A 72,089-nucleotide genomic window follows, 5' to 3' on the forward strand; every position below is an offset into this window, starting at 1 on the left:
TCAACTTCTATTGTTGATTGGGAGATACAACTTTGTTTCTTGTTGCTCCAAGACACTAGTCTGCCTCCAAGAAAAAATGCTCCTCCGGTTGTACTCTTCTTGTCATCAACATTGCCTACCCAATCTGCATCTATATAGACTTTTAAATCAAATTCTCTTGCATATGGATACCATAATCTATAATCAATTGTGCCTTTCAGATACCTGAAAATTCTTTTGGTTGCAACCATGTGTGTCTCCTTCGGACTTTTCTGAAATTTGGGAACCAATCCTACTGCATGAGCAATGTCCGGTCTACTGTGAATATAATGTAGTTTACCTATCATGGACCTGTACTCCTTTTCATCAATTGATGTAAAATACTCTTCCTTAGACAATTTACAGCCTATAACCATTGGTGTTCCAATCGACTTACAGTCTCCCATTCCAAAAGTTCTCAACACTTCTTTCACATATTTGGACCATGTGATGAAAATACCTTCCTTCATCTGTTGGATTTGAAAACCTAAGAATTTTTTTTATCTCACCTACCAGTGACATCTCAAACTCATTCTTCATTTCATTAGCAAAAATCATGACACATATCATCATTTCCTCCAAAAATGATATCATCCACAAATACCTCACTTACCAGTATCTTATCTCCTTCAGTCTTGAGATATATGTTATTGTCTTCACTAGTTCTTTGAAAACCTATCTTCACTAAGTGAGAGTGCAATCTTTCATACCATGCTCTTGGTGCTTGCTTCAATCGATATAATGCCTTATGTAATTTGCACACCATGTCCTTTTCTATAGTTAAATCATAGCCATTTGGTTGTTCAATGTAAACTTCCTCTTCCAATATTCCATTTAGGAATGTTTACTTAACATCCATCTGATATACTTTGAATCCTTTGTATGATGAAAATGCAAGTAGAGTCCTTACTCTTTACAATCTTGCAATTGGTGCAAATGTCTCACCATAATATTTGCCTTCTTCTTGTACATATCCTTTGCATACTAGTATGGCTTTATTCCTAACCACTACTCCATCTTCATTCAGTTTATTTCTGAATACCCATTTTGTACCTATTACATTCTTGTTCTCTGGTCTAGGTACCAATGACCATGTAATGTTCTTCTCTATCTAGTCAAGTTCTTCTTCCATTAACTTGATCCACTCTTCATCTGTAAAGGCTTCTTTTGTTGTTCGAGGCTCAATGGTGGAAATCATACAAGAGTTATCTCTTAGCCTTGTTCTAGTTAGCACACCTGCATTCCTATTTCCAATAATCTAATTGGCTTCTTCTTCTTCTTCTTCTTCTTCTTCTTCTTCTTCTTCTTCTTCTTCTTCTTCTTCTTCTTCTGGCTTCACTGGTTCTGGTTCCAAAAATAGTGTGTAAGGTTCTTCTTCTTCCTTCCCCTTGCTAGTTTCTTCTAATTTCTCAGGAAATTCATCAACTCGGACATTGACACTTTCAATGATATTCTTAATCCGGTTGTTGTAACACTTGTAAGCTTTTCTCTTGGTGGAGTATCCAAGAAATATGCTTTCATCACTCTTGGCATCAAACTTACCAATATAATCACCTCTTTTGATAAGACATCTGCTAACAATTTTTTTTAAGTAACTGACATTAAGTGATCTACCATACCAGTACTCATAGGGAGTTTTGTCCTTACCTCTTTTAACCAGTATCCGATTCATTATATAAACAGTTGTGCTGACAACTTCTCTCTAGAATGTCTTAACTACACCTCCTTAAATTAGCATAGTCCTAGCAACTTCAACTACTGAACGATTGTTCCTTTCTATAATACCATTCTATTGTGGTGTCCTTGGTGTAAAAATCTACCTCTTAATTTCATTGTCTTCACAGTATCTAGTGAATTCCTCTGAAGTAAATTCACCACCTTGATTAATTCTTAAGCACTTTATCTTCTTTCCACTTTCATTTTCAACTAAGGCTCTAAATACCTTAAACTTGCTAAATGCTTTTGTCTTGTCTTTCAAGAATGTGACCCACATCATCCTTGAGAAATCATCAGTAAATATCATGAAGTACCGATCACATTGAATACTCCTAGTCCTCATTGGTCCACAAAGGTCGGTATGAACCAAATCTAGCAAATGTTCACCTGAGAAAGATTTTCTCTTGAAGGTCGAGGATGTCATTTTCCCTAACTGACATTCCTTGCACAAAGCATTCACCGGTTTGTCCAACTGTGGCAAACCTCTTACTGATTTGGACTTACTGACTCTTACAATGTTATCAAAATTTACATGACAAAATCTCCGATGCCAAAGCCAGCTATCTTCTACTTTTGAAATTAAACAACTGTTGACTTTAGAGTTTAAATAAAACAAGATACCTCTAGTCTATTTTCCGGTTGCAATCAGTTCACCTTTGCTTCCATAAATCTTGCACACTCCATTCTTGAATTCCAGTGGGTAACCTTTGTCATTGAGTTGAACAAAACTAAAAAGATTGTGTTTCAATCCTTCAACCCAGTAGACATCATCTGCACTACTCTTACCATTCAAACAGATGGATCCCTTTCCTTTCACCATGCAGGGTGAGTCATTCCCAAATTTGACAATACCTCCATCAAACTTTCTCAAAGTAAGAAACTTACTCCTATCACCGATCATGTAGTGTGAACAACAACTATTTGTAATCCAGTCATTTGGACTATCCATGTGAGAGACCAATGCCTTCTGATATGATATATCTTCTTTAATAGCAACAAAGACAATATCCTCATTTGCATCTTCCTCATATTCTTCATCTGTAATTCCTCCATCCACTGCAAGGAGACAATCTCTTTTACCTTTGCCTTTATACTTCCTATACTTCTCATGTTTTTTTTCATTATCTCCATTTGGACAGTTAGCAGCAATATGTCCCATCTTGTTACATGCAAAACACTTCAAAGGTAATTTACCTTTGTAATTATCAGTACCTCTTGGTAATCGCTCGACCAACAATGCTTCAAGATCAATCACACTATCTTCATCATCTACCTCTCTGTTGGATCTAGAATCACTACTGTAGCTCACTTCTCTGCTTTTCCTTACCAGTGGGGTTGAGATTGAGGCTCTAAATGCAGATTATGATCTCTGAACACTTCCATAAAAACCATTTAATTCAAATGTAGTTAATTTACCAACAATAGAGTCAAGAGTTACCTTTGTTTTATCAATAGACTTGAGTTCCTGAATGGTTGCAACTTAGATAGCATAGACCGGTAGCAAGGTTCTTAACACCTTGCTAACCACTTTGGTATCCTCCAGTGTACCTCCAACACTTTTGATTTCTCCAACTATCTTCTTGATCCTTTGACCATACTATTGAATGTTTTCTCCTTCAGCCATCCGCATATCATCAAATTTCCCTCTAAGACTCTCTTCTTTGGCAATCTTAACATGCTCATCACCACTATAGATATCTTCCAGTTTCTTCCACACTTCATATGTAGTATCCAATCCATGAACATCAACATATTCTAAATCAGACAAGGAACTGATGATGGCCTCCAACGCTTGATTATTCTCCTGTTGCTCCTTCTTTTAATCATTTGCTAGAATCCCACTAGGCAAGTTATATTTAGTAACATGTTCCCAATATTGACTTCCTAAGCTCTTGATATAGATCTTCATCCTATCACTCTAGATTTTGTGGTTTTCCCTTTTGAACTTCAGACCTTCTTTCTTCATCATGTTCTCCTAGATCTTTTCCTCAAGCTACTAGGCTTAAACACAAGAGGACCTGAAAAGCTCTGATACCAATTGATAATATGATGAAACTATAAGGATTTGATCAACTACTAAGAGGGGCAGGGGGTGAATCAGTAGATAGAAAATAAACTAAAATTTCAACTCAAAATCCAATCACTAAACTAATCGGTTTAGACATTGTATCAGAAACTACAACTGCACTGTCAAACTTTACCGATTGACCAAAACATCAATGATACAATGCAATCGATCTGAAACTGAAATACCATTTAACCAAAACATTAAACCACTTCACTAATATCCGTAATACCTCATTTTAGATCATTTTCGATCATCTAAACATATCTAAGTTGATTTACCAGTCATTCATATCAACCATATCAAAACACATCCACAAAATCATTCACCACTTGACACAATGATTTTTCATGTGGAAACCCAAATGGGAAAAACCATGGTGGGGATGAATACCCACAAGTATTTTGAACTCTTCTAAAGTTTGCCCTGTTAGGAGTCAAGCCTTGTTAGAGGTTTATACAATAATGTTCTATTAAGAATAGATTCAGTTAAGGACCACCCGGTTAAGGGATTGACTACAATACCCTGTTAGAGGTAACCTCTGTGGAGGATTTCAAATCCAAGCTAATGGATCACCTGATTAAAGGATTTCAACAAGAAGCCTATTAAAGCTTACCCGGTTAAGGGATTTAACTGTTTTAATGGCTAGAGAACAACAGGTTCTTTGCTGATCTATAAATAGAACTTCCTTGCTTAATCAGATCCTTTTCTGCTCCTATCTGCCTTCACAAAATTCTGCAGACACACCTTCTGGTTCGACAACAATCAGTTACATAGTTAACCAAATTTTCCAACACAATATTGAAGCAAATCATCAACCTTATAAGCAAATACAATAGGTCGGTAACACAACACAAAACCTACAAATCTCATAGAGATTACAAACATATCGATTCAATCATAACTGTTGGATTACATAGCAATCAACTACACATTGTTCTAGACAACATCAATCGCTCCTAGATCACCGCACATTGGATCCTGTAGCTCATCACATGTTTTTCACTTCATGCTATGCATTTGATCATTCCCAAGTTAAATTGTTATCTTCACGTGCCAAATCCACTTTGAAACTCATCACGTGCATCATGCTTACGTGTCATCTTCATCTCTGATCATCATTCGGTCATAGATCATCACAACCAATTCTCCAAGCTCCATCAGTTAGGGTTCAACTTATCAATTGGTTAGGGTTATCGGTTGATCTCTTTGCTTCAATAATAATACCAGTTGCCTACATTGCTTTACTATCGGTTGCTTTACTGTATCATTACCGGTTGCAATTCAACTTCATTACCAATTACTATTGACATCAATGACAACACTATAATTCATCAATGCAATCTTCATGCAATGCCAACAATGGTCACCTAAACCATGGGCCCCTAATCTCGACTACATCACCAAGGTCCTAACCAAAGACAAATTAAATCAATCATGAGCACCTAATTAATTAATTCTTAGTCATCAATGTCACATGGAAAATAAATCACTCAATATTAATTAAATAATCATTCCAAGTAAATCATTTTAATCAATTATCCTATTTATTCAATTAAATATCCTAGCATATTTAATTAATAAATCAATTTGCCATTAAATCATCAAAATGAAATTAATTTGAAAAAGGAATTAATCTAGAAAAATGAATCATTTTGAGATATCTTACAAATCTAATAAATTGGAAAAATCTAAAAAAAGAATCTAAATGAATTAAATCAATTAAATATCAAAATATAAAATATGAAATAAATCAGTTTTTCTGATTTTATCTTAAAATTAGTTCAATTTCCGTTAAAGCTGAGAAAAGCAGTCAATCACATCAATTCACCTGGATTGTGCTTCCTCTTGGGGAATCTTTGCCGCTCATCGTTAATCGATCTTGACTGTTGGTCTCTCTCTGGATTTTCTATAAATTTAGGCTCTCATCTCTCATAAAAAAAGAACTTGGAGATTATTGTTATTATGTTGTTTTTTCTCTAGGCTTATTGAGATTTTGTGCATTGAGATTTTACATATTAGTTATTGCATATTTTATGTTCATTCATATTGCTTAAAATCGTGTTAGATTAATCATACATATCTAGCTTAATCTTGCATCCATTTAGCTCAATTTCATACTCATATAGATTAAATTCTTCATTTAGGTGTCATCTAGTCATTGGTGTTGCATATGGAAATTTGAGAGCAAACCTAAACTCACATCTACTAGAAGGCAATAGGTCACTTTGTAATGGTTTATTGTTCATGGTTGATTATTGATTTACTAACCATGCATCTAATGACTTAATTGAAGTGTTGTGTGTAGACACCCAAAATTGTTATTTAATTATCTAAGCTTAATTCTTCTATTAATTAAATAAATATTTATTTATTTAATTAATTCATTTATCCTCTTCTAGCCTTATTTCTCATTTAAATAAATACATTTATTTATTTAAATTATCCTTTTCTTAAATTAAATAAATATCTTATTTATTTAATTATTCCTACTTCTACTATTAATTAAATAAATCTTTATTTATTTAATTAATTCATTAGCCTTTTCTACCCATGACACATGTCATTCATCTCTTAATTCATACACTACCTACCCCTTTCATTATTTTATTATTTCTTTTACCTACCCTCTAATCATAGCCGACCTCCTTTTACACCTCAATCTTATCCCTCCATTTCATATAGTGTCTTCTATATAAGGAGATGCTTCCTTCATTATCAAACCCTAACTACTTGATCAATTGACTACACTACGCTTTTGAACATATGCGATCCTACTTGCAACCACATTCCGTTCTTTGTTGAGCTCTTGTGCACATAAAATCTGAGAGCAAATACATCAAACAAGATCAATGGAGATAGGAAGAATGGAGATCGAAACCCTATTGGACATGTGATGGTATAATCTTTGTGATTTCATTTGATTTGCATTGTCTAAGGTAATCTTCATATGTTATGGTGGATCTTTGTTGTTGTTAGGCTCGGGTTTTGTGGTTGAATTCATTTAGCCTTTCAATATCGTTATTATAGTTATCCATTTTCACCATAAACATTTTGGCATGCCCCGTGGGACATGGATTTTTGTTAGATCTGTGTTTTTTGCAGATTTTTCTAACCCTATATTGTTGTTTTGTAAAAAAATTTGGAGAATAATCTTGTGCAGCTAGGGTTTTGGACACAAAATTAAGATCTTGGAGAGATTTGATCATATCTCACAAACAGCTTGAAAATTTTGCACCAAATGTTTTTTGTAGGTTGAAGAAAGTATCAGGAGCTCTCAGTGCAAAATTCAGAATTTTTGGAGCATATTTTCATTTTCTATGAATTTTTTATGATTTTTCATAAAAAATTAATTTTGAGAGAAAATGAGAGAATTTTTTGGATTTTCTTACATTTTTGGAAATCTCTCATAATTATACATAGGATCTGTTCTTTGTGATTTTAATTTTGATGCAAAATATTTCCCTAAAAATCAGATCTTTAAAAATTAGGGTTTTTCCTTATTTTGATCAGATCTCACAAACGACTTCGAATTTTGACATAAATTGTTTTGGGCAAGTCAAAAAAAGTATTAGAAGGATTCAATAAAAATTTCAGATTTTTTGGATCATTTTGTAAATTTATATGAATTTTTTATGATTTTTCATAAAAACTTAATTTTGAGAGCAAATTAGCGAATTTTTTAGATTTTCTTACATTTTTGGAAATATCTCAAAATTATACATAGAATATATTCTTTGTGATTTCAAATGTGATGCAAAATTATTCCTCAAAAATTAGATCTTTGAAAATTAGGGTTTTGTATTATTTTACTCATATCTCACAAACTGCTTGGAATTGTTGCTGAAATGTTTTTATGCAAGTTTGGAAGGCCATCAGGACTCTCCAGAAAAAATTTCAGATTTTTTGGATTGATTTTGCATTTTATATAAATTTTTTATTATTTTTCATAAAAAATTAATTTTTGGAGCAAATTAGCAAATTTTTTGGATTTTCTTACATTTCTAAAAATCTCTTGAAATTTTACAGGTGGTCTTTTTTTATAATGAATTAGATCTTTGAATTGGTCAACAAAATGCATTGTTGAATGCCCCTATTTCACAAAGTCTTTTTGATCTAAAATTTACCTAACTTGTGTGCTTGCAGGAAGGGGTGATTATTTGAAACAATCGAAACTACTAACAAATTTTTGTTGCAGGTCCTTGGCAAGGGTTTTTAGATTTTTATTGTGCGCCTTGTTTTCATAGACTAGCAAACACTTCAATTGGTGCACTAAAATTGAATCATTGTCTTTTGTGTCTTGAGCAATAGGCTCTTTTTGTTTAATCTTTAGAGGGCCTGTCTTCTCGTGTGGTTATTAGGACTACTAGTGAGAAGAGAACGACCCAAGTGGTAGCGAGGAAAACCCACCTCTTCCGAACCACTATAAATAACTGTATTCATGGTGAAAACTGTGAATAACGTGTGTTGATTAGTTCATACCGACACTATGTCTCCCCATAAACCCGTTTGATCAAATTTATTTGATCAGTTGTAGGGCGTAACCCCTACCAACTGGGAGCCTTCTGTATTTATAGAGCTGAAAGTGCCACATGTATGGCCACACAAGCGGATGCCATTACTAGCACCTTTTTGTTTTAGAAGCCAAAATCCTTCTAGTTGTTGAGGCAGGAGGTCGGACCTCTGGTAGCGGCCCACACACATACGGTTCTTAGTAGAGATACAAAGTTTTCCATGGGGAGTTTTCATGGGGATTGATGCTTGGCTGACCTGAGAAGTGAGTGCCGAGGGTGGAGCCAGTGAGGTCAAGCATCTAAGTATCCGCTTTGAATAGCCTAGCCTCGGGGGTAAAACCTCATGTGGGATCAACAACTATTGTCTTGGCCAGCCATAAGAATTGTGCTTGACTTATTTTAAACATTCAAAACATTCAAGACCAAACAAAAAAACATTGTGTCTTTTGTGTCTTCAAGTGTATGCAAAACATTTTTACATCAAACAACACACTTTTTTTGGAGTCATTTTGAGTCTAAACACTTGCAAACATTGAGTCCTCATCAACATTGTGTCTTCTTGTCACGAAAAACAGTCAAACATTCAAATTTGGTCACAACCAACAACTTCACAAATTGAAAATTTTTTACAGTCCAACAAACAAGAGCAATCAGTTTCGGAATTCTTGAGCTTCCTAGGTTGTTTCTCCAGGTTTTCATCTAGCATTCAACTTGTCTTTGGGTCTCACAAAGTCCATCATTGCTTTACATCTTGCATTAAATTTACATTTGTCTAAACTTGAGTCAAAAGGTCACTTTCTTGTCCTCATCATACTTTGTCAACACACTACATACAACAACATTTTGCTAAGTGGTCCCTCATCAATGTCTATCACCTTTGGGTCTCATTTGGTCTTACATAGAGTCAAGGTCAACTTACCTCATCAAGAGAAACTATCCTCTCTTTGGAAGTCACACCTACTCTACTACATACATACTTGGTCTTACACTTTGGACATTGCAAGTACACTTCAGATTCATTTACATTCCATCCAACTCTTGGTCTTCCATACTTTTTCCATTTTCATCCAGTCTCACACATCTTGGTCAATACCTAGTTCATGGTTGAAACCCGTCTTCAAAAATCTCGGAGAGAAACTAAAGAGGCTCAAGAGTCCACAAACACGAGTTCCTATGAGTATGATAGTGATATCTTTTTCAATTCTACTCATACTACATTACCTGACATGGATGCCTATAGAAACATTCCAAATGTTGAGAACATGGACACTACAAACAACAATGATACACACAATGACAATATGGACAACTTTTCAGTACATTTAGCAGATGTGGAAGAATCCATTATGGACCCCCGCTTCAATCGATTGATTGAGGAAATAATGAGGAGAGATAGACAATACTTTTTACAAATGATGGCACAAAGTGGAGCCAAGATCCCTCATGATTTTAACATGTCTCAAATAATGGAACATAGGCCTTTGCAACAAACTCACTCCAACATGGATCAAAGGAGGCCTAATAGTGGAGGCAATAGAGGACCACATATGGTACCTGAATCACCATCATCTTTATTTCAAAAACCAGAGGTCCCACATACACATGGTCAAGCATATGATACTCACCTTCGCAGACCATTATGGAAGTCTTATGCAAAGAAATATGCTCAATCACATATCAATGCTAAGGATCAACCACCAAAGCAATTGGATATTCAAAGGCATGCTCAAAATTTGGACACAAGGAAACCCCGTGTCAAATTTGGGGGCAACACATTAGAACATGACATGCCTATAGAGTATGGTATACATGGACAAAATAGATATTTCGTTCCTCAACATGAATCTATACCAAGTGGTCCATATATGCAGCATCACTATAGACCTCCTCCATATGAACATGTGTATGATCAATATCATCCATATATGCAACATGCTTCTCCTCCAATTGGTGCCTCAAGCATGGGGTATGGTCCAAGAAGTCGATCTCCACCTAAGAGCAATTCAGAGCAACAAATCAGGGAATTACAAAAGAAAATGGAGGACATAAATACACTGAAGCCAACATACACAATGAGAGACATATGTCCTTATCCATTTGATAAGAGCATTCCAATGCCTCCTTTTCCTACATACTTTGTGACACCTAAGTTTGATAAGTATAGAGTAAAAGGGGATCCTAAGGCACACATAAGATAGTTTTTCATAGCTTGCATTGAGGTAGCTTTAGAAGAGACATATTTGATGAGATTATTCCCACAAAGCCTAGGTGATCAAGCTATGGAATGGTTCTCCCAACTTCCACCTGGTATTAAGTCATGGGGTGACTTAGCAGAGACATTTATTCAACATTTCTCCTACAACATAGAGACAGACATATCAGTCACTACTTTGTGCAACACCAAGCAAGAAGATGGAGAGTCTTTTTCATCATTTTTACAAAGATGGAGGAATCTAGCTAGCAGATGCTCTTGTGAAATTCCACAAAAACAAATGGTAGAAATGTTCACCCAAAATGTTAACAAAGAGATTGGTTATGACTTAAGGAAATCTTGTTTGTCCACCTTCAAGGATGTCATTGAAAAAGGCTTAGCAACAGAAAAGGTCCTAATTGAACAAGGAGTCATTAAGATATTCAAGGAAAACAAAGATGACTTTAAAGGAAAAGACAAGCCAAGATTTTGGAATAAAAACAAGAACATAGTCAATGATGGTGTTGTTGATGCCAATACAGTGCAACCCAAATTCATTTTTTCCGGATCAAATCAGGTGAATACTCTAACAACTTTTAAATCACGAAGGAAGTACACTCCATTGGGAGAACCACTTGAGTCAGTTTTCAAAAATCTAGTGGCAAACAAGGTAATCACTATTCCAGATTTTCCTCCATATGAACCAAAGGTTAAACCAAATTGGTGGAATGATGATGAATATTGTGAATTTCATAAGAGTAAGGGTCATAAGATAGGAAATTGCCATCGAATGAAGAACATCATACAAGATCTCATTGATAGGGGTGACATTGAGATTGAAGGGCACTCATCCAATTAAGAATATGAGATGTTTAAGGAACCATTCCCAAAACATGACAAAGGAAAAGCTAAAGCCACAGATGACGAAACCAACTATACCAGATCATCCTATAACTATGATTCAACTATCAATCACATCTCAATGGACAATTATGTCTCTACCATTATCATCAAGGACAAAACCCTTGAGAATTCTACCAAGAGACCCAAAATTGTCCTAAAAGGGATTGGATCTTCTTCCGAACCTACCTTTGAATGTCATGTTACAACCTGTCAAGGTAAATTCACTTTGCAAGGTGCTCCAGCCAAAAACACTGCTTCCTCATCAACCAAGCTTGAGTATGACCTTGTAGAACAGTTAGGGAAGACACCCACACTTATTTCCATCCTTGAGCTTTTACGCATATCCCCTGCACATAAAGATATTCTTGACAAAAATTTGAGAGACACTTCCGTCCCTACTGATCTGAACATGGACCAATTTCAAGCCATGGTGGGATACCTTTCTGTTCCACACTCCCTTACATTCACAGAAGCCGATGACGCCTCCGTAAGTCAGCCACATAATGCACCATTACACATTGAAGCCTTCATACACAAACATAGAATCAAACGAGTCCTGATAGATGGAGGAGCAGGTCTAAACATTTGTACATTGAGCACTATTAAACAATTGGGATATTCTGATAAAGCTGTGAATTCTACAAACAAAATTACCATCAAGGCATATGATGATGAAGAGCATTCATCTAAAGGCACAGTCACCTTACCTCTCAGAGTTGGGCCAGTTATGAAAGATGTGGTTTGTCAAGTCCTAGACCTTGATCTCACATACAACATACTCTTGGGATGCCCATGGATTCATGAAATGAGCATAGTCCCATCTACATATCATCCATGCATCAAATTTCCACACAATGGAGTTGAAGTGACCGTCAAAGCAGATCCAAATCCATTCATATATTGCAACAATTTGCAACCTCAATCAGAAATAACAATCCCAATCAATCAAGAAGCTATTCCTTCATTAGCATATGTGGATCCAGAATCCTTGAAACCTTCTACATCAAAGCAAGCAGAGCTCAAAGAAAATTTCAAGTTTAAAGACCTGGGATGTGGTGAGTATATCTTTCATGTTGATCAACTCCCACTATCTCCTAAGGTATTCAGTCGACAGGAACAATGTAAAAACAATTTGCAATGCCAAGGAATTGGGTTTGAACCACCTAGTGTTGTGGTTACTAAGTCTGAATGCAAATCTCCTCTAGTGGTGCAAGCATCTCGTGATATCAATAGTCTTAAGAGTGGTTCTAGCAAAGAATCTATTGAGCATATCGACATCCCTCTTGAGAACTCACATAGCTTTACCATATCATCCGCTCATTCCATTTCCACTCCACTTCCAAACTTGGATCAACAAGAATCACAAAAGCCCTCACTTATTGGGGATCAAAAATCAAGATTTGAAAAGAAAAATCTAAAAGTCAATAATAAAGAAAAGTCCTTTAGTCCAAATCAAAATCAAAAGCTACCGGACTCCACAAAGATCAAAGTCAAGGATAAAAATCCTATGAAGGAAAAAGAGCAAGAGATGATCTCCCCTAATATCAAAATAACTGGGGGCAAAAGTTCTAAAATTTCAAGTCAAAAAGCATACTTGTTGATCCTAAGTCTCAATCATGCTATCCTACTTTCACTTCTTTTCACAATCATAAGCCTTCATAACTCATCCACTTGTTCCACACATCCTTTCCCTTCTGGCAATACATCATAGACCTTTAATGGAACTTCCTCCAAGGACTTTGTTATCAAGGATGCCCAAACTTCTTTAGGTGACACGCATATGGGCCTATGTAGTCCACACACTAGTAATTCTATCTCAGTTCCTGCATCAAGGAAGACAGTCACTCGAGCTACACATCATTCAGTTAAGAAATAATGTAGTTACAATCATAAGGTGAAGCCTTGTACATTTGAGGTGGGTGACCTGGTTCTCAGAGAAAATCCTAAAAATCAGCAAGACAGAGAGAAGAAGGGCAAGTTTGAACCAAACCGGCTTGGGCCTTACATCATCACAACAACATATGGATTTGGTGCATATCAGCTCTCAACTATAGAAGGTGAACCTTTGGAAGATCCTATCAATAACATGCACCTTCGCAGGTTTTACACAAAGCTCTTCAGAGTATCCTAATTCAAAAAATACAAAAAAATTCAAAAATTTCAAAAATACAAAAAAAATTATAAAACAAAAAAATCGTTACTTGGTGAAAACTTGGCAAACAAGTGCCTTGTGACACAAAAAAAAATTTGAAAAATCAAAAAAGTAAAGAGAAATAATTTCGTCCAACGGTGAAAACCACTTCGGTGGCGCCCTGGGCAAGTACCATGGTGAAAACTGGGTTACCAGCGCCATGTGTAGAGACATTGCTCCTCCCTCCTTCAGGATTCACTTTCATCCTTTCACTTTGCACACACTCATAGCCTATTCATCCACAATAAACTTACCCATTCCCATCATGGATTGTTATTGATCTACCCAAGATTGGTTAGCCATTCATAATAAACCTCCCTTTTCACCTCCCTTTCCATCCATAATAAATCAGATCCTATCTGTGGCTAAGGAAAATCCTACGTCTAGTAATGGGTGTGGAACTGAGAACATCACATGTTTCAAGGAGTACAGTTTCTTCCAGCTTCCTTCAGTCTATCCGCGCACAATCCGCAATAAAGCAACATTTGCATCACAGATCCATAATAAAGTTTCATCTTCTCCACAATAACGTATCAGTTTCATGGATTTAGTCAGTTTCAGATGAGACACAGCAGCAAAAATGGGCTTCAACAAATCAAATCTTTCAACAGACTCAGACAACATTATGGTTCAGTGCTATCTATCCTTTCTGTGAAAGTAAACATTGTGACCACAATCAAATAAGAATTATACAAGTGGCAAGAGACACTAAATTTGAGAACTACAGTGGATGTTGGTGTCAAGTCTTGGTTTTCTTTATTGATTTTATCTTTTGGTGACATGTCTTTTAGCTTTTCCAGGATGTCTTTGACTAGAAAGGCGAGGATGGGGTATCGTCACCTAGTTTTCTTTTGCTGTCTGTGGATTGTCTCTTAGTAATGCTATGACTTGTCCAAGGATATGAGGACACTGTGAGTCTAGTATGAACTGGGGCATTCCTTGTTTGTGACTGTCTTATCTCCATGCAAACAGGTACAATGACTTTCTGGGTCAAACATATGCCTCAATTGTAATAACCTACTTGCCATAATAAAGCTCAATGATGATAACGCACAAGAAGCTCTTTCACTTTGATATCTTCTATCTTTCATCCCCCTTTCTTGATTGACTTCCATCGTCCTTCTCGAGTCCACGTAGCCTGCTATCACATGACTGAGTATAATGACACACCAAAAACATTTGCATTTCATGTAGTTGCACCTGCATTACCACATATAAGCATTTCATACATACATATAGATATCACAACTGCATCACATCCTGCACACAACACCTGTTAGCACAATTTACATTTGCATTATCATATTCATCTACATTACATACATTCACATTTGCATCATGCATACACATATAAAACATAAAAGAACAAAAAAAAAATATATTGCATTGCATCATATACATATTTGCATCCATATCATAAGCATCACATAAGAACATACATCACATAGGTACACATGCATATAGCTGCCGCAAAGATGAATCATCTCATATATATATATAAAGTGTCATGATACAATGATGTCAAAATCATATGGCTACAATCACCCACAGGTGTCTACATCATCATACAAAAATGGTACAATACTGATACATAGGGAGCCCTCTACGGCTATGATGAATTCCCTCCCTCAGAGTCGGCTGGCCTCGATGGAGTCTGAGCCCTAGAAGGACCTGCCCCAAGATTATCTCTCCTGGCCCCTGTGTCCTCTACAGCCACCCCTCGTGTCGCCCTATCTGGATAGAGGAACCCACTGATAACTCCTGCCAACACTATTGGTAGTGCTAATCTTGTCCATGTCATGGTATCCCATGCCACATGTCCCACCCTCATCTCTAGTCTTGGATCCTAGAACACTCATCTAAGGGCATCCTTGTCTTCGTCTCGATTGTACGGAATCAGCTCCCCATCGATCGGTATCTGCAGAATCCTGTATACATCCTCCAGGGTGATTGTCATCTCCCCCATTGGAAAATGAAAAGTGCAAGTCTCAGAGTGCCACCTCTTCGCCAGTGCAGTCAGCAATCCCATGTTCACTCGAAACTCAGGCACATACAAAATATGTCTCAATCCCATAGCCTCAATCGCAACTTAGTCCTCGGTTGTCAACTCAGGTCGCAACCTCTGTGTCGATGGGAATCTCTCCCATGACTCCAGCATAGGCAAATACTCCTGTAGTCACACAAATAAATCATCTCAGTCCTAGTGACACTCACTGTTCATCACAAAGTGTTGCTTCTATCCTAGTGGTACTCCCTGTTCATCACAAAGTACTACGTGTTTGGCACTCCCTGTTCATCACAAAGTGCCGCTCACATTTGCACTCACTGTTCATCACAAAGTGCTGCTCATATTTTAGTACTCCCTGTTGATCACAAAGTACTATATCTTGGTACTCACTGTTCATCACAAAGTGCCTTGATCTATCTTATCCTAGGGCCTATGCTTGAGTGAATCCTCTTGAGTAGTTTCCTAATTGGCAACGTATGTTCTATCATAGAATTGTCAATCCTAGCCCTATTTGCTATCCTATTCTTCCCTAGAGGACCTGCTTGAGTGTATCCTCTCAGTAGCTTATCCAATCGATAGCGTATGTTCATCACAGAACTGCTGATTTGACCTAGAAGACAAAAATTCACATTTTTGGACACAAACACGCTTTCTTGACATAAACGCGCATTTATTACATTACCTAGTATGCATTAATGACAACCATAAATGCATCAAAGTACAAGGAGGTTTTTGTGGTACTTACTGGCTCTCCTGCCTCTGCTGGCCTCCGGAATCGGCGAACGCGGTCGAATCTGTGAACCAAAGCCATCGCTGCTGACTGCTGTTGCTCTTTTTCTGCACTCTAATCTCTTGGAGGTGTAGATGACAATGAGGATGTATTTCCCTCATGGTCTATCTTATAGACTGCCCTAGCCCTCATTTCCCAAGTTAGTCTTCATTATCCCGTGACTCTGTCACTTTATCCGATCAGTCCATTCTAGCCTCTCTTTCTTATCGAGAGATTGTCTGCAATCTTTTTAGACATTTTCATCCAATCTCTCGAGGGGGCATATCATTCCCATCTTGGGGCAACTCTGTATCAGTTCATATTATCTTCTTTGAAACAACGCGACAAGCCGCATTGTCTCAAAGAGGGGCAAAATGTAGACACCCAAAATTGTCCAGTCTAATTAAATAAATATTTTTATTTATTTAATTATCTAATCTTAATTCTTCTATTAATTAAATAAATCTTTATTTATTTAATTAATTAATTTATCCTCTTCTAGCCTTATTTCTCATTTAAATAAATACATTTATTTATTTAAATTATCCTTTTCTTAAATTAAATAAATATCTTATTTATTTAATTATTCCTACTTCTACTATTAATTAAATAAATATTTATTTATTTAATTAATTCATTAGCCTTTTCTACCCATGACACATGTCATTCATCTCTTAATTCATACACTACCTACCCCTTTCATTATTTTATTATTTCTTTTACCTACCCTCTAATCATAGCCGACCTCCTTTTACACCTCTCAATCTTATCCCTCCATTTCATATAGTGTCTTCTATATAAGGGGATGCTTCCTTCATTATCAAACCCTAACTACTTGATCAATTGACTACACTATGCTTTTGAACATATGCGATCCTACTTGCAACCACATTCTGTTCTTTGTTGAGCTTTTGTGCACATGAAATCTGAGAGCAAATACATCAAACAAGATCAATGGAGATAGGAAGAATGGAGATCCAAACCCTATTGGACATGTGATGGTATAATCTTTGTGATTTCATTTGATTTGCATTGTCTTAGGTAATCTTCATATGTTATGGTGGATCTTTGTTGTTGTTAGGCTAGGGTTTTGTGGTTGAATTCATTTAGCCTTTCAATATTGTTATTATAGTTATCCATTTTCACCATAAACATTGTGTATACAAATACAAATACAATTCCACTTTTCACACACACATTTTTGGCACCCACCGTGGGGCCTGAGAATTCAATTTTTTTCCTTGGAAAATCCTTATTATTATTTTTTTCCAGGTTTTTCGTTTGTACAACCTCTGCAAAAGGTCATATGGGTTTTTATGCATTACAAGATGAGTTCTAAAATTTATCGTTCGGCTTTGTGGGAACCATCATACGAGTTTTTGCTTTGTCATCTTCTTTTGTGGTTTACTCGTTTGGCTCGATGAGAATACTCGTTCTGCTCTGTGAAATTTGTCGTACGAACTTCTGAGTTGCTCATTTTATAAACAATATCTTTTTAGGTATTTCTTGACTTGGGTTCAAGTTTCACTGATGCTAACCCTGAATTGTCTTCTGTCTGCCTGAGATTTTCACAGCCTAACTCATTTTCTACAGAATGCCTGTCGAAGAATTTATCAAATCAAACTCACACATGTCAAAGAATCGAAAAAACAACATGACTACTGATGCATTGGTTTTGCAGGTTGTCTAAGGAGAATCGATCAAATATCGTGTATTCTTTAATTCATTTTTAGGCATTTAAATTGCTATTTGGTTAATGAACAAGTCTATCTTTTGTGTTTGAAGAAAAATCTAAGAGGTAGGAAAGTATGCTCTTGTCTGCACAGACAATCAAAAATACAGACCCTTGAAGTTTTTTCTAAGTTTGAGATTTGTGTATCTTTTAGTGGGCCCATCACAGTGGGAAAAAGTAATCACCCTATGAGAACAACCCAAGTGAGTATAGCTAAACCCAAGCATTCCAACTCAGTATAATAAATTGGACTTTCAGGATTAAAGTATCGAGGGATGAGATTATTTGAGTTTTCTCTTTTGAGATCTCTCATATCGAGCATTTTGTAGGGCCTCATGGTCTCAATCATGCTTGTGTGACTACAACTTGCTTCGATACCTTGTCAGGCTATAGGCCTCAATCGTGCTTGCGTGACTTCAAGGGGTAATTTTGAATGGAAATATTTACTACGAACTTTAAAATAGAAGCTACCCAATTCACCTCCGAAAGGGGGATAATCTCTTTGCAAGAGAGATAGTAACTCTCCCAAGATACTTGCCATTTTGTGCCTCCATTAGCATTTGGAGTCGGCTAATACGACGTTGAGAATCTATTGCGTGAGACTCAACGGCCGTATTCTGATTAGCTATTGGGTGTGTACCTAAGTCTGCAAGCAAATGTTTTCTCTCTCAGCCAATTTTCTTAGAATTAGCGTTTTGTGTTTTGATGTCACTTTGGATCTCACGTGTTTGCTGTGTTTTTTTTGTCCAAAGCTGAAAACTGAAAATCTAAAAAAACTAAAAAAACTCAAAAAACACCCACAAAAAATCAAAATTCAGTGGTGGAAAAACTCAGTCTCCTTGTCAAAAATTTGTTTTTGAGCATAATTGTCATACGAGCTTCCTAATTCATTATACAAGTTGACTACATTATCGTCTGAGTCTTCTAGTTTGTCATTCTGACTTTTTTAAACTATCATTCTAGTCTTTGAAGATTTTCGTATGAGCTTATAAACTCTGTCGTACAAGTCATTCTGGTCTGTGACAAGCTATCGTCTAGTAAGCATTAAACTATTGTGCGAGTTTGAACAACAAATCATACGAGAAACTATCCTTGTCGTATGGGACTCACTAAACTGTCATCCGGGTTGTTATATTTGGTCGTACGGTCCTCTGATTCTGTTAGTCCAAAGTTTTTCTTTTTACATACTTTTCAGACCTGTCATACTTGTCTAATCAGTCTTCATTGAGCATAAATCTGGTTGTCGTAATCTCGAGCATGAACAACCTCGATAGTGTACCCCTGTCATTGTGTTGCATGACTTTGTCAATTATCTCCTAGCTAGTTCAATAAATTTCTTATCAAACTTAATCAACATAGGTTTCTTAGATCATGTCTTACACATGATAGATCGTTCCTAAAACCAGACTGAGTCTTAGTCACCTTTCTTAATCACTATGTTAAACACGTAACTAGCTTTGATTTAATCTTGACATCTGCATCTCATCTAACTCTCGGTCACATCGGTTGTAAATGCCTATTTGAACTAGAAGCTCTTCTAAAATTTTTGACAAAAGTAAGAAGCCCATGGCTACTTTGGCCCAACAAATTCAAGATCTCAAGAAAGAAATATATGACATTCAAGCACAACAAAAAGATTCAATGACACCTCTTGAGGTAAAATTTCATGATACCAAGAACACCAGACTTCAAGAAATGCTAAAATAATTATATAAGGTGGAACAAAAAGTAATTGAAAATCAAAAGCCAAATCTCATACAAGATCAGAAGACATCTTCACCAAGACAAAAATACATCTATCCCCTAGATAGAAAGTTTACACCTTTGGGCCAATCTATTGAGTCAGCTTTGGAAGAGCTTCTTAAGCACAAAGTTATCATATTGCCTAACAAAACCACATGGGGATGTGAATTTTTGAGCAATTATTGTACATATCATAAACATAACAAACATAAGACTTAAATGTACATGGAATTAAAACATAAAATTCAAGACCTCCTTGATGATGGTGTTATTGAAATTAAAGATCCTAATAATTCATCTAAGGAGAAACCAGATGTAATTACCAACCATGATCAAAATTATGAACCTATGTCTAGAAATGGCCCACATGTAGCCTCCATCTCTCCTATGATTCCTCCATCTCCTAAGGATTCTCAACAAAAATACATATAATATCCCTCAAATAATTAACCTAATGATGAAACTTCTCATGTTGACCCTCAAGGGCTATCTCAAGGGCCATCCCATCCAATGGTTGAAAAAGATCCTATCTCACTAGCATCCCCTGATGATCCCCTAATACCTTTCCATTTCTTCCAAAATATTCCCCTTCAATCTCAAGAGTAGAGCATCCTTCCAAATACCATTCCTAATCCACTTCTTAAGCAAGATCATGATGCCTCTTCCACCTTTTCAAATGATCCTATCAAAATGAAGAGTCAAACACCCTTCCTACTCTATCCAATGGTCTTCTTCCATATCAAGATCAAATTATCTCTTCATATCCTTGTCATAATCCTCCATGTTCACCTCAAGGATCCATCATTCCTACAAAGCCATCTCATGATCCTACAAGTCAAAATATTTATAAAATCAAAGGGGTAGACCTTCACAAGCAAGAACCCCTCCATGTTAAAGAAAATATTAAGGGTCATGGCCTCAGTGACATTCCTCAAGATGTTGGTATCCCTACTAAACCAAAATCCAAATACATATCTTCTCCTTCATATCTTCCATCCATTTAAGGACCATATATCCCTCCATCCCTTATGAAGGATCAACAAAGGTATACATCTGCATGCTCTTTCCATCCATCTAAAAGGACACAAAGGCTCACTGGGCAAAAGAAAGAAACATTAAAAGTTATATGGGTTCCTAAGGCACTTGTAGAAGCAATAAGTTCCAAGGAACTGCAAAAGCATGAAAAATAAAAAACCATGTGGATCTTTAAGTGGCTCCTTGAAGCACAACAATATAAAGAAAAATCCAAATCAACGTCCAAAATTGTTGTTCCTCCATCCAAAATTTTCAAATCTATTACTCCATCACCTCCTTTATCCATTTTGGATCCTTAATTATGTCCCAAAATCCCTGGTTGTTCCTCCATCCAAATCTCAAAATCTGAGATCCACTTTTCCTTCATCACACCACACCTCAATATGTGTGCCAATGGTGATCCCGCCAACATTTTCATTCACTCATGCACCAAACTTTCAATATCTGATCCATTACCCAACACCTCTTTTTCATTCTTCCATCCCCCTTGTCTAATACTTTGCATAAGACTTTACCCTAGTTTCATTTCAAAATCCAAAAACCTAAGGAAATCAACATTGGAGATGTTGAACATGTACACTTAGCTAAGTCCTTCTTGGAAAGACATCTTTATCTGATTCTTCAAACAAAGACTGGTGAACTATCTACACAAAAATCCCCGACCCTATGAACAACATACACCTTAAATGATACTATATTTAAGGGTTGGGTTAGTTTAGGTTTTTCTTTTTGCATTGCATCTCATTTTATTCAAATCATTGCATGACATATAGTTTCTTTTTTTTAATGCACAAAATTTCTGCATTTGCATATAACAACATTAATAAAACAAGACAAATGTCCAAATTTATCATTTTTTTGCATTCAAGACAAATAAGGGTCATCTCCTTTCATAGATATTCAGACATGAAGTCTTTGAGGTCCTAAGGTCATTCATTTTCAACATCACCCTGTGACGAGGCTTTACTTATGGTTGGTTAGTGATTTCACTATTTGAGACTTATTAACCCAAAATCTATCAATTGCTATATCTCAAACACATTAATAAAATCTCTAATTCACTCTAGACACCTATTTGATCATATGACTAGTGAAAAATCTAACATTCTACTTAGCACTGCTATAATTATCACACCTAAGTAGGTTTCAATACTCTCAAGTCAAGGCAAGAAAAAGAAAAAAGAAAAGGTGTTATGCCAAATATTTATCTCAAGAAAAAGAGAAATGATATATAACTACAATATCACGCATACAAGTGCAACAAAAATCTTGACTATGGGAACATTTGAGTAACTCCATTAGGGCTATGGATGCCTGTTGGCAATGGAGCAATATTTGAGAGATTATAGTCTATAACCTCATCGAAGCTCTAAAAGCTTGCTAGCAGCGAGGCTCTATTTGAGATGCTTTTGAAGTTATAATAATCCATGTAGCTCATCATATAGGATGCTAAGGATCTTTAGTGAACACAAGAGTGATAATTAACTCATTTCCACTCACATGGGCAAAAGAAGATCAAAGTTTCAAGAATCAATGGGGAAGTTTTCTGCATCTCCATTTGTAAATCCTAGTCACTAAGTGTGTTAATTTGGATGTTCCAAGGGACCTTAAGGATTGATTGACCGCTTATCTATGAAATGTTTTGTACCTCCAATTCAATTGGTGTATTACAAAATGTTGAACAAACACATTCATCCTTGTTCGAGTAGGAAATACATCTCCATTATGCATATTGCATTAACATAGGTCATATCAAAAATTCATTATCTCCATATGCATTCTGCAGATCATCCTATCATATAGGTTTGCATACTGGGGGCATAGATGAAAAAATCCTAAAAATCATAAAAAATCCTGAACAAAATCCTAAAAAATAAAAAACTCACAAAATCAAAAACTGAAAAATCAAAGCAAGAAAGCATAGACCATCCATCAAACTAAAACAACAACAAACAAACTCTCAAAGTCTGCAATCAAACTTATCGCATGTCTTGTTAATCAATCTATCAAACTCTATCAAACATCAACATGTCTTATATAAGGAAGGGTACACTCGAAACCAGACAAATTGGTCTTATACGAGGTACTTACTCTTTGAAACCAGACATTCCTATCAATGATCACACAAATGAAAATAATGAGATAGATCAGTATGACTACTAGATTTTATCCAGGTTAGTCTTATTTCCTATACTGAAGTGCTACATTCTTTAGCTTGTATATATCCTTCAGTCACTTTCGTGACACCTTGGTTCTTCTTGGAACCCTCATGGCTTGGAATCGATCAACGCCCTAGTATTAGGAAAATCAAATGGTCAGTTTAAATGTCCTAAGCAGTTCAACCAAGTCATCTTTCTGTCGGTAGTACTAGGTTATCCAATCTGAGTCAGTCACCTATCTCCTATCCACTACTGAGTTTTACCACTAAATAAACACATAAATCAAGAACACTGAAAAATAATCACTGAAAACTGTTTGAGATTTGATTGAAATTTTCTTCGTATACCGTCTTTTTAAAATTTGGTTTTCAATTATTATTCCCTCTGAGTAACTCGAGGAATTCTATCTTGACTAAGAGGAGCAAGGACTGGGGGTATAATAGTTTTCTTTGTTTTCTTCTTGTAGGAACAATTCCGATGATCTGAAAACATCTCATAAGTTGGGTGTCTGTGATAAGTGCCTTCACATCAAGGTGAAATTGCCACACATACCTCGACTCTATTTATTTGTATGCTACAGGGAGGTTGGAATCATTTCCTTGTCTGTTTCGAGTAAATTTCTTTATCATGCAATCTGGATACATGCTTAATCTGTCCTAGGATATGAACAATACACGGGTAATTACGAACAAGATAATCAATATTGCATATAACAAGGAAAGAACTCTGCTTTGTCTAGTGTGTTTACACACATGTAACATTCAGGTCATCTTGGCTCTTTATTCCTTGATGCTTATGTTGGCTTGCTATATAAAAAATGACGTGACATTTAGGTGATCCTGGCTCTTCATGCCTTGATGCTTATGTTTATTTCAAACATTGTAAAATGCTTAGTGATGATAAAAAGCAAATTAAAATCCAGTGACTCAGTCCTAGTTTGCATACACATTCATTTGCATTCATACTATTGCATAAAAAACCAAAAACATATAATTTACATCCTTAGCTCATCATTGTTATCATTTATTGCATATGAAAAAGAAATAAAAACATTCATATTCATCTGCATTACATACATACACATTGAAAAGAAATGCATTTATATAGAACAAAAACATATAGAATGACATCTCATAAATCATCTCATGTAACTCAACACAAGAACAATAAGATTGAATCACAGACTCATATATCTCTCATCAAAAATATCAATTTTAAAGGGTACAAATGATATCAATTGTCATATACAATGTCTATCGGAGCAAGAAATACATCAAGTACAAAAATGGGGTACAAAATCTGGGAGACATCTAAAAACAAATATAACTCTCTGCCTCTCCCTCAACACCTGGAGGAGGAGGTGGTAGCTACTGAATAGGGTTATCATCCAGTCTAGGTGCCCAAGCTCCCTCTGACCGAGCCATATATTGTGAATAAGGCACAACCTGCCTATCTGTTGGCACCACTGCACTATAAGCTACCACATAATACACCACCCTACTTGTCTGGTGTACAACCTCACGCTGGAGGCTGTCACACTCTTCTCTCATACCCTGCAGCTATTGATCTCTCTCTATGATCCATCGATCTCGCTTCGTTATCTGAGTTTGTGTAACTACCAGTTGTGTCTGGAGAGTCCTCACTTTCCCTCTCAGTGTGCGAATCATATCCACTGGCGTCTGCTCTCGAGGTATCGCCTCCTCTCCTCTCTCAGTTGGCTCATCTCTCTGTTGTTGCACCTATCGAGGGGTTGTTCTCTCTCCCATCTCTCCCTCACTGCCAATATCACCTCTAGTCTCTACACCTGAAGAACCCTCTCCCTCACCTTTGACTGCACCTAATGAGCCACCCTCTCCCCTCCTCCTCGACTTCCCAGTCATTGGTGCCCTGCTGCTACTCGCACTAGGATCACCTCTTGTCTGCCTCGGTGGCTCTTCTCCCTGTCCCTGTGCTTGAACTCATCCTTGTAACTAAACTGGTCCGTGTGCCTGTGCTGGTGCATCCTCTCCACCCTCATCAATCTAAGGTGATCGCTCTCCTGGGTCTATGAACCATGAGAATGTATCTCTCAAAGAATCATCTTTGTACTCTGGGATCACCCCCGCATCAACAATATCCTCTAGTTAATCCCAATGCTATAGCTAGAGGCCTGTCATCTCCTCTACTTCTAGAGAGTATGATAACTTTAGACCCCATCCCTTCCTCTCCTCATCTCCAAACCAATTGTATGCAGTAAACTCTTGAGATATCAGCTGTACTCGCCCATACTGCCTCATCACCCGACTAACAACAAACTGCTCGATCACCGTTTGCAATCTCCTGATGAGTGGGTGTGTCATGAACATCAATCTCTGCTCATGTCTCGAGCCATCCCACTCCTCTAATCCCCTATATGACCTCTAGACAACCGCAATCAGATCATCCATCTAATGTCTCTAGTAACTTGTCTTGCCTAGGTGGGGCTACGTTAAGTAACTTGAATATCAACACACAATAGGCTAATGTACCTCCCTCGAATCATCCACCACTGGCCTACACATTGGGATATGCTCCCATTCCCATATCTATAAAACAAGCACTCCTACAGCCATGCTCTTCGCATCTCGATATGCGATCTTGTTCATCTCATGGTACATGTGTGCTAGCAAGAAAGATCCCCAACCTAATCTCCTAGGCTGAGCCACTATCATCTCCAAAATCCTACCCCAACAACACAAAAATCCCTGTTGACCTTTGTTTGGCATAACAAAACATCCTATCAACCCAGCCAACACACAAGAAATGAGAAATCTCCCTCCATATCTTCTCATTAGGTCATCCCATGAAATAGATCGGATTATCAGGCTATCATCCTAGAAGACCCAACATTGTGCTGTGATCCCCACCTATGGATATGTATCATAGTCTACTATGTTCCCTAAAAATAGAATCCTTAGAATCCTATATACATCCTCAAGAGTAATAGTGATCTCCCTTATAGGCAGGTGAAATGTGTTATGCTGTGAGTGAAATCTCTCTACTAATGCACTCAGTAATCCATGATATACACGAATACCTGACATCTGTAATAAGTGTCCAAAACCACATGCCTCAATATGAGCCCTCTGAGCATTTGAGAGTTATCTAACTAATCTCATGGTCGACAGATAGGTACATTGAAACTATATGTATGACAAGATAACCTGCAAAATTGAACAAAAACTCATCAGTACGCCATACAAATTGAGTTAGAAAGCTGTCAAAAGTGCCCATGAATCCAACTACTCCATCACGAAAATCAAAATTTCAAGTTTCAATGCTAAAAAAGGTTCACTATTTTTCATACGAGTAAACACATAAGAGCAGCAAATAATACGAGTAAATCCCAAGAACAGTACGAGTAAACTCTATGATACGAGTCATTACATAATGAAGAATGACTAAACATGCCCTGATGAACATGCTCGTACAACCTAAGGGTACCTCCCAAACGACAAAAAAAATGACTTTAAACGAGTAAACACTATTTAGCTGTTACTCATACGACAAACCCTACATGGTTGAACGATGAAACAACTGACAATGAGTTCAAAATGAAATTCAAATGAGAAATTCATAAAAAAAATCACAAATTTGGAAATTTAATTAGCTCAAGATTGATCACTTACCACGGGGAGATAGTTCTGAGGTCGATTGTGTCGTCTTTGCAACTTGAATCGATGCGTATTCTCAAGAATTATCATTTTTCTCTAGAGAATGTTTTTGAATTTTAAACTTTGAAACTTTGAAAATGAAATGAAAATGACCCTTTTCACCCCTTATATAGAAAACCTTAATTTTTCAACTTTCTCTGATGGACGTGAAACTTATACCCTTGACTAAATCATCCATCCTAAGTCCATTTTCAAGATTGAAATCTAAATCTGAGATCATTTTTCTAGTCAAAATATCACAACATTGACCACTTGGTATTTTCATCTTCCGATCGCTTTTTCTCATCATTTTTCGGTCAAATTAATTCTGATTTCACCTTAAATCTCCAATGCATCTTCGTGCTCAAATTATCATAGCTAATTTTTTTTTATCCTTTCAAAATTGCCTAAACTCATTTTAACATTGCCATATTTCTATTTCACTCCCGAGGGGGCATAATCATTGCATCATCATTATCAACGATTACATCATCGAAAAGGCAAGAAATTTTTCAAATATTCAAATAAACTCGAGCAAATTTTTTTTTTAATCAAAGATTAATCAAACAAAACCTTATTGTTCTTCAAAATTGAATCAATCTCTAGGGGCATATCAATTTCATCGCACCAAATCAAGCTGATATTGTCTTCATCTGAATCAATCTCTTAACAGTAATCAGTTTCATCGCATCTCATCAAGTTGGTTATTCATTTAAACTTGATCAAGGGTTTAAAGACTCTTTTTGACAGTGATCACACACTCAATCCAAATAGGTGTTCAGTTTCATCGCATTAAATCAAGTTGAACAATTTCTCTAATCGGTTCTTGTTCAATCAAGTTCAGACTCAGTTTTATCTCTTCGCTCAATCTAGTTCAATCAAGTTCTAAATCGATGCTCATTTCTTGATCAATCAAGTTCAAGATCGATATCTTGCTCTTTGTCGGTCCTAGTTCAATCATTTTCAGGATCGACGTCGCTTTAATAAACCTGTTCAACTTCATTGCTTCAAATCAAGCTGAACATCTCGCTCTTCATTGGTTTGTGATCCATCAAGTTCCAAACTGATAATCTGTTTGACATTAAATTTTCTTTGAATCAATGCACTGCTCGCACATCAATTCAAAGAGGGGCAAATGTAATACCCTAAAAATGGTCACCTAATCCATGGGCCTCTAATCTTGACTACATCACCAAGGTCCTAACCAAAGACCAATTAAATCAATCATGAGCACCTAATTAATTAACTCTCAGTCATCAATGTCACATGGCAAATAAATCACTCAATATTAATTAAATAATTATTTAATTAATTAATCATTCCAAGTAAATCATTTTAATCCATTATCCCATTTATTCAATTAAATATCCTAGCATATTTAATTAATAAATTAATTTGCCATTAAATCATCAAAATGGAATTAATTTGAAAAAAAAGGAATTAATTTGGAAAAAGGAATCATTTTGAGATATCTTAAAAATCTAATAAATTGAAAAAATCTCAGAAAAGCAATTAAATCAATTAAATATTAAAATATGAAATATGAAATAAATCAGTTTTTTTAATTTTATCTTAAAATTAGTTCAATTTCCTTTAAAGCTGATAAAATCAGCCAATCATATCAATTCACCTAGATTGTGCTTCCTCTTGGAGAATCTCTGTCGCTCATCATTGATCGATCTTGACCGTTGGTCTCTCTTTGGATTTTCTATAGATTCAGGCTCTCATCTCTCATAAAAAAAGAACCTGAAGATTATTGTTATTATGCTATTTTTGCTCTAGGCTTATTGAGATATTACATATTAGTTATTTCATATTTAATGTTCATTCATATTGCTTAAAATCATATTAGATTAATCATACATATCTAGCTTAATCTTGCATCCATTTAGCTCAATTTCCATACTCATATAGATTAAATCCTTCATTTATGTGTCATCTAGTCACTGGTGTTGCATATGGAAATCTAAGAGCAAAACTAAACTCACATATACTAGAAGGCAATAGGTCGCTTTGTAATGGTTTATTGTTCATTGTTGATTATTGATTTACTAACCATGCATCTAATGACTTAATTGAAGTATTGTGCATACAAATACATATACAATTCCACTTTTCACACACACAAAATTTTATCATCTAAGTCTTTTTGGTCTACTGGAAATGCCTTACTAGTATTGAAGACAGTAAACTGGGAATTAGGACCTTAACCAGTAAATGAGAAAATGTTTTGATTAGATCTAGTGATTGGTGATGATTGAAGTGTTGTGGTTTGGAATGTGAGTTTGTATCATTGTAATATGTATTTGACCAAAACCGCATCATGTTTTGGTTATCGGAAATCATGGTTATGCTTTTTGTTGTATTTTTGCTAAGGTTTAAGAAGGTTTTAAGGACCGGTAAAGAATTCTCTTAACCGGTAATGATTTTTGGTTTGGCAGTGATCTCCATCAAGTTCAAATGTTAAAGGTGACATGGCACAAATCGCGTGAAGTGTTTGAATGATGTTTTGGTGTGATTGAAGATGGAATTTCTTGGGAATCAGTGAAGCGCTTAGAAGAGTATTCTAAGGGTTTGACTTTGTATCAAATCGAGATGCGATGATCATTCAACGATTGTAATTGATAGTTATGATCCATTTGATGATTTGTAATGAGTTGTAAAGACATGTGATGATCTATGTTGAAAAGGTTATTTAGGTCGGTACAGTTGATGTTTGTTGTGTCAGTGGTTTTGAGAAGAGTGTGAAGCCGAACCAGAGTATGAGATCAGCTAGAGTGTAGCAGATTTGGAGCAAGAATTGGATATGATCAAGAAAGCAGTTAAGTGATATACCCATATCATTCACTGTTGTTCCCTAACAGTTGCAGCAGTCAAAATCCCTTAACCGGGTAGGTCCTAATAGTCCTTACATTGTAAATCCCTTAACCGGGTAGCTCAACATCTGAGTGTTAAATCCTCTTGTGAGGTTGATCCTAACAGGTCAAAGCTCCTAATAGGGCTCATCATCTAAATCCCTTAACAGGGTGACTCGTAATAGGGCCTGCTCCTAATAGGGCATGCTTGTAAGCTTCTAACCAGGCTAGGCTCCTAACAGGGCCCATTCCGAAAGAGTGCACAATTTTTATGGGTACCAATTCCCACCGTGGTTTTTCCCTATTTGGGTTTCCACGTGAAAATCATGGTGTTCATATGGTGAATGTTTTTATGCGATGTCATGTTTTACTTTCAGCTTATGCATGTTGATGAACACTTAATGAGCCATTCTGATAAACCGGTTTAACAGTTGGTTATCAGTGATTACCGACAATGGTAAATAGTTTATTACTAGTTTATGATTGATTTGGTGAAGTTTTATAAGTTCAAGTTTTAAGTTTGAAATTGTTGTTAATACTGATTCACCCCCCCCGTCTCAGTATTAACTAGATCCTCTAAGATTAACAATATGCTACCAATATGTCGACAATGGTGGCTAGATTGGAGAAGATGCATAATGACAGGAACTTTGTGGATGTGGAGAAGGATACTAGGGTTTCTAGCTCCAAGGATATCCCTCACACTTTGAGGAGGACCAGACAAAGCACCAAGGTTGTAGAGACCCCTTTGCCTCAGGATCTTCTCGACCTCAAGGAAGCTGCAAAGACCATGATGATGTTGGAGAAAGAGGCTAATAATGTCCTCAATATTTTCATGTAACTGGTCTTGGTATCTTTTTGTTGATGTGCTCGCCAACACCTCATTGGCTTTTTGCTAGTCTTTTCTTTGGTTGTTGTGTCTCTATTGTCTTTATCTGTTGCAGCCTGTTTTGTTTCTTTGTTGAAAGTCTTGGTCTAGTTGCTTTCATGCTCTATCTTTGGCTTTTGATGTAAGGGGTTTTAGGTTCCCTCAAAACCCATTTTTTCTTAATAAAAAACATGAATATAAAACACAATATCAAATAAGAAGACAACATGTTTCGACTTGTGTTGTCCTATAATCTAAACAATAAGTGTATGTTCTAAGGATATTTTCAAATCATCTTTTGTTTTTCACTAGTTTGAACAAAAAGATACATCAATTAGACTCTTTAATCTCAAGGGTCATTAATAATATCAATAGCTCACGTCTTGATACTCCTTCAACTCAAATAGCCCTGTCACACATGAAAAGTCCACAAAAATGTGCTTTTTTAGTGAATATATTCACAACAACCAAAATTACATTAATATTATTAAACTTTGGTAGTCTTGCAATGAAGTTCATTGATATTTCTTTCCAACATTGTGTTGGAATGTGTAATGTTTTTAAAACACTTGGAGTCTTTATTATTTCACTTTTATTTCTTTGGCATGTTAAACATTCAACAACAAATTTGGTGACATCTAATTTTAGACCTTTCCAAAATAAATCTTTATTTATAAAATGATAGGTCTTTAAAAAACTAGATGTCCTCTATTGGCGAATCATGCATTTGAGATAGTATGCCTTATTTTAATTGAGATTTTTTACATAAAAATAATCTATCTTTGTACATACCATAATGAATCTTCTTTCCAAACATACTTATCAAAATAAGAGGGGTCATGTTGAAGTTTTAGAATGAGATTATGTAATAAAGGATCATGTTGCCATTCTTCTTGTCCAACTTTTAACCATTTAGGTTTTAATAAGGAAATAGTACAAATATTTGCTTCATCTACATCTTGTTGGGAAAGGGCATCAACTGTAGTATTTTATTTACCCTTTTTATAGACAATTTTAAATTCATGCCCTAGCATCTTCATAACCCATTTTTGTTTTGTTTTGGTGAGGATAGTCATTATTCCAAAAAAAATTAGACTCTCATGATCTGTCCTGACCTTGAAATGCCTTCCCATCAAATATTGACACCATTGTTTAATTGCATGAATAATGGTTAACATTTCCTTTTCATCTGCATGACCTTAGTAATCTTTTTTCTTTGAGTTTATGAATCTCAAATGCTAATAGACACCCTTCTTGCATTAGAATTTTCCCAATTCCATGTCCAAAAGCATCACGTTCTACCACAAATGTCTTAGAGAGGTCCAATGTATCTAGCATTGCAGCTGAAGTGAGATCTTCTTTTAGTTGTTTGAAGGCATGGGTGGCTAGCTCTAGTTATAAAAAATAATCTTTCTTTAATAATATTTTTAAGGATGTTGTGATAAAAGCATAATTACAAACAAATATTCTATAGTATCCTATTAGACACAAAAATTCTCTCAAACCTTTGATATTTTTAGGTTTTGGCTATTAAATACTTAGAAACATTCTTGGGGTCTACCTTAACACCTTCATGTGACACCACATGTCCTAATTATTCTAATTTTTTCACCACAAAGAAACTTTTAGATTGCTTGGAATAGAGTTGATTATCCTATAATACTTGTCATGTCTTCACTACATGTTGGAAATTTTAATCCCATGATTTTATATAGATAAAAATATCATCAAAGAATACCAACACAAATTTACATAGAAATAAGTAGAACACAGAGTTCATAAGGCTTTGAAAAGTTGATGGAGCATTAGTTAGAGCAACGAGAATTACTAAGAATTCATAATGTCCCTCACGTGTTCTAAAGGAAGTTTTATGTATATCCTCTTCCTTTATATGAACTTGATGATAGCCAAAATGTAAATCTAACTTAGTAAAGAAAATTGCACCATTTAGTTCATCTAATAACTCATCAATAACATGAATAGGAAACTTATCCTTAAGAGTAAGTTTATTGAGTTCCCTATAATCAGGAAACATTCTCCATGACTCATCTGTCTTTTTAACCACAACCACTAGAGATGAATAAGAAGTTTTAGTAGGAAAAATAGTTGCTAAATCCAATATTTCCCTAAATAGTTTTTAAATTTCATCCTTTTCTTCATAAGGATAATGATAAGGTCTAATGTTAGGAGGAATTCATCTAGGTATTAATTCGATGACATGATCATGTTCTCTAATTGGGGATAAGCCTTATCATGACTTGGAAGTTAGAGACTTGATACATATAATAATTCAACTCATGAATTAATCTTTTATCAATAAAGTTATGTGTACTACCTATTTCAATCAACACTATTACCATTCTATTTTATATATACCCAAATACTAAGTATTTGTGGTATTTGTGTTTCATTCAATGCATGCAAGGGGATGGTAGCATTGTCTTATCACTCTAAGTTTTCATGCTTTACTTCCATATTTGTTTTTTCTATAGATACTTCTTCCTATTCTTCAACCTCATTCTTAATAATCATTAGTCTCTTCTCATTATTATTATATTTATGACCCATAGACCATTCTCTATTGCAATGACAACATAGACCTTTTTCTCTTTTTTCTGCCTCTTGTTGAGGAGAGAGCTTAGTTTTATGTTGCGGGCTATATAAGTTGGACCCATTTTTGTTAAAAGGAATAGAGATGTTTTTGTTTTTCCAGTCTACAATTTGACCCCATGTTGATCTTTTTGTGGTTAGGTTTCATTGCTCAATATTTAGTGCCTATTGCATAGCTTTTCGAACTATATAGGGTTATAATAAATAAACATAATGTTTAATTTGCTCATTAAATTCGTTGATATAAAGTTGTAGCTTTTGATAAGGTGTCACATCTTGAGTTCAAATTGCCAATCTCATATGTTCAACATTATATTCAACTACATAACCTATTTGTTTTACATTTGTAAGTCATAGTGGGCTACCAAGTCATTAGTAAATTCTCTCTAGCTAAGTATTTTCCCTTGCTTTTTACTCATTATCAATTGGTACCATTGTAAGGTTTTGATTCCAAATGTATTGAGGCTATGTCAACCATTGAATCATTACATATATTATGGAGTTAAAAATATTGCTCCATGAGACTTATCCATGAGGTTACATTTGTACCATCAAACTTGCATATATCTATTTTGGGTAGGTTTAATTTTAGACTTTGAAAAGATTGTCCTATCCCCTAATTTTGTCTATTAGGATCGATCCCACTTTGATGGATTTGAGAGCCCTTCAATTAAAATAACCTTTTTGAAATTAAATAAGCCCTTATTTATAGATGTTATAAATGGGTCTACTTATTTATCCTTAATAAAATGTACCACCTTTTCACAATATAGTGGAATTATTCCCTCAATTTTAGGGGGTTAACAATAAAGAGGGTCATTATTTTTTGTATTCATAAAAGAGTCCTTTGGTCCTATAGATGAAATGACTTCAAGTGTGTTTTAATTTTGCACTATAGATTCTCTTTCATTAACTAAGGGAGGATAATCTCTAGCATGAGTTGTAACCATAAAATTTGTATGTTTTGTCTAGACTTTGACCACTGAATTAAGCAAATTATTTTATGTCTAATATTAAATTACAAAAAAATAACCTTACTTCATTTTTTATAAGCTTTCCAAAAATGTAAATTTTTAAAGAACATTTCAAAAATTGTAGCCTATAAAGAAAAATTATGACTAGTAAATTAAAGGACCTATTTTATGTCTAAGATTAAGTTACAAAGAACAAATCCTATCTAATTTTTTATAAGATTTTTGAAGATGCAATTTAAAAAAAAAATCCAGAAATTGTGGCCTATAAAGAAAATTTATGAAAAATAATAAAATTTTAATAACTTTCTGAAAACATACCTTGAAAATCTTTTTTTTTGGGAGCTTATCTAATACATGCCTTAAAATCCCAAAAAAATCTTGTTAAAATTTGCATTGGTTTAGAAGTTCTAGTGGAAACAAAATTCTTGACCCAAATAATAGCTTTAATACCACTTGTTATAATATTTCTTGGAAATATTTGCAAACATCATAAAATATGGTAGACTTCTTAAGGGGGTGACCTTTCAATTATTAGAAGATGACATACAATGTTAAGAATAAATTATATGATATTTGGGAGAAACATTTCCACCTTTATTTATAAGATTAACTATGTAAGGACATACCATTCATTCTAATTAAGAGTATTTAAGGTACTAACTATAATTATGTTAAGATTAAGCATGCCACAAATTCTCAACAAAATACTTATGAATACATAATATATACTTGTGAACACATGGTATTAGGGCCATAAGATTAGCAATAATATTAGGGACTTAACATAATATTTCTTATTGATATTATATAGATTTAGATTGTTTGAAAGATTTAGTTTATTTATTTTTAAAATAATATAAATGTGTATTAAGTGGTTTATTTTAAATTATCTTAGAGTAGGTGTGTATGTGTGTGCATGATCTTGCACATATTTTTTTTTATGTTTCAAGTTCTCTCTTATTTTATAATATTGTTCAAGAATAGTTAAAGCCAAATAATTTTACAATATGCAACAAAATATTCTTATAAAAACATTTAGTGCTATCTAGTTAGATATTATTACAAATATTTCAAACAAAGCCACTTAAAACTTGTGAATTTATACCAAGTCATAACTGGAGCATCAACACAAACTATGTGATGTGTGCATGGTTTTATTAAATAGCTTGTATATTTTTCTCTACATCATATTGAATGCCTTTTTGTTGTACGATACTATTTCTTTCATCTCAATTTTCATCTCATATAGACATAATTGATAAAACATTTTTTGCAGTCGATAATTGCACCCATGGAGACAACTCCCATTAGATTAATAATAAACAAAAAATACATATGTCATGTGCATCTTCATTGCCCCTACTTTCTAGTTTCGTACAATTTTGTCAATATTATACAAAATCTGATGATATACTCCTTTTAAAATTGATAAAACATATTATTAATACACATCATGCTTATTACTTAATTAACTATTTTATAACAATAATGAAAATAAAATGCATGATGTTTCTAAATTTGCGTTGAATGTGATGCGCTGCTCGGCTACCACTCTGCGTCTCATGTAGGGAAGTGTGTCCAAGAGTAAAGGCAAGGATGATGAGGACTACAAGGCCCTATTTAAATTCCTCACCAAGGAATGGGCAAGAAAGCTCCTCCCCAAGAGGAGCCATGGGAAAAAGAAGTAAATTCTCTGAATGCGGCAGAAAGATGGTTTTTTGTTTACGTTTAGTAGCCTGCAGGCGGATAGCATTAGCCTATGTTTTTGTTTAAATTTCTATGTCTATCGCCCTGCGTGGCATATGTCTAAAACTCTGCTTATTACTGCTTTATTCCTGCTAAACTCTTGTAGAATGATAATTGTTTTTGATAGAGGTAAAAGGTTGTAACTCTGTTGATTATATGCGGACATTGGTTATGCCACTGTTCTCCTTATTGTTCCTATAAATCAACCCCCTTGTTTTTTGGTTGCTTCTAATATCATAAACAATAATTAAAATAATATTACATTCAGAATGTTTAATTACCAATCCAACCATATCAATTCAACTTCCAAAATATTAATTAAAACTTAATCCATTATCCTAACTTAATTATTTTGAAATTAAAAATAATACAAATTTTATTCTAACATATTACAAATTTGAATGAAAAAAAATTAATTAGAACCATGTTGTCCAACTAAAAAAGAATCGCCTATACACCTAATAATCCACATACTTACATATTCTCCCAATCCCCAACATTACACTTCAAACAATAGTGATTAATATTAATATTCAACCAAAATATTTAGTAACAAATATTTTGTGACATTAAAAAAATATTATTTTTTGATAAATTAATACTCATATGGACCGCCACCCTTTTAAATATTTAATGGCCAAAAAAATATTATTAAAATAAACATTTCCCCAAATTGTGAAAGATGTGATGTGACATTAATAAAGATAAGAGAGATAGGGAATGACTCAAACAAAACAAACAATCATGTCTATTTCAATTAGTTAATCAAACTCAATCTTAAAAGTTAAGAAGAAAGATACAAATAATCTATTTATAAATTTACTTGAGCTAAGGATGGATACCTACTTTTTTTCTTTTAAAAATTTAGAAAAAGCTCCACTACCTACTCATTATGTTTATAACTTTTATTTAAAATATATATTAGCAAATGGATTCATAGATTGAATGGACATGTTGATGGATAAAATTATTTTTTTATTATAATTTTAAAAATATCTAGATATAGAGTTTTTGGTGGTTAAATTTATGTATCCAATATAAAATGCATGCAATTTATTAAAATATATATTAAAAATTAAGAAATATTATAAAATTAATAATATTTATATTTTTAATTTAATGTTTTCTTTTATTTAAATAGAATGTTTTAATAATACTTTTAATATTGATATGATCTTATTTTTTTAGTCTTCAATTATATTTTTATACACATATTTTTATATATTTATTTACATCTTATCTATACCTATACATTTCTTAAATTTATTATTATTATTATATTTATTATGCCCACCATGCCACCATGATTACACATTCATTTATTGATTAACACTTACAACTTTGTTAGATTGGGTTATTTTTGTGTGAGATGATGCATACCTACTTGTACAACTAGGTTTGTCTTCTTAAATTTAGAAAAACTTCACTACCTACTCATTATGTTTATAACTATTATGTAAAATATTTATTAGAAAATGGATTAATAGATTAATGGACATGTTGATTATTTTTTATTATAATATTTTTTTGGAGATAGAGTTTAATAATATACATGTATGTAATTTATTAAAATATATATTTTAGAAATAAAAAAAATTATATAATTGATAATATTTATATATTTTTAGTTAACTTTATCTTTAGTTTGAAGAGAATGTTTTAATAATGACTATGTGTTATAAATAATGTAATCTTGTGTGAAGTTGGTTTCATTCTTTTAGTTTTCAATTATTGCTTTATACACATATTTTTGTGTTTATTTGTATCTTATCTCTATCTATGCATTCTCTTATATTTATTATGTTCACCATGATTACACACTCATTTGTTCTCCAACTCTTACTACTTTTTCATATTGGGTCATTTTTGTGTGTGTGATATTCATGGATCTAACTTCCAACCTTTCAAAACTTATATTTAAATTTAGCCTATTTTCACTTATTCTGCTAGTTTTTATGAGCTGACTAAACACATGTTTGTACAAATTGTTGTTATATCTTGAAATTAAAGGCATCCATTTGTACTTATTTCGTATCCTCCCATTTTTGAATGACTTCTCTCATCCTAAGAATAAATCATAAGAAGAACACTTCAAATTAGTGCTCTAAAAAGAATCAAAATTTACATTTTTATCATCAAGTCATGTGCACAACTAAAACTTGTTGGTTTAGTCATTGGTATGAATATAAAACTAGTCATTTTCTAGGGTTTGGCCTAGGAGAGTGTGAACACTATATTAAAGGTATTTGTAACCCCACCAACTTTGATAGTAGAGTAGACAAAGGAAAATTGGATGAATCAATGAATAGGAGCATAAAACCACATGAATTAGATTTTTGTAGTAGAATGATAGATTCTTATACTCAGCCCAAATCAGATCACATTCTTAAAACACTTTGAGGCATTACATAGACAAAGAGGTATCATTACATATAGTCCAAGTTCTAGGATTTTCATCCAAATCATCCATCTTTGGTCATTTAACAAAGTATCCCCTATCCAGTTTGCATTTAATTTCTTAGTTGAGTATTAATTATTAAATTATCTACACATGCATTCTTTGATTATTAGTCTAGGTTGATTTGTGCTAAATTGTACACATTGAATTTCATTAGCCTAGAATAAATATAGGGAGGATGCATTATCCTTTACATATTGGTGAACTTGTTTGCTTCTAGATGACTTAGTTTTCCCTTAGGGTCTTCTCAATTTTTGTATTTTTAATTTGCACATCTCATTCAAGATTTGATTCTCCTTTTATTCCTCCGCTTCATTATATTTACATTGTTACATCCTTTCCTTTTAGGATTTTGATATTTCTTATTATATCTCTTATAAACCTTATCTACCCTTGGTTTACCATTAATGTTTCATCTTTCATCCAATATACCATTCATATTTGAAAGGAAATACATAATAATTTCCTACTTAATCCTATGAAGATAGATGTTTCAAGTTATCCAATCTCTACATATTTTAGCAACATCTTACCATTATAACATGCAAAATAAATAACAAGAATAAAACAAATAAGAGAACAAAACATTAGAGAAACATTGATATACCTTGGGAAAACCCTTTTAGGAAAAAAAAAAAAAAGCCTCCAAATCACTAAAACCAATAATTATTATCAAGAAGTTACAATATAATATCAAGCTTTGATCCTTTTCAGGATATCAAATCTCTTGATCTAATAAGAAACCATGTAAGATAACTATGCAAGAAATTATAATTGTTCAATAGTATTGAGAAACTAGTTGCACTTGTCATGAGATCTATTCAATTTCACTAGAGATTCATACATCATGCCTTTCTTCTTAATATCTCTCAACAAGCAATTAGTCACTACTCAGGCCTCTAGGTGCGTATACCAAGCTTCATTCATACTGAGCATACATAATGACAATGCACAAGACACCATCTATCCTCCATCTCAAGCCTATATATATTGAAAAGAGAAGTGAAAAAAATTAATTGATCAAATTTTCTAATAATCTAATAAAGTACACCTAAGTGAAATTTTCTAGTTTAGATGCCCAAGTTTAATTGCATAGCTAAGGTCATTACAACCTTAAAGAAAAATTCAAATTCTATCATTAATTTGAGTTCCCAATATGTGTTAGGATTGAAATTGTTGGATGCTTATCCAATCTCTAATCTAATAAAAGTATTAATGAGATTCAAGGCTTATATTATACCTAATATGTAATTATATATGTATATGGTGAAAATGGATAACAATAATAACAAGATTGAAAGGCTAAATGAATCCAACCACAAAACCCTAGCCTAACAATCAACAAAGATCCACCATAACATATGAAGATTACCTAAGACAATGCAAATCACAAGAAATCACAAAGATTATACCATCACATGTCCAATAGGGTTTTGATCTCCACTCTTCCTATCTCCATTGATCTTGCTTGATATATTTGCTCTCAGATTTTATATGCACAAGAGCTCAACAAAGAACGGAATGTGGTTGCAAGTAGGATCGTAGTGTAGTCAATTGATCAAGTAGTTAGGCTGAGTGATTAGGGTTTGATAATGAAGAAAGCATCTCCTTAAATAGAAGACACAATATGAAATGGAGGGATAAGATTGAGAGGTGTAAAAGGAGGTCGGCTAAGATTAGAGGGTAGGTAGAAGAAATAATAAAATAATGAAAGGGGTAGGTAGTGTAGGAATTAAGAGATGAATGACATGTGTCATGTGTAGAAAAGGTTAATGAATTAATTAAATAAATAAAGATTTATTTAATTAATAGAAGAAGTAGGATAATTAAATAAATTAAATATTTATTTAATTTAGAAAAAGGATAATTTAAATAAATAAATGTATTTATTTAAATGAGAAATAAGGCTAGAAGAGGATAAATGAATTAATTAAATAAATAAAGATTTATTTAATTAATAGAAGAATTAGGCTTGGATAATTAAATAAATAAAATATTTATTTAATTAGACTGGACAATTTTAGGTGTCTACATTTTGCCCCTCTTTGAGACAATGCGGCTTGTCGCGTTGTTTCAAAGAAGATAAGATGAACTGATACAGAGTTGCCCCAGAATGGGAATGATATGCCCCCTCGAGAGATTGGATGAAAAAGTCTGGAAAGATTGCAGACAATCTCTTGATAAGAAAGAAAGGCTAGAATGGAATGGTCGGATAAAGTGACAAAGTCATGGGATAATGAAGACTGGCTCGGGAAATGAAGGCGAGGGCTAGGGTAGGCTATAAGATAGACCACGGGCAAAAGACATCCTCATTGTCATCTACACCTTCACGAGATCACAATGCAGAGCGAGAAAAAGAGCAGCAGCAGTTAGCAGCGATGGCTTTCGTACACAGATTCAATCGTGTTCGCCGATTTCAGAGGCCAGCAGAGGCAGGAGAGCCGGTAAGTACCACCAAACCTCCTCGTACTTTGACGCATTCAATTTTGTCATTAATGCATGCTAGTTAGCAATAAATGCGCTTAGGAATAGGGCACAAAAAAAAGTGCAAAAACGTGCAACCGCGTCTACGTCGGTGCCAGCCACGTCGGTGTCCGCCAAGCGCGTCTGTGTCGGTGCCAGGCGCGTCTACGTCTGGAACCGCGTTTGTGTTGAATGCGGGCGCGTCTACGTCCTGAAGGGGCGTTTGTGTGCCAAAGTCGCGTTTGTGACAAATGTAGGCACGTTTATGTCAAACAGGCGCGTTTGTGTTGTTCAGGCGTGCTTGTGCAGTCTATAGGCACGTTTGTGTCATTCAAGCGCGTTTGCGTTGAAAAATGCAAGTTTTGGTCTTCTAGGTCAAATCAGCAGTTCTGTGATGAACATACGTTGTCGATTGGATAAGCCGCTGAGAGGATACACTCAAGCAGGTCCTCTAGGAAGACTAGGATAGATCAATGCACTTTGTGATGAACAGGGAGCACCAAGATAGAGTACTTTGTGATGAACAGGGAGTACCCAAAGTATGAGCAGCACTTTGTGATAAACAGGGAGTGCAAAATGTGAGTAACACTTTGTGATGAACAGGGAATGTCACACACGTAGTACATTGTGATGAACAGGGAGCACTACTAGGATAGATAGCAACACTTTGTGATGAACAGTGAGTGTCACTAGAATAGATAACCATATGCATTTAGATAGCGAGTAGCATTTTGTGATGAACAGGGAATGCCACCATGACTGACATGATTGATTTGTTTGACTGCAGGAGTATTTGCCTATGCTAGAGTCACGGGAGAGATTCCTGTCCACACAGAGGTTGCGACCGGAGTTGTCTTTTCAGGATAGAGCTGCCATCGAGGAGATGGGTTTGAGACACGTATTGTATGTGCCTGAGTTTCGGGCAAACATGGGTTTGCTGACTGCGTTGGCTGAGAGATGGCATTCAGAGACATGCACATTTCATTTGCCGATGGGTGAGATGACAGTCACCCTTGAGGATGTCTACCGGATTCTGCGGATACCGATTGATGGAGAGCTGATTCCATATGATCGTGACGGAGACAGGGAGGCATTGAGACGGGTGTTCCAGGATCCCGGACTAGAGATGAGAGTAGGACATGTGGCATGGGATACCATGACTGCGACAGGGTTAGCTTTGCCGGCTGTGATTGGAGGAGCTATCAGTGGGTTCTTATGTCCGGACAGAGCGACACGGGGGTTGGCAGTGGGCTGGGGTGGAGCATTGGAGACATTGGTGATGCAACACACCAGATATTGCATGGGGTCCATGTGTTTTGGCCCACCTATATTGTGAGCTTCACCAGTTTGTCTACCATGGATCAGTAGGACTGGGTTGTGGAGTGACACTATTGCAAGTTTGGGCATACGAGCATCTGCCTATCACGCGGCCGATACATTTCAGAGGCAGGGGTCATGGACGGAGTTTTGTTCATCTGTACGACATGATCACGTCACAGCCTCGGATTGGCAGGTTAGAGTATTGGCGGCGAGTGATAGATGACATTGATGTCGTCATCTGGAGGCCGTATTTGGGATGCGAGGAGTGGGAGGATGACGCAGTGGAGCTGCCTTACACCTTCAGGAGCAGATATTTGATTGGGCGGACGCCCTATATACTAGAGAGACAGCTGGTGGACAGGGTTGGCCGACAGTTTGGCCGGATCCAGCGGATGCCACGAGGCTCAGGTATGTATGCCCGTACAGTTAGGGATCAGGCGCAGTTCGGGCCGTTGTTATCATATGATCAGGTAGTCACACAGTTGGCAGAGATGATACCCCTTCCTTGGGACATGTGGCCTGAGATTGAGGATGCCGGGATGGATGCAGAGTATACAGCGTATTGGGCCGAGCATCCATTCCCCCGATTGACAGATCCAGGAGAGCTACTGGATGGAGATGGAGGAGGAGATGATGATGATGATGGTGGGGGTGATGGGGGTAGAGGCCGATGGCGGTGGAGGGGAGTAGTTGGGGAGAGGAGGGTGGCACCTCGGAGAGAGGGTGGACAGGCCCAGGTGGTGAGGGGTCGCGGTGGAGTGCCCCTGCAGGTACCAGCAACACAGGGTCCTGGAGCACAGGGACAGAGACAGGGACAGGTGCAGGGACAGGTGCCAGTACAGGCACCGGGACAGAGACAGGTACAGGGACCTAGGCATGTACCGAGACAGGTACCCGTTCAGGCACCAGTACAGGTACAGGGAGGGGTACAGGGGCAGGCACCTGCAGAGGGAGAGCCACGGGAAGAGGCAGAGGCAGAGGGGGTTGACCCAGTGGAGGCTGAGCTGCTGGATCTGAGGGAGATCTGCCAGGGTCAGGCATATGAGATTCAGGATCTAGAGAGGGAGAGGGATCGGCTCAGGACCCGGCTCAGGGATACTGAGCGGGAGAGGGATCAGGCGATTCAGCGCTACACTAAGGCTGAGATAGCGCTGAGGGCAGGGAGGTAGGTGGCGGAGGACATAGGAGCAGGCTACGCATATGTCCTGCGAGCCAGAGAGGAGATTGCCTACTGGAGGGACCTGTATTATGGTGTCGTACCAGCAGATCAGCGGGCGAGGAGCTTCCATAGACCATCGCGGACAGCGACAGCTATGGGAGGGAGCCGGAGGAGACAGGCATCGAGTGGTGGGGTCATGGGTCCTCCACCACCACCAGACAGGCAGGGTGATCTTGGAGCAGGTCCTTCTAGGGCTCAGATTCCGTCGAGGCCAGCGGCTCTGAGGGAGGGAGTTCATCATTGCCATAGAGGGCTCCCTTGTATCAGTATTTGTACCATTTTTTGTATTGTAGACACCTGCGGGTGATTGTAGCCATATAATTTTTTTGACATCATTGTATCATGACATTTTTGATTATATATATGAGAGATGATTCATTTTTGCGGCAGCTATATGCATGTGTACCTATGTGATGAGATGTTCTTATGTGATGCTTTTGATATGGATGCAACTATATATATGATGCAATGCAATACTTTTGTTCTTTTATGATTCTATATGTTATGCTAATGCAAATGTGAATGTATGTAATGCAGATGAATATGATAATGCAAATGTAAATTGTGCTAACAGGTGTTGTGTGCAGGATGTGATGCAGTTGCGATATCTATATGTATGTATGAAATACTTATATGTGATAATGCAGGTGCAACTACATGAAATGCAAATGTTTTTGGTGTGTCATTATACTCAGTCATGTGATAGCAGGCTACATAGACTCGAGAAGGACGATGGAAGTCAATCAAGAAAGGGGGGATGAAAGACAGAAGATATGAAAGTGAAAGAGCTTCTTGTGCGTTATCATCATTGAGCTTTATTATGGCAAGTAGGTTATGACAATCGAGGCATGTGTTCGACCCAGAAAGTCATTGTACCTGTTTGCATGGAGATAAGACAGTCACAAACAAGGAATGCCCCAGTTCATACTAGACTCACAGTGTCCTCGTATCCTTGGACAAGTCATAGCATTACTAAGAGACAATCCACAGACAGCAAATACCAATAGGTGACGATACCCCATCCTCGCTTTTCTAGTCAAAGAAATCCTAGAGATAGAATCTCTAGTCAGAGACATCCCGGAAAAGCTAAAAGACATGTCACCAAAAGATAAAATCAAAAGAAAACCAAGACTCGAGACCAACATCCACTGTAGTCCTCAAGTTTAGTGTCTCTTGTCACTTGTATAAGTCATGTTTGATTGTGGTCACAATGTTCACTTTCACAGAAAGGATAGATAGCACTGAACCATATGTTGTCTGAGTCTGTCGAAAGATTTGATTTGCTGAAGCCCATTGTTGCTGCTGTGTCTCATCTGAAACTGATTGAATCCATGAAACTGATACTTTATTGTGGAGAAGACGAAACTTTATTGCGAATCTGGCGATGCAGATGTTGCTTTATTGCGGATTGTGCGCGGACAAACTGAAGGAAGCTGGAAGAAACTGTACTCCTCGAAACATGTGATGTTCTTAGTTCCACACCCATCACTAGACATAGGATTTGCCTTAGCCACAGATAGGATCTGATTTATTATGGATGGAAAGGGAGGTTTATTATGAATGGCTAACCAATCTTTGGTAGATCAATAACAAGCCATGATGGGAATGGGTAAGTTTATTGTGAGTGAATAGGTTGTGAGTGTGTGCAAAGTGAAAGATGAAGAGAATCCTGAAGGAGGGAGGAGCAATGTCTCTACGCATAGCGCTGGTGACCCATTTTTCACCATGGTACTTGCCCAGGGCACCACCGAAGTGGTTTTCACCGTTGGACGAAATTATTTCTCTTTACTTTTTTCGATTTTTCAATGTTTTTTTTGTGTCACAAGGCGCCTGTTTGCTAGGTTTTCACCAAGCAATGATTTTTTTGTTTTTATGATTTTTTTTGTATTTTTGAATTAGGATATTCCGACGAGCTATGTGTAGAACCTATGAAGGTGCATGCTGTTGATAGGATCCTCCAAAGGTTCACCTTCTGCAGTTGAGAGCTGATATGCCCCAGAGCCATATACTGCTGTAATAATGTAAGGACCAAGCCAGTTTGGTTCGAACTTGCCCTTCTTCTCTCTGTCTTGCTGATTCTTGGGGTTTTCTCTGAGAACCAAGTCACCTACCTCAAATGTGCGAGGCTTGACCTTGTGATTGTAGCTGTGACTCATTCGTTGTTGGTAAGCCTTGAGATGATTAAAAGCAATTTGTCTCCGTTCATCCAATAATTCTAGTTCTTGTAAGCGAGAGACCCTGTAGTCTTCATCAGTGATGATGTTTTGCAAAGAGACCCGTAAAGAGGGTAACTCGACCTCAATAGGCAAGATGGCTTCAGCGCCGTAGACAAGTGAATATGGTGTAGCTCCTGTAGGTGTTCGGACACTTGTGCGGTAGGCCCAAAGTGCAGGATTAAGTTGGATATGCCAGTTACGACCAGCGTCGTCGACTGTCTTCTTGAGGATTTTAAGGATTGTTTTATTAGACGCCTCAACTTGGCCATTACCTTGGGGGTAATATGGTGTGGAGAAATGATGGGAAATATGGAAGCAGTCACAGAGTTCACGAACATCCTGATTTTTGAAGGGACTCCCGTTATCAGTAATAATGGACTTAGGAATACCATATCGGCAAATGATATAGTTAAGGATGAAAGTAGCAATTTGTTTTCCAGTGACTTGTGTGAGAGGCACGGCTTCAATCCATTTTGTAAAATACTCTGTGGCAGTGATCATGAATTTATGACCATTGGAAGAAGGAGGGTGAATCTTGCCTATGAGATCGAGTCCCCACTGACAAAAGGGCCAAGGAGACGCAAGTGGTTGTAGTTCTTGTGCCGGCGCATGTATGAGGTCTCCATGAATTTGACATTGCTTACATTTCTTGACAAACTGATATGAGTCTTTTTTCATATTGGGCCAGTAATATCCAGTCCTAATGAGTTTCTTGGCCAAGGTAGGACCACTAGCATGTGGACCACATATCCCTTCATGCACTTCACGTAACGCAATTTGAGCTTCGTCGCTTTCTAGACATCTAAGAAGAGTGCCATCTAGACCTCGCCGGTATAGGATATCAGCTAAAATGACATATCGAGAGGATTGGCGAATGAAAGTGTGGCATTGGTTGTTTGATAGATCAGGAGGTAAGATATTGTCGCGAAGGTATGTGAAGATGGAGCCATATAACTGGGATTCAGGACCAACAACGCATATCATCTCAGTAGGAGTGATCTCATATGAAGGAACCAACAGGTTGTCTACCAGGAACTCATAGCAGGTCTCATTTTGAGGTAAATCAATTAGTGAAGCAATTGTAGCCATGGCATCTGCGGCGCGATTCTGCTCTCTTGGTATCTGCTCAAAGTCTATCTTTGTAAAGTGCTGTTTCAGATTATCCACCATTTGTTTATAAGGTAGTAATTTTTCATCTTTTGTTTGGTAATCATCAGTTGCTTGACGGATAACAAGTTGGGAGTCTCCAAAAACACGAAGTTCCTGTATCTTCCATTGAACTGCAATTCGTAATCCTGTTGTTAATGCCTCATATTTCGCTATATTGTTGGTGCAAGGAAATGATAAGCGGTATGATTTTGGTATAGAATCACCTTGAGGAGTTATAAAGAGAATACCAGCTCCTGCCCCATGCTGTGTGTATGAGCCATCGAAGTACAGTTGCCATGGCTTTGCACGTGACACTGTTAAAATGGATTCATCTGGAAATTCTAAATTTAAAGGAACATCATCTATCATGGGAGCATCTGCTAATTGATCTGCGATGGCTTGTCCTTTTATTGCTTTTCTGTCCACATACTCGATGTCGAATTCACTCAATATCATTACCCATTTGGCCAGCCGCCCAGTAAGTGTAGCTTTGTTGAGAAGGTATTTTAATGGATCAATTCTTGCAATCAACTTAGTCTTGTGAGTGAGCATATAATGTCGTAATTTCTGTGAAGCAAAGACCACAGCGAGACATGCACGCTCGATTGGTGTGTAGTTTAGCTCATATCCCACCAATGTGCGATTGATATAATATACTGCTTTTTCCTTGCCGTCAGCAATTTGTTGCGCTAAGAGTGCCCCCAGTGCTGTTGGAGTAGCTGAAATGTATAGTAACAGTGGTTGATCTGGAACTGGTGGCATCAGAACCGGCGGATTCAAAAGATAATCTTTGAGCGTCTGGAAAGCCTATTGACAGTTGTCATCCCATTTGAATTTGATGTTTTTATGTAGCAGGTGCTGAAAAGGATTGCACTTATCCGCCAATTGTGCTATGAATCTTCGGATGGACTGGAGTCTGCCTTGTAAGGATCGAAGTTGATTGATATTTCTTGGTGGTTGCATTTTCTAGATAGCTTTGACTTTTGTTGGATCCGCTTCAATTACTCTCTTGGATACAATGAATCCCAGGAGTTTCCCAGAGGTTACTCCAAAGACACATTTCTTGGGGTTTAATCTTACCTTGTACTTTTCCAATCGATCAAAGGCAACTGAAAGTATGTCCAAATGTGTATTTTTGTCTATTGATTTGACCAAGAGATCGTCAACATAATCTTCCACCGTTATATGCATGAGATCATGAAAAATAGTAGTCATAGCTCTTTGATATGTAGCACCTGCATTTTTCAGCCCAAAGGGCATGACATTCCAACAGAAAGTTCCCCACGGACAAGTGAATGATGTTTTATGTTGATCCTCGGGTGCAATTCTTATCTGATTATAGCCAGAGAATCCATCCATTAATGATATCATTTCATGACCTGCTGTGAGATCAACAATCAAGTCAATGTTTGGTAATGGGAAGTCATCCTTTGGACAAGCTTTGTTGATGTCTCTGAAATCTGTGCAAATTCTAATGCTGCGATCTGGTTTGCTGACAGGTACCAAATTGGAGATCCATTCGGGGTAATCAATTGGGCGTATGAATCCAACATCGAGTAATTTCTCAAGCTCTGCCTTTACTAGTAATGCCACTTGTGGATGCATTTTCCTTAATTTCTGTTTCACTGGCTTTGCCCCCGGTTTGACTGTCAAATGATGCATTACCAAATCCGGATCCAGTCCAGGCATATCAGCGTATGACCATGCAAAGTTGATTTGTCATTCTTTGAAGAAGCTTATGAATTTTGTTCTTTCGGAATCTGTTAATGATTGAGCCAGGAATATGTTGTGTGGAACCTCTTCTGTACCAATGTTTGTTTTGATAGTCTCCTCTACCAACATGGATGACTTTTCCTCATATGATGATGGGAGAATGTCGAGCCTTCCATCTTCGGGCACCTCAGAGAGGTTTTCACCCTCAGATACGTCCTTTCTTTTTACTTTTTTGGGGTCAGATAGCGCCACAGTGTGGTTTTCGCCATAAGACCCTTGATTTGTTCTTATTTTCACATTTTTGCGACTGGAAGGTCCGACACCCTCACCAAAATATGCCATGTTGTTGAGTTCTACGGTGTATCCTGCTTTGTGGTCCCTAGGGGGAAGATCATCTCGTATGCCAAGATAGTTAATAATAGCTTCGTCATTTTGAAATGTGTCAAATTGTGCTGATCCTTCATAATCCCAGTCAATGAGTTGGGGATGAACAAGGGGAAGGCCTTTAATGTTTTCAGAGTTTGCAGGGCTAAGAGTGAAGATGTGGTTATATTCGGGTATATCGAGGCAATCGTCGAGGTCATCGATGGCACTCTCCTCATCAGTTTCGATCGCAAGCGAATCCAAATTGTCGTTACTAGTAGCGTATTCCAGAATAGGTGTTCTCATCCTATGTGATTTCAACCTAGAACCTTGAGACAAGGACTGTGCGGAATCCTTATGGGTTGTTTCTTGACCAACTCTGAACTTTTTATAAAATTCCTCTTCTTTTGTGGGTTCATCTGGCTCTCTGAATGTCTCGGTGAGCTCGTAGTCACTGGAGGATTTGTCTGAACCCCATTCCCATTCATTGGAGTCTGTGGAATAGAAATCTTCTTGTTGAACTTTGGCAATTTTGATTCATGATGCCTCTTCTGTCCTTTTTGTGTGGATCTTGGAAGTCAGAAAACCAAGTCCCTTTGAGCGTTCTCTTCTTACAGTCAATTCAGGTTGTAGGGGTTCCATGACGCCTTCTTTGCGTAACCCAAGAGGGCTTTTTCCATCATACCCAAATTTTTGTAGAATCATGAAGCCTTTGCCATATTTCTCACAAGGTATATTGATCTGATCATGTGTGTCATCTTCAATGTCTTTATAGAGCATTTTGTATAAATCTTCCTCTTCCAGTTCGCCCCATCTTTGAAAGGTAGTAGGATCCCATTTGAGCGTCATGATGAATGTTTGCTTGTTAGGATGTGGCCTTCCAAATTCTTTTGGAGAGCTCATGACTTGTCGTAAATACATGGTCTGATTTAAAGTGTATTCTCCCATGCCTTTGTTTTGAAATTTGCCTTTAAGTTCACCTTGTTTTGATGTCGAAGGTTTTAATGACTCAGGGTCAATGTATGCCGAAGAAGGAACAACCTCACGATTACTGGGAATGATGGTCTCCGTATGTGATCTCAGGTTATTGCAATATATGAACGGATTAGGATCACCGTTAACTGTTACCTCGACTCCATTATGAGGAAACTTAATGCATTGGTGATATGTTGATGGGACTGTCCTCATTTCATGAATCCAAGGATGTCCTAGCAATATATTATAAGTGAGATCTAAATCCAGGACTTGGCAAACCACATCCTTTGTAACTGGCCCAATTCTTAGAGGTAAGGTGACCGTGCCCTTGGATGAGCGTTCTTCATCATCATATGCCTTGATGGTAATTTGATTCTTTGAATTCACAGCTTTATCAGAATATCCCAATTGTTTAATGGTGCTCAATGTACAAATGTTTAGACCATCTCCTCCATCTATCAGGACTCGCTTTATTCGATGCTTGTGTATAAAGGCTTCAATATGTAATGGTGCATTATGTGGCTGACTTACAGAGGCGTCATCAGCTTCTGTGAATGTAAGGGAGTGTGGAATGGATAGGTATCCCACCATGGCTTGAAACTGGTCCACGTTCAGATCAGTAGGAACGGCGGTGTCTCTCAAGATTTTGTCAAGAATAGCTTTATGAGCGGGGGATATGCGTAAGAGCTCAAGGATGGAGATGAGCGTGGGTGTCTTCCCTAACTGTTCTACAAGGTCATACTCAGGTTTAGTAGATGAAGAAGAGGTGTTTTTAGTGGAAGCACCTGGCAAAGTAATTTTACCTCGACGAGTTGTAACATGACATTCAGAGGCAGGCTCGGAAGAAGATCCAACACCTCTTAGGACAATCTTGGGTCTCTGAGGAGGATTCTCAGGATTTTTGTTCTTGATGGTAATAGTAGAGATATGATTGTCCATTGAGATGTGATTGATAGTTGAGTCATAGTTGTAAGGTGCTCTAGTATAGTTGGCCTGATCATCTGTGACTTGGGCTTTTCCTTTGTCATGCTTTGGGAATGGTTCCTTAAACATCTCATGTTCTTGATTAGACGAATGTCCCTCAATCTCAATGTCACCTCTATCAATGAGATCTTGCACAATATTCTTCAGTCGATGGCAATTTCCTATCTTATGACCCTTACTCTTATGAAACTCACAATACTCATCATCATTCCACCAATTTGGTTTGACCTTTGGTTCATATGGAGCAAAATCTGGAACTATGATCACTTTGTTTGCCACTAGCTTTTTGAAGACTGATTCAAGTGGTTCTCCCAATGGAGTGTACTTCCTTCATGATCTAGAAGTTGTTTGAGTATTCACTTGATTGTTTGTAGAACTTGATCTTGAAAAGATGAACTTGGGTCTCACTGTATTGGCATCAACAACGCCATCGTTGACTGTGTTCTTGTTTTTATTCCAAAATCTTGGCTTGTCTTTTCCTTTAAAGTCATCTTTGTTTTCCTTGAATAGCTTGATGACTCCTTGTTCAATTAGGACCTTTTCTGTTGCTAAGCCCTTTTCAATAACATCCTTGAAGGTGGACAAACAAGCTTTCCTTAGATCATAGCCAATATCCTTGTTAACGTTTTGAGTGAACATTTCTACCATTTGTTTTTGGGGAATTTCACAAGAGCATCTGCTGGCTAGATTTCTCCATCTTTGTAAAAATGACGCAAAAGATTCTCCCTCCTTTTGCTTAGTATTGCACAAAGTAGTGACTGAGATATCTGTTTCTATGTTGTAGGAGAAATGCCGAATAAATGCCTCTACTAAGTCACCCCATGACTTAATACCAGGAGGTAATTGAGAGAACCATTCCATAGCTTGATCGCCTAAGCTTTGCGGGAATAACCTCATCAAATATGTTTCTTCTGCCGCTACCTCTATGCAAGCTGTGAAAAATTGTCGTATGTGTGCCTCCTCTATACTTGTCAAATTTTGGCGTCACAAAGTGTGCCGGAAATGGAGGCATTGGAATGCTCTTATCAAATGGATAAGGACATATGTCTCTCATAGTGTATGTTGGTTTTGGTGTACTCATGTCCTCCATTTTCTTTTGTAAATCTCTAATTTGTTGCTCCAAATTATTCTTAGGTGGCGATCGATTTCTTGTAGCATACCCCATGTTTGAGACACCAATTTGAGGAGGAGCTTGTTGCATGTATGGATGATATTGATCATAGACATGTTCATATGGAGGAGGTCTATATTGATGCGGCATATAGGGAGCACTTGGTATAGCTTCATGTTGAGGAACCCCATATCTATTTTGTGCATATATACCATATTCTATAGGCACGTCGGGTTCTATTGTGTTGCCCCCAAATTTGACATGAGGTTTCCTTGTGTCCAAATTTTGAGCATGCCTTTGAGTGTCCACTTGTTTTGATTGATCCATAGCTTGAGCATGTGATTGAGCATATCTATCTGCATAAGGCTTCCATAATGGTCTTCGAAGGTAAGTATCATATGTTTGACCATGTGTATGTGAGACCTCTGGTTTTTGAAGCAAAGTTGATGGTGATTCAGGTACCATATGCGGTCCTCTATTTCCTCCACTATTGGGTCTCCTTTGATCCATGTTGGAGTGAGTTTGTTGCGAGGGTCGGTTTTCCATAAGTTGAGACATGTCAAAGTCATGAGGTATTTTAGCTCCACTTTGTGCCATCATGTGTAAGAAGTATTGTCTATCCCTCTTCATTATCTCTTCAACCAATCTATTGAAATGAGGATTCATTATGGATTCTTCTATATCTGCTGATTGTATTGAAAAGTTGTCCACATTGTCATTGTGTGTAGCCTTGTTGTTTGTAGTGTCTGCGTTTTCCACATTTGGAATGTGTCTATAAACATCCATGTCAGGCAATGTAGTGTGCTCAGGATTGAAAAATAAATCGTTATCATACTCATAAGAACTCATGTTTGCGTATTCTTGAGCCTCTTTAGCTTTTCTCCTAGATTTTTGAAGACGGGTTTCAACCATGAACTAGGTATTGACCAAGATGTGAGAGACTAGATGAAAAATGGAAAGAGTATGGAAGACCAAGAGTTGTATGGAGTGTAAATGAATCTGAAGTTTACTTGCAATGTCCAAATTGTAAGACCAAGTATGTAAGTAGTAGAGTAGGTGTGACTTCCAAAGAGAGGATAGTTTCTCTTGATGAGGTAAGTTGACCTTGACTCTAAGTAAAACCAAATGAGACCCAAAGGTAAGAAACCTTGATGAAGGACCACTTAGCAAAGTGTAGTTGTATGTAGTATGTTGACAAAGTATGATGAGGACAAGCAAGTGACCTTTTGACTCAAGTTTAGACAAGTATGAATGTAAAATGAGATGTGAAGCAATGATGGACTGTATGAAACCCAGCGACAGGTTGAATGCTAGATGAAACCTGAAGAAACAACCTAGGAAGCTCAAGTATTCCGAAACTGATTTCTCTTGTTTGTTGGACTCTGAAATTTTCTTGCAATTTTGAACACAGACGCGACTGTATACTTCACAGACACGATTTCCGGACACAGACGCTACTCTGTTTAACCCAGATGCGCTTCTGCGATTTTCTTGTTTATGTTTGCTGGACTGTAAAGATTTTGCAATTCTGGACACAAACACGACTGTATACTTCACAGACGCGATTTCCAGACACAGAGGTGTCTCTGTTCGACACAGACGCTTCTAGACACACAGACGCTATTATACCCTTCACAGACGCGCCTAGATGACTCAGACGCGGTTAAAACAGACACAGACGCGTTTCTGTAAACTTCGTGCAATTTTTCCAATCTGTGAAGTTGTTTTGTTGTGACCAAATCCGACTGTTTGACTGTTTTTCGTGACAAGAGGACACAATGTTGATGAGGACTCAATGTTTAGACTCCAAAAGTGTGTTGTTTAATGTACAATGTTTTGCATACACTTGAAGACACAAAAGACACAATGTTTTGCTGTTTGGTCTTGAATGTTTTGAATGTTTAACATAAGTCAAGCACAATTCTTATGGCTGGCCAAGACAATAGTTGTTGATCCCACATAGGGTTCTATGACTCACAGACGCGGTCAAAAATCACAGACGCCCTTCTCCGACACAGACGCGGAAAGAAATAACGCAGACGCGCTTATGAAACACAGACGCCCCTATCTGAAACCTGCAAAATAAAACTTGTCAAAAACACAGATGCGCTTCCTGATTCCGCAGACGCTCCTGAAAATCAGAGACGCGTTCCGAATGTTCGCAGACGCGAAAAAAACCTAAAATGTCGTCGAAAAATGTCCGATCTGCAACTTCAAAAAACGCAAAATCTGCAACAAAAAAGGTTAAATGCAAAGGGACAAGAGTCCCACCGGGCGTGCCAAAATGTATATGGTAAAAATGGATAACAATAATAACAAGATTGAAAGGCTAAATGAATCCAACCACAAAACCCTAGCCTAACAATCAACAAAGATCCACCATAACATATGAAGATTACCTAAGACAATGCAAATCACAAGAAATCACAAAGATTATACCATCACATGTCCAATAGGGTTTTGATCTCCATTCTTCCTATCTCCATTGATCTTGCTTGATATATTTGCTCTCAGATTTTATATGCACAAGAGCTCAACAAAGAACAGAATGTGGTTGCAAGTAGGATCGTAGTGTAGTCAATTGATCAAGTAGTTAGGCTGAGTGATTAGGGTTTGATAATGAAGAAAGCATCTCCTTAAATAGAAGACACAATATGAAATGGAGGGATAAGATTGAGAGGTGTAAAAGGAGGTCGGCTAAGATTAGAGGGTAGGTAGAAGAAATAATAAAATAATGAAAGGGGTAGGTAGTGTAGGAATTAAGAGATGAATGACATGTGTCATGTGCAGAAAAGGTTAATGAATTAATTAAATAAATAAAGATTTATTTAATTAATAGAAGAAGTAGGATAATTAAATAAATTAAATATTTATTTAATTTAGAAAAAGGATAATTTAAATAAATAAATGTATTTATTTAAATGAGAAATAAGGCTAGAAGAGGATAAATGAATTAATTAAATAAATAAAGATTTATTTAATTAATAGAAGAATTAGGCTTGGATAATTAAATAAATAAAATATTTATTTAATTAGACTGGACAATTTTAGGTGTCTACAATATACAAATATGAGAGTTAAATTATCTTAATACAAAAAATCATGGAGATATTCATTCTTCTTTGTTATGCCAAAAATCACCACTTTAACATTCTTACCAAACCTATCTTAGATAAATACAAAACAACAAGGTAATTAACATTACTTCACCGGCTAGTGATTAATGCGGAGGACCTTTTGAAGACTCTTTAATTGTATTCCTAGTTTCTGTTGTTTTGTTGTTCCTATCTTATGCTGTCTTTTCTATTTAATGGTTTGTTGCCAGTCATTTTGTATCTGGTTTTTATGTTTTGGAACTCTATGCTGACATTTCTTAATATCCTATGTTAAAGGTTTCGGGTCCTGAAAACCTGCTTTTCTAATTAATCAGAACATTACTTCATCATAAGATATCAAAAAATAAGGAAGCAACAATAAGGAACACAAGAAGAACATCTCGCAACATAGGATTTACATAGAGAAACCCTTTTAGGAAAAAAATCCACCAAGAAGAGATGTGTAGTCTTGTATTATATTCATTAAATAGAGATTAAATATATTCCATCCTTATTTATCCTCTTTAATCTTCAATCCAATAACACCTGTGTACAAAAATGAACTCTCAACATGTCTCCATCACAAGACCTCAATATATAGGCTTACGAAGGCCCAAAATATCACTATAAAACATTATCGTGGGTCAAAAAAAGGTTCCAAAATACCATGGTAAAAATACATACAACCCATCATAGAAACCATCATCATGTAGCCTAAAATAACTACTTAAAACTATCATAAGGGTATGTGCACCAAGTTGTGGTACCAAAAGGGAGTCTTAAGATGCCACTTTTTTCTGAAATCAACAAAGTTTGAACTTCAACGACAAATTGAAGATAGTTAGACTCCAAATTTGGAGATGCAACAAGAACAAGAGTCAGAGTGCTTTGAGTCTACTTTCTAAACTACTAATTTTTTTTGAAAATGGTGGAGATTAAGGGCTTCAAAAAGGGGGGCCACAAAAAGTGGTCTTGTTTTTATGCAAAAAACATAACATAGCGTCTGTTGTGGCCCCCCTAAAATGTTAACTTTTTTTTGAATTTTTAAAATCGCTTTGATGAGAAATTAGCTAGCACCTTGTAGTTTATGCCAGATTTTTCAGCTAATTTTTTAATGAGCATATGATTTTTTACTAATTTTTGAAGTGGACACATCTTGAAAAACATAAATTTGAGTGTGCTCCCCCCTAAAATCATTGATAACTAATCAAAAATCAAATTTTTTTTTTTTTAAATTGTGTAGAATGGAGTCTAGTTTCTAAAAAAGTAAGTTTCTTCAAAATCCGATGAGCGTATAAAAAACTATACCCAAAATAGTGCATGTTGGTTTTTGACAAAAAATGAACACACTAACAAAAGAAATTATAGATGAAAACCTTAACAAAATCAAAATGTGAAAAGAATTACATGCTTGGATAGCTAAGAGAGAGATCGAGGTATCTATGGTATTTTTTTTAAGTTTTATTGAAACACGTGCAAACCTGATGGAGAGCACGGCCAAAAATATGTGAAAAATTTCTAATCCTCTATTAAAAACACATCTCAGGCCTGAAATGGTCGTCCAACCCTTTGGGTTGGATGCCCAAGTACAATCCAACCCAAAGGGTTGGTAGTTTCCAATGCAGACCCTATTTGGCGCTCGCCAAATGGAAAAAATTGACTTTTCCCATTTGGCACGGGCCAAATTTGGCGTGCGCCAAATGAGAAAAGTCAACTTTTTTCATTTGGAGAGCGCCAAATTTGGTGCACGCCAAATGTCGTGCATTGTCCAATTTGAAGGTTTTGTGATGCAAATTTTTCAACTTGGGCACAAGTTATACCCATCATGAGAGGATAATATATACATGAAATATAATATTTAAGTATAAGTCACTTTAAGTTATATTTCATGTATATATTGGTAGGATGTTTGAGAGTGGTTTCAACTCTATAGGAGTTATAATATAGATTCTTGTTTTTAGAGGATCATATTGACTTTCATACTTAGTAAAATTTTAGTAATCAACATTCTCCTATTAGCATTCTTTAGATCCATATCTCACTATCTTTATCTTCCCTAAACTCTACACCTATCTATCTCCCTTTCTTGTCTCTCTCACTTCTCTCTCCCCTCTCTAGGTATATCCCACCCTCTCTACCTTTCATCCCTTCCTTGTACCCTAATTTATATCCTTGACTCCCTTCCTCTCTCTTCTCTCTCACTCTCTTATTATTTCTCTCCCCTCCCACTCATTTCTCTTGTTCACTACCGATCCCTTCTATCCTCTCTCTCCTCATATCTAGGGCTCTCCTTCCCTCCCTATATTATTACCCACCTCTCTCTCCCCCTCTAGGTTTCTCACTTATCTAATTGTCCACCCTCTAGTTATCTCCCTCCCTCTCCACCTTTCTCTCCCTTTCCCTTGCCCCTATATATTTATGAACACTCTCCCTCTCTTCTCTCTCTCCAAACCTAGATCCATCTCCTCATTCTCTAGGTCTCTCGCTCCCTCCATTTCTTCCTCTCCATCCATCCCCTCTTACTCATCCCTTTGTTCTTCTATCTCTTCTCTTCTCTCTCTCCCTTCCCTCTCTATATCTCTCCCTTCCTTTCTTCCCCTCTCCATTTATAGATCCTTCCCCCACTCTCTCATTATCTCTCTTCCTCTCTTATTCTCTCTCTTCATTGTCTAGTTCATTAACTCTCCAATCCACCCTCTCTCCCCTCTCTAGGTTTCTCCCTCCCCTCCTCTCCACCTATCTACCTTTTCATATAGGTCTCATTACCCACCTCTCTTTATCCCCCTCTATCTATCTCACTCCTCTCTCAAAATATAGGTCTCTTTCCTATCTATATGTCCCCTCTATAGTTTTCTCTCTCCCTCTCTATCTCTCTCCCCCTCCTCCTTAACATAGGACCCACAACAACACCAAGTGGTGTCCTAAGGGGTCATAAGACACCATATGACCCCTTAGGACATAATATGACCCCTGACAACACCTAAGAAATCATATGGTGCCCTAAGGGCACACCATATGACACCTTAGGACACAATACAACCCATAACATCACCATATGATGTCCTCAGGGGTCATATGGTGTCCTAACTGGTCATAGGACACCATATGACCCCTTAGGATACAATATGACCCCTAATGACACCTAAGGAGTCATATGACACCATATGACCCCTTAGGACATAATATGACCCTTTATGACATCTAAGGGGTCATATGGTGTCCTAAGGGGTCATAGGACACCATAAAACCCATAATGATACCATATGGTGTCCTAAGGTGTCATAGGACACCACATGACCCCTTAGGACACCATACGACCCATAACAACACCATATGGTGTCCTAAGGGGTCACAGAACACCAGATGACCCCAAAGGACACCATATGACCTATATTGACACTATATGGTGTGATAAGGGGTCATATGGTGTCCTAAGGGGTCATAGGACACCATATGACCCTTTAGAACACAATATAACCCCTAACGACACCTAAGGGGTCATATGGTGTCCTAAGGGGTCATAGGACACCATATGACCCCTTAGGACACAATATGAACCCTAACAACACATAAGGGGTTATATGGTGTCCTAAGGGGTCATAGAATACTATATGACCCCTTAGGACACCATATAACCCAGAACGACACTATATGGTGTCGTAAGGGGTCACATGGTGTCCTAAGGGATCATAGGACACCATATGACCCCTTAGGACACCATACAACCCATAACGACACCATATGGTATCCCAAGGGGTCATAGGATACCATATGACCCATTATTACACAATATGATCCCTAATGACACCTAAGGGGTCATATGGTGTCCTATGGGGTCATAGGGAACCATATGACCCCTTAGGACACAATACAATGCATAACAACACCATATTGTGTCATAAGGGGTCATATGGTGTCCTAAGGGGTCATAGGACACAATATGACTCCTTAGGACACAATATGACCCCTAACAACCCCTTAGGGGGTTATATGACACCATATGACCCCTTAGCACACTCTACAACCTATAATGACACCATATGGTGTCCTAATGGGTCATATAACACCATATGACCCCTTAACACACCATAAGACCCATAATGACACCATATGGTGTCCTAAGGGGTAATAGGACACCATATGACCCTTTAGGACACCATACAACCCATAACAACACCATATGAGGGCTCATATGGTGTCCTACACCATATGACTCATAATGACACCATATTGTATCCTAAGGGGTCATATGGTGCCCTAAGGGGTCATTGGACACCATATGACCCCTCAGGACACCATACAACTCATAACAACACCATATTGTATCCTAAGGGGTCATATGGTGTCCTAAAGGGTCATAGGACACAATATGACCTCTAACGACCCCTTAGGGGGTCATAGGACACCATATGACCCCTTAAAACACCATATAGCCCATAACAATACAATATGGTGTCCTAAGGGATCATACAACACCATATGAACCCTTAGCACACCATACGACCCATAAAGGACACCATATGGTATCCTTTATCTGACACCATATGACTCCTTAGGACACCATATGACCCATAAAGACACCATATGGTGTCCTGTGGGATCATATGGTGTCCTAAGGGCTCATAGGACACCCTATGACCCCTTAGGACACAATATGATCCCTAACAACACCTAAGGGGTCATATGGTGTCCTAGGGGTTCATAGGACACCATATAACCCCTTAGGACACAATATGACCCCTAACAACACCTAAGGGGTCATATGGTGTCCTAAGGGGTCATAAGACACCTAATGGTCACTTAGGACACCATACGACCCATAATGACACCATATGGTGTCCTAAGGGGTCATATGACACCATATGACCCCTTAAGAATAGAGAGAGAGATAGTGACCTTGAGAATGGAGAGAGACAATAAGAGAGTAAGGAAGATATATGAGAGAGTCATATGGTGTTTTATGATCCCTTGGAACACCATATGACCCCTAACAACACCATATGGTGTCCAAAGGGGTCATATGGTTTCCTAAGGGGTCATATGATGTCCTAAGGGGTCATATGGTGTTCTATGGCCCCTTAGGACACCACATGACCCCACATGACCCCTAATGACACCATATGGTGTCCTAAGGGGTCATATGGTGTCGTTAGAGGTTATATGGTATCCCATGGGGTCATATGGTGTTCTATAACCCCTTAGGACACCATATGACCCCTAACAACACCAAATGGTGTCCTAAGGGGTCAGATGGTGTCCTATAGGGTCATATGGTGTTCTATGTCCCCTTAAGACACCATATGACACCTAACATCACCATATGGTGTCCTAAGGGGTCATATGGTTTCCTAAGGGGTCATATGGTGTTCTATGACCCCTTAGGACACCATATGACACCATACAACACCATATAATCCCTAACAACAACATATGGTGTTCTAAGGGGTCATATGATGTTCTATGAACCCTTAGGACACCATATGACCCCTAATGACAACTTATGGTGTCCTAAGGGGTCATATGGTGTTCTATGACCCCTTGGGACACTATATGAGCCCTCGAGATGCCATATGACCCCTAGAAATATGGTGTTCTATGTCCCCTTAGGACACCATATGATCCCATACGAAACCATATGACCCCTCATGACACCATATGGTGTCCTAAGGGGTCATAGAGCATTGTATGACCCCTAACGACATCAGATGACCCCTTAGGACACCATATGGTGTTGTTAGGGCTCATATAGTGTCCTAAGGGGTCATATAACACCATATGACCCCTAACGACACCATATGACCCCTTAGGACACTATATGACCCCTAATGACACCATATGGTGTCTTTAGGGGTCATATGTGTCATAAGGGATCATATGGTGTCCTAATGGGTAATAGAATATCATATGACCCCTTAGGACACCATATGATTTCTAATGACACCATATGACCCCTCAGGACACCATATGAGCCCTAACAACACCATATTGTGTCTTGAGGGGTCATATGGTGTCTTAAGGGGTCATATGGTGTGCTATGACCCCTTAGGACACCATATGTCCCCTAAGACCACCATATGGTGTCCCAAGGGGTCATATGGTGTGCTATGACCCCTTAGGACACCATATGTCCCCTAAGACCACCATATGGTGTCCCAAGGGGTCATATGGCATCGTTAGGGGTCATATGGTGTCATTAGGGGTCATATTGTGTCCTAAGGGGTCATATGGTGTTCAATGACCCCTTAGAACACCATGACCCCTAACAACACCATATGGTGTTCTTAGGGGTCATATGGTGTCCTTGGGGGTCATATGGTGTTCTATGATGCCTTAAGACACCATATGACCCCTTAGCGCATGCCATATGGTGTTGTTAGGGGCATATGGTGTCCTAAGGGGTCATATGGTATTCTATGACCCATTAGGACACCATATGACCCCTAACAACACTATATGGTGTCGTTAAGGGTCATATGGTGTCCTAAAGGATCATAAGGTGTCCTAAGGGGTTATATGATGTTCTATGGCCCCTTAGGACACTATTTGACCCGTTAGGACACCATATGACCTCTAAGAACACTATATGGTGTCCTAAGGGGTCATATGGTGTTGTTAGGGGTCACATGGTGTCCTAAGGGGTCATATGGTGTTCTATGACCCCTCAGGACACCATATGACCCCTAATGACACCATATGGTGTCTTAAGGGGTCATCTAACATCATTAGGGGTCATATGGTGTCCTAAGGAGTCATATGGTGTTCTATGACCCCTTAGGACACAATATGGTGTTGTGAGGGGTCATATGGTATCGTATGGGGTTATATGGTGTCCTGAGGGCTCATATGACATCCCAAGGGGTCATAGAACACCATATGACCCCTTAGGACACCATATGTTATCATTAGGGGTCATATGGTGTCCCAAGGGGTCATAGAACACCATATGACCTCTTAGGACACTATATGGTGGCGTTAGGAACTATATGGTGTATGGGGTCATATGGTGTCCTAAGGGGTCATAGAATACCATATGACCCCTTAGGACACCATATGACCCCTTAGGAAATCATATGACCGTTTAGGACACCATATGGTGACGTTAGGGGTTATATGGTGTCCTAAGGGGTCATAGAATACCATATGATCCCTTAGGACACTATATGACCCCTTAGGACACCATATGACATATCCTAAGGGTTCATATGGTGTCTCAAAGGGTCATAGAACACCATATTACCCCTAAGGACACCATATGACCCCTTAGGACACCATATGGTGTTTTTAGGGGTCATATGGTGTCCTAAGGGGTCATAGAACATCATATGACCCCTTAGGACCCCTAATGACACCATATGACCCCATATGACACCATATGACCCCTCAGGACACCATATGGTGGTCTTAGGGATCATATGGTGTCCTAAGGGGTCATAGAACACCATATGATCTCTTATGACACCATATGACCCCTTAGGACACCATATGACCCCTAACGACACTATATGGTGTCCTAAGGGGTCATATGGCATCCTAATGGGTCATAGAATACCATATGACCCCTTAGGACACCATATGGCCCCTAATGACACCATATGACCCCTTAGGAAACCATATGAACCATAACAACACAATACAGTGTTTTAAGAGGTCATATGGTGTCCTGAGGGGTCATATGGTGTTCTATGACCCCCTAGGACACTATATGACCCCTTTTAACATCCTAGTACATGACATGACCACTTGTGACACCATATGACCCCTCAAGACACAATATGGTGTCATTGGGGGTCATATGGTGTCCTAAGGGGTCATATGGTGTCGTTAGGGATCATATGGTGTCTTAAGGGATCATATGGTATTCTATGACCCATTTGGGCACCATATGACCCCTAACGACACCATGTGACCCCTTAGGCACCATATGACCCCTAATAACACCATATAGTGTTGTTATGGGGCATATGGTGTCATAAGGGGTCATAGAATACCATATGACCCCTTAGGACACTATATGGTGTTGTTAGGGGTCATATGGTGTCCTAATGGGTCATATGATGCCCTTAGGGGTCATAAAACACCAAATGACCCCTTAGGACACCATATGGTGTTGTTAGGGCTCATATGGTGTTCTAAGAGATCATATGGTATCCTAAGGGGTCATAGAACATCATATGACCCCTTAGGACACTATATGACACGTAGTGACACCATATGACCCCTTAGGACACCATATGACTTGTAACAACACCATATGTTGTCCTAAGAGGTCATATGGTTTCCTAATATGGATAGTAATGGTTTCCTAAGGGGTCATATGGCCCACCATGCTCCTGCACATACCCAGATGGGTTATATAGAGATATAAGATACCTAGAGGGGGAAAGAGGCGTGAGAGAACTAGATAGGGTGAGAGAGAGAGAGAGGGTTGAGATAGATGGAGGGGGATAGAGAGAGGTTGGTAATGAGATATGGATGGAGATGTAGAGAGTTGGAGAGAGAATGAGGGAGAAACCTAAAGAGGGTTAGAGAGGGTGTCATGGAAAGCTAATGATGTAGATGGTAAAGAGAGAATAAGATTAGTAGGGAAGGGAGAGAGAGATGGGGATAATGAGGGAGAGGGAGATAGAGAGGGAGAGGGGAAGAAAATAATGGAGATGCCTATAAATGGGAGGGAGGGATAAGAGGAGAGATGAAAGAATAAAGAGAGAGAAGAGTATGAGGGGATTGAGGGAGAGGTAGACATGGAGGGACTACAAGACCTAGGGAAGGAGATGATGCAGAGGTGGGGGGAAAGCGAGAAGAGGAGGAGAGAGTTAAAAAATAAATAGGGGTAAAGGGGGAGGGAGAGAACTAGAGAGGGGATAAATAGATAGGTGAGAGGTGAGTAATGAGACATGATGCAGAGGAAGATAGGTGGAGAAGAAGGAAGTGGTAAACCTAGAGAGGTGAGAGAGAGTTGATGACCTATAATGTAGAGAGAGAGAATAAAAGAGGAAGAGAGAATAAAAAAGTGGGGGAGTGAGATATATATGGGGGTATGTATGGATGGGGAGGTAGAGAGGGAGAGGGGAAGAAATGAAGGGAGAGACCTAGAGAAGGAAGGGAGGGAGAAGAGAAGAGATAGAAGAACAAAGAGAGGAGTAAGAGGGGATGGATGGAGAGGTAGACATGGAGGGAGTGAGAGACCTATGGAAGGAGGAGATAAAGAGGTTAGGGGAGGAAGATAAAAGGAGGGAGTTCATAAAGGGATAGGGTTAAGGAGGAGGGAGAGAGAGGTAGAGGGGGACATAGAGAACTATAGAGGGGGCATATAGATAGGTGAGAGACCTAGATGGCCAGAGAGGAGTGGGATAGATAGAGGGGGATAAAGAGAGGTGGGTAACGAGACCTATATGTAGAGGTAGATAGGTGGAGAGGAAGGGAGGGAGAAACATAGAGATGGGAGATAGGGTGGGATGGAGAGGTAATGACCTAGACAATGAAGATAGAGAATAAGAGAGGAAGAGATAAGACAAGAGAGTGGGAGAGGGAGATATAGAGGGAGAGAGGAAGAAAGTGATGAATACTAAGAGGGGGGGGGGTGAATTAGTATGCCAAAAATCTTTGCACTAAAACACTTACACAGTCTAAAGATAAACCGGTAAAGTAGTCTAACAGTCAAACCAGTTACCACATATGCAAACCAAAATGCAAATAAAGCATTCACCCACAAAAGAAATACAACCATAACACAAGATATTTGACGTGGAAACCCAACTGGGAAAAACCACGGTGAGATGGAACTCACAAGTCACTATCTACAGAATAGAAACTAGACCGGTTAAGGTCAAACCGATTAAGGTCTTACAATGTTCTTCACCAGAACAGATCCTGTTAGGAATCTCAATCTCTGTAAGGAGATAAGTCCGATTAAGGAATACCTTGTTAGAGGATTTTAGATTCACATGTGTGAACCACCTTGTTAGAGGATTTTACAAAGGCTTTGAGGCCTACCCGGCTAAGGGCTACAGACTTGTCAAAGATGTGAGTAATCAACAAGTGTTTGATCTATCTAATAGCACAAACTGCTTGGTTAGATCTAGTATTGCTCACAGCTAATGCATTCCAGCATTACTTCAGTCTCCTCTATCTCTCTCTTAGTTACAACTCGATCTTCTCTAATAAGATCGCTCTCAACTTCCACCTTAAACCCTAGCTCAACATTAACCCTTTTCACAACTTCTTCAACAACTCTTAAAACCCTAGACATGATGTCCTTTTTAAAGGAATCTGATTTCATGTCGGTCCAATAGGATTACATGACAATTTTCTAGGTTCAATGAATCTAGACATACTCAGTAACACGACACAAGAATCACCGTCAATGTGTCGGCACCGTCAAACAATCGGTGGATTGGTAACTCATCACAGAGTATTGCCGGTTCATACAAAATACTAGTTGTCGGTTTGACAAAAATGAAGACTGGTAAGAATGTGTTGTGCCACTTTGCTTCCTCTTACCGCTTGTGATCTGCGAACTGCTTGGGGTCGACATGCCGCTTCAGATCGAGAAACACATTCTGCAAAATCACCACTAGTCTAGAGACTAGTATACAACATACGGGTTGAAACAAAATACCGGTTGAGCATAAACTCATACATATAAAGGGGATCTCAATACAAGTGTGTGTCCATCAATGACAATCACAACATAAACCACAACAATGCCAACAGAAAGGAAGGTAGAGACCTGGAGAGTGGAGGGAGGGAGAATAGAAGAGATAGAAGAATAAAGAGATTAGTAAGAGGAGATGGATAAAGAGGTAGGCATGGAGGGACTGCGAGACCTAGATAATGAGGAGATAGAAAGGTTTGGAGAGAGAGAGAGAAGAAAGGGAGAGAGTTCATAAATAGATAGAGGTAAGGAGAAGGGATAGAAAGGTGGAGAGGGAGGGAGAGAACTAGAGGGTGGACAATTAGACAAGTGAGAAACCTAGAGGGGGAGAGAAAGGTGGGTAATAATATAGGGAGGGAGAGACAATGAGGTGAATAGTGAGGGAGGGACAACCCTAGATATGGGGAGAGAGAGGATAAAAGGGATAGGTAGTGACCAAGAAAAAGGAGTGGGAGGGGAGAGAAATAGTAAGGGAGTGAGAGAGAAGAAAGAGGGAGAGAGTCAAGGATAAAGAAGCGAGAGAGACAAGAGAGGGAGAGAGATAGGTATAGAGTTTGGGGAAGATACAGAGAGTGAGATACATAGTTAAAGAATGCTAATGGGATCATGTTGATTACAAAAATTTGACATGTCGATTATTAAAATTTGACTAAGTCTAAAATTTTATATGATCCTCTAGAAACTAGAATCTACATTATAAGTCCTATAGAGCTATACTTAAATTTTATATTTCATGTATATATTCTCCTTCGGGGTGGATTTAACTTATGCCTAGATTGAAAAATCTACACACTCACAAAACCTTCACATTGGACAATGCAGAACATTTGGCGTGCGCCAAATTTGGTGCTCGCCAAATGCAAAAAATTGACTTTTCACATTTGGCGAGTGCCAAATGTGAAAATTCAAATTTTGCATTTGGCGAGTGCCAAATTTGTTGCGTGCCAAATGTGAAAATTCAAAATTTTGCATTTGGCGAGCGTCAAATTTGTCGCGTGCCAAATGTGAAAATTCAAAATTTTTGCATTTGGCGAGTGCCAAATGGTTTGCTTGGGAGAATACCAACCCTTTGGGTTGGATTTGCCTTGGGCATCAAACCCGTAGGTTTGGATGACCTTTTCATGCCAATGACACATTTTTATGAAAAAGTAATAAGTGGCACCTTTTTGGTACCACAACTTGGTGCACTTACCCATAAGGCATCTCTCATGCATAGGTACCTAGGGACCAAGATAGCGATATTTGGTCATAGATGTTGTTTTTTAATATTATGACATTTTTCATAACCATCATAGATACTCTTACATCATCTTACATGTTTCCCAACATGCCAAAATAGAAGATTCTAAAGGGGATGCCTAAGTATTTTGTCCTTTTCCTAAAGTCTAGATAGTGAAAGTAGCACCATCTTTACATGAGCTCTTTTACCACTATTGGTAAATTGGTTTCATCCTTTATGGGTAAATTACAAATAACATTAGGAGAATGAATAGTATAAGGTTTTTAAAGGTTGGTGGTACCTAAGCCCTAACATTATCCCACTTGACATCATACATTATAAATTACATCCATAGGAATACAAATAATCAAGTACAACAATCAAGGGTCAAGGCCTTCCTATACCAACACGGGAAATGCATCCCTTAGAAACATATGCACCACTTAATTATTCAACCTACTCTTTTGCTCCAATGAGATACCTACAATAGCAACCAAGGTGACCACCATCATGCAAGAAATTCTCACATCCTCCAACATGCCACCTATGGAAGAAAAATGAAATTATAAGGTGAAGCATACCAACTGCCACTGAATCTTGAACCAATCTATAAATAAACACAAACATCAAATTCAAATGATTACAAAGGCTATGGGTAGTTTCCTTACTCGTACCAACTAGAATAACAACCAAATGAAACTCATCCAAGGTTACCATTCCTTAGACTAAGATATAAAAATAGATAAAGCTTCGTTCCATCAAGATATCAACTCAAAAAATGCAATCAAGTGTATGTATCCATACTCCCATCTCAAATGAAACATAAAAATGTTCAAATGATCATAGTCAAGGTCAACTAACAAAGTCCACAATAACACTGAAATGATCTCTAAGTTATAGAGATTCCACATCTAAGTCATCTCACTGAAACCAATAGGTTGTACAGACCTACAAACTACATAACTCGTAGATCCTAATTCAATGAAACAAGAAAACTCATAATCACATATCAATAACCAACAAACCAAGATAACAAAGAGGATAACCAAACACATATCCAGAAACTCCCACTATATGAATAATGTCTAATCTAAAAATAGACCAAGGTGTATAAAGTATACCTATAGTACTTCACATAGAGGATAAGATAACTCCTCCATTTCATAGTGATAAGGAAATACATAATGATATGAAATGCACATGAATGAATATGTTGTGGTACCTCTCTCACCACCACTATTCATATCTCTTCCAAGTTTTTCACTCTCAACAACAATGCAATGTGAATACAAACATCCATGAAGAAGAAAAATCCCAAAGATAATTTGCATATCAAAATATATAATTATTCCACACTACATGTATAAATATATGTAAAGTAAGATCTCCCTCACCATTCCTAAACTAAAAAGGATATCAACATCTAACATTCATAGTATGATGAGGACATCATAGAAATAGATGTAAACCTCTCATATTAAAGGTAGTAAAAGAAAACCAATTATTCCCACAACATACAAAAAATTCCCAAAGACACAAACCATTTCTTGTACCTCTTCAAATAAGTCCTTAGAACTAGATCCATAGCTCAATACAAATAATAAGGAGAACAAAAAAAATCCCATAAACTATCTATCCTCTTATTAACAAGTTCTCAAAATTTAATATTCAAGACTTAACTCATACGTGAGAAGATAAGATACAAAATAAGGCAAGTTATACTTCCTAAATCATTTGGTTGTCAAGTAGACCAAGAGTTGGATTTGCGATTGTCTTGTGCACACAACAAAGAGCATTAAAAAATTATAATAAAGATAAATATTCTCTTTAGGTCCATAATGGATTCACATCCATAACTGGAACCCTGCTGCTACTAGCACCAGGATCACCACCTGTCCACCTTGGAGCCTTGGCTCTCTATCCCTGTCCCTGTCCTTGCATAGGAGCATCATCCTCAATATCCTCTATGTGAGGTGCCTGCTCAACTAGATCTGTAAACCTAGGAAATTGATGTTGCTGGAACCAATCTCTATAATGGGGCAATACCCTTGCATCCGCAACATCATCCATATATTCCCATCTAAGGCATTGTAGACTAGTTAGCTCATGCATAGCCAAAGCGTAGGACAACCATGGAGACCATCCCTATCTCTCCTCATCCGCATAACACGCATAAGCTATATACTCCTGTGACACCCCCTAAGGCCCACCATACTGCCTCATCACCCATGATACAACGAACTGCTTAACAATAGTCTGTGATCTCTCGATGAGAGGGTGCTTAACAAAAAGGTCCCTGCGTACCAGCCTCCAGTCATCCCATGGCTCTAAGCCCCTATAAGGCCTCCATACCATGACTATCAGGTCATCCAACTACCACTGCCAAAAATCTGTTTTGCCCAGATGGGGCTGTGTGACATAACCGACATACCTATATATAATTGACTGCCCAAGCTCTCTGTTATCATCAACAATATAGGCAGATAAACTGGGAGGTGCTCCCAAGCCCAAATCTATAAAATTAATACACCTGCAGTCATGCTCCTGCCATCTCTATATACAATCTCATGCATCTCATGATACATGTGGGCCAATATACAAGAACGCCAGCCAAACCTCTAAGGGGTCTCCATCAATCTCATCAATATCCTACCCCATCCACACTGGAAACCCTACTGCCCTCTATTTGGCATCAGAAAACAACCGATAAATCCTACTAGAACACACGCCAAAGGAAACTCCTCGCTGTATCTACTCATCATAATGTCCCAACTAATGGAACTGTCAAAATGTCTAGATCCCCGAGGACATGCCTCACTGCCTGTAATCCGAGAAGGTGTCCTGAATCATAATCCACCTTATCCCCAACAAAAGGGATACAGAGGATCCTATATACATCCTTAGGAGTGATAGTCATCTCCCCAACTGGTAAGTGAAAGGTATTATGCTCAGAATGAAATCTCTCTACCAATGTTATGAGCATACCGTGATTCACATGGATAGCAGGTAATCTCAACAAATGAGTCAAATCGCACAAGTAAGTATGAGCCTGATCAACCTTTAATAATTGTCGTACTAATGTCATGGTGGGAGGATAAACGCATCTAAAAAGCACAGGAGGTAATCAAACTTGCAAAAAATAAAATCCAACAATGAAGCATCAAAAAACATTCTAAATAAGCCTACAAGAGGAGTAAAACATCACACAAACCCAACTATGTCAATTGTAAAAACAAAATTTCAAGTTTAGACCTTCAAAAAGGCTCACTGTTTTCCAAACGACAAAACACAGAAGAGAAGAAACTCATATGAGTCAAGATTGAGCACCGTATGATAAAAGACTCCCAAACGACAAAAGATTAGACCCGAACGACAAAATGGTCTTTCAAGAAGGTTGTCATACGGCACAAGGGTGTCTCTAGAATGACAAATCTAATGGTCTACAATGACAAAATAAAATTTAGCAGTTTATCGTACGAGACAAGATCCTGTCTTGCACAACAAAACAAGAAAACTCGACTCAACATGCCAAAAAACTTGAAAAATCAACCAAAAAATTCAAATTTGGAATGCATAACAGGCTTAAGATAGATCACTTACCACTGGCTCATAGTTTCGAGGTTGATTATGACATCTCTAGTGCTCAAATCGATGTGTACAAGTAGGGATCACCATTTTCTTCGCAAAAGGATTTTTGAATTTTCAAACTTGGAGGGTTAAAATGATTTGAAAATGACACTTTCGTCCCATATATAGCAAAAAACCTAATTTTTCAACTTGCTCCGATGGATATGAAAATTGTACCCTTAGCTAATTCGACCATTCTGATTCCATTTTCAGGATCAAAATCGAAATTCGAGATCATTCTGCTAGTCAATTTCACACTTTGGACCACTTAGCGCTCTTTTCATCAAATGCTCATTCTTTCTTCAAATTGCGCTCAATCAATGTTGAATCTCAATTTAATTTCTACAAATCAATTTGCACTCAATTTCTTCTCAATCAATGCAAAATTTCAAAAATTCCTCTGAATCAATTTGTGCTCAAAACAATTTATCATCACTCAAAATTGCTTATAATCATGTACCCTTGCTATCTTTCGATTTCGCTTCTGAGGGGGCATACTCGTGACCTTATGACCTCACATTCTTCAATGTCGAGAAAATTTTCAAATCTTCATCAAAAGTCGATAAATTTTTTTTTTCAACTAAAGAAAATCAATCAAATAAAACCTCATCGGTAGGGGCATCTTAAATTCACCGCTTTATATCAAGTTGAGATCTCTCGATCATCTGAATCAAATCAATCTCTAGGGGAATATCAGTTTCATCACTTCAAATCAAGCTGATATTTATCTTCGTCTGAATCAATCTCTTAACGTTAATCAGTTTCATCGCTTTTCATCAAGCTGATTATTCATTTAAACTCAATCAAGGGTTTAAAGAGTATCTTTGATCATACTCAATCTAAGAAGGTGTTCAGTTTCGTCACTTTGGATCAAGCTAGATAGTTTATCTTCGCTCATCGTATCTTGATCAATTAAGTTCAAGATCGATTTTTATCTTCACTCACTGTATCTAAGTTCAATCAATTTCTAGATCAATAAGATCCACTTCTTGAACAATCAAGTTCAAGTTCGATATCTTTTGTTTTCTATCATTCCTAAGTTCAATCAAGTTCGGGAATGGTATCGCTTTAATTAGACTTCATTCAGCTTCATCGCTTCAAAACAAGATAAACACCTCACTTTCATCTAGTTCGTGATCAATCAAGTTCAGAACTGGTATCTCTTAGACATCAAATTTTCTTTGAACCAACGCGCTGCTCACACATTAATTCAAAGAGGGGCAAATGTAATACCCTAAAAATGGTCATCTAAACCATGGGCCCCTAATCTTGACAACGTCACCAAGGTCCTAACCAAAGACAATTAAATAAATCTTGAGCACACAATTAATTCTTTAATCATCAAATGTCACATGGCAAATTAATCACTCATTATTAATTAAATATTTATTTAATTAATTGATCATTCCAAGTAAATCATTTTAAAAAATTATCATATTTATTTTATTAAATATCCTAGCATATTTAATTAAATAAATCAATTTGCCATTAAATCATAAAAAAGAGGAATTAATTTGAAAAATAAATCAATTTGCCTTAAATCTTCAAAAAAGGAAATAAAGCAAAAAAGGAATTAATTGACCAAAAAAAGAATTAAAAATTGAGAAAAGAAATCAATTGGAGATAATCTTGAAAAACAAATTAAATTTGATAAATAATCTCAAAGAAAGCAATTAAAACAATTAAATATCAAAATTGAATGAAATAGAGAATAAATCAGTTTTTTTCTGATTTTATCTTAATTTTAGTTCAATT

This window comes from Cryptomeria japonica, chromosome 10 (assembly GCF_030272615.1).
Source record: "Cryptomeria japonica chromosome 10, Sugi_1.0, whole genome shotgun sequence".
Classification (NCBI taxonomy): domain Eukaryota; kingdom Viridiplantae; phylum Streptophyta; class Pinopsida; order Cupressales; family Cupressaceae; genus Cryptomeria; species Cryptomeria japonica.